Source organism: Stegodyphus dumicola, chromosome 12, assembly GCF_044657685.1.
Source record: "Stegodyphus dumicola isolate Sdum_Otavi_A_Nest chromosome 12, ASM4465768v1".
Lineage (NCBI taxonomy): Eukaryota > Metazoa > Arthropoda > Arachnida > Araneae > Eresidae > Stegodyphus > Stegodyphus dumicola.
In genome coordinates, this window is record NC_140779.1 from 48,913,907 (window position 1) to 48,985,995 (window position 72,089).

The 72,089-nt window shown below is 35.1% G+C and overlaps 1 protein-coding gene and 1 long non-coding RNA gene across 2 annotated transcripts; one reads left to right on the forward strand and one right to left on the reverse strand.

Moving 5' to 3' along the window:
- Window positions 1-2,023: 2,023 nt before the first annotated feature.
- On the forward strand, window positions 2,024-20,173 carry LOC146993563 (uncharacterized). The gene is made up of 2 exons (XR_015044425.1): window positions 2,024-2,192; window positions 19,647-20,173. It is a non-coding gene; the product is annotated as an uncharacterized LOC146993563 (long non-coding RNA).
- LOC146993564 (uncharacterized) lies at window positions 19,692-36,897 on the reverse strand. Its single transcript, XM_085827709.1, has 7 exons — window positions 36,742-36,897; window positions 32,647-32,717; window positions 27,824-27,937; window positions 27,679-27,746; window positions 22,547-22,611; window positions 20,489-20,566; window positions 19,692-19,853 (listed from the first exon to the last, which is right to left on the reverse strand). The coding sequence occupies exons 1-7, from the start codon at window positions 36,868-36,870 to the stop codon at window positions 19,842-19,844; spliced, it is 537 nt and encodes a 178-aa protein (XP_085683835.1). The 5' UTR covers window positions 36,871-36,897; the 3' UTR covers window positions 19,692-19,841.
- Between the last annotated feature and the right edge of the window lie 35,192 nt (window positions 36,898-72,089).

Genomic DNA, 72,089 nt, shown 5'->3' on the forward strand with positions numbered 1-72,089 from the left:
GATGGGAAGGCCTCCTGGCTAGTGTATAAGACACTATTTTCAATAGTGGCGGAAGCGAACGGCTGGCATTCCCAAGCTAAGGCCTGATCCACTTCTCTGAGAGCAGACGCTGCGCATATTCTTCAAACTCTTTCAAAAACCTAAAGAATAGACTTCGAAGCTTTATCCGGTGCATTGGAGCAGCGCTTTGGCGAGAAGTGTTAAAGAGATTACAGGTGGCTTCAATTAAAATCCCGTCTACAAAATCTCAGGGAAAAATTCAAGGAACTTGCGACGGATGTCGAAAGGCTGTCTCATCTCGTCTTTTCGAAGCCCGAAAGAAGAGAAACCCTGTCCTTGCAGTACTTCATCGACAGCATCCGGGATCGTGAATTGCAGAAAGCTCTACTAATGGTAGATGGCAAGGACCTAAATAGTGCTCTATTCTACGCTGTGCAATTCGAGGCAGCCCAGCAGGCAACTCGTAGAGACCGCTACCCAATCTGAGCTGCTCATGTTCAGAAGCTAGTGGATCAAGTAATGGTTCGTTTAGATGATTTATCCAGACAAATCAACGCTTTGATACGGAATAGGAGTGAGGAAAAAACTGACTCTAAAGTGCTGAAAATGTTGTACTGAAGGCCATGTTCGAAGTAACTACAGAACACCCCAGAGCACGGAAACTAAAAGACGATTTAAACAGACAAGTCATTACCTTGAGACGGAATAGAAGCCAAAATGCTGGAAGTGCAGTGCTAAAAGCCACATACGAAGGAAATGCAGAACAATCCTGCGCACGGGAAATAAGACTATGTTCCAGCAACGACGCAGGAAACAAATTAATGACCATCTTGTAGAGCGGAGTTTTTACGATAATGAAAAATCTCATTTTAAAGCGCTTCAGATTTCTGCAGTGAGTGGCAACAGCAATAGGCATAACGATAGAGTTTCTTGCAATATGATTGTCGACACAGAAGTCAATGTTACCGTCATTCGGAAAGATTTAGCTCAACAGTTTAAAGATAAACTCACTTGGACTCCCTCTTGCGTTACCCTTCAGACTGTGTCTGGTGATAGAACCGCGATTGATGGGAAGTTAAACGTAAACATCACATTTGGAAGTACCGCCTATCATCATACGGTATATGTGGCGGATATCACAAATCCTTCCATAGTTGGATTGGACTTTCTAAAGAAATACAGTTTTCATTGGACTTCAAAAACAACAAACTGCTTTCAGCATCTGAGGACATATCTATTCATCATCACAAGGGATCCTCACCTGGAAACGCCGATGCATTGTCTGAAAGACCCTGCTCAGAAAGCTGCCGATTTCATACTAGGGTCGAAGAGAAACACGAACTGCTGAGTTCGGTCGCTCGGCAAATTATAACAGCAACATCGGATGATCGAGACTCATGGAGTCACAAAGAAGTCAGGAAAGAGCAGCTGGAAGACTGCGACATAAAATCCATAATTGACCTAATGAAGTCTTCAAGCAAATCCTACCTGGCAGGCGGGCGCCAAATTAGCTATTCGATAAAAAATTCAGAAATTTATTTTAAAACATATGATTTTTAACTTTTAATTTCGGAATACATCAGTGAATATTAAAATAATTTTGTAATACAAAAAAATTGAGCTAAAAAAAGAAAAATTAATAGCATTAATTCATTCTCAAAAGACATGAGCTTTCACAGTAGTGTCTACAATTTTTTCTAACATTAAAATTTGTTATTGAAGGTAGCTTTAAGGAACTAACTACACTTTGTGTAACGAATTGCTTACACTAACCTTTCATAGAAAATATTATACTGCCGACATTAATTGTTCTTTTCTGTTTCTCATTAGTTTGACTTTTTACTTAGTCAAAACAAACTTGCCAAAGTCCATTAACTGAACATAGACGGTGACATAGCTCCTGAGTTTTGCAATTTCATAAACATCTTCTGGGATAGCATCAGAAGAATAAACAAGGGTGATTGAAAATTGAAATGTACCATATTATTAGTTATTGCACTTTTTTTCCTTTTTATTTTTGTATAGAATTTTCTAACAAACAAGGGGCTTGAATCGAAGTTTTTGGCTTGTATTCACACTCATGTTGTGCGGGAACTGTATGGATTGTTTCATTTAAAGTTATTTCTGAAGCAGACGCTGAAGGATTAAACAAATTGGTTCATTCTTTGTCAACTGCTATGCAAAGATATAAGGTAAGATAAATTTTTTAAAATAATTCTATTGTTTATAATGAAGCAATAAAATAATTTTTTCAGTTTTAGAGAGCTAAAAAAGGAGGCTTAAAACTTTGAGTACCTTGTGGAAGATTTAAGACAAACTGTTCTGGCTAATTCTAATGTAATTAATTGATTTTGACGTAGCAAATATCTTTTAAAAATTTTAGTTTTGTTCCGTTGACTGTAACGGGATCGTTATAAGAATATATTAAAAAAATATGCTAAAATAATTTAAGAAATACTCGTTGCTGTGAATAAAAATTAATGATAAACATCTACCATAATCGCGAAATTTAACCCATAGAAGTTTCTTGAGTTAATTGATGAGGCACGATAAAATATGAAGTATCATTAAATCTTGTTAATTTTAAAATTATGCTTTTATTGTCGAAATATCATGGGATTGTTAGGAAATAAAAATCCCATGATATTTCGAGCATAATTTTAAATCTAGTATCTGACAGCCAAAGTATTAGCATATTTAAATTAGATGGCATATAAATTTCTGCTCAAGCTCAAATAAACTTTTCGTTGGGGGTGGATAGTTTACCTTATGAAAGATTCTGTGAATATTAAAGACTGATTTCATTTATTAATCTATTATAATGATGCTCGCGACACTGCACGCTTTAGAAGGGTTGCTTTCGTGGAAGATGTTCTGATATTCAAGGTACAGAAGACTAAATACAGTCAATCCGATCACTACAATAAACTGTTAGAGCAAGTTGCCTATGTTACCCTTCGTCCACTTCTGTACGTGAACATTAATGGAAAGACCAGATATGTAGAAATTATTACCGAGTAATTGGTAAGAAGAATTTCCGCGATCAAAAATATCTCTTCAAGTGCTTAAAATGAAAATCGCAATTTAACATACCGAAGAGGATTATTTGTGGAACTGTTAAAGGTGTTAAAAGTAAAAAAAAAGAAAAGTAAAAAACTATAAAATTCATTGCACATAAGAGAATGACGGAAACATGTCCACATAATTTTAGAAATGCGGAATGGTTTCAGTATAATAACCATACTCAGGTTTCATTAATATTGCAATGCACAGAGAATTAGTAATTTAAATTAAGAATTGTAATGGATTTTGATGCATTAATAACATAACTGTTGTAAAACAACATTGCAAACTTTGTGTAACGAAACCATAGCTTGTATTAAACTATGTGATATTTTTCGTTAATAAGAACTCGAACTTCACAATTTCTAGAAGGCTAGCGTTGCTTAGTAAATTCTTATCTCGTATGACTATATTGTTGTTTTTAAAGTAAATATTGTGAATAATTTTTTAAAGTATGGCAATACGTTGTTCTCCATTTACTGAGACCATTAACCCTAAAGACAAATTTTACTGCGGTCGAAAGGAACTGATTAATGAAAGTATGTTTTTCTCACTGAAAATATCAAGTTGGTAAATATAACTTGCTGGAGAAAACTGTTTGGCACATCTCTTATAACGTAAAAGATCCAAAATCTGCGATGAAGCAAATTAGAACACTATAATTAGCTAAATAAAGCGTTTATAAACGCGTTTCAAAAGATAATCGTATTCATAGTCAAACAAAAATATTAAATGCTACGTCGAAAGAAGTTTATGGCGCGATAATTTTTAAAAAATATTTTCTTAATACTTTTTGTTTAAAATTTTTTAAATTTTAACATTATGTAAATTTCATTCAGCAAGAAATTTTTATTAACTTTTTTATGACAAAAAGTGAAATTTAGGTAATTTTTGAATCAAAATCATTTAAAACATTTAAAAATCAAATTTTGCCCAGACGGCATCGAAAAAAACCCAGTTGTGCCTGTGGTATTTATAAGAAGTGTCTTAATGGGTAAGTAATACATAGCAACTGGCTTATTTATTCAAAAAGATCTTTGTCGCTATTCTGTTTTTCCATGCAGTCTTTTTACTAAAAGTAAGACAGATTCTGCTATTTCCAATCTTAAAAGAGGTTTCAAAGATTGGAAAAACTTAAACCGAATTTCCGATCACAAAAACTTCATTGTGATCTTTAGTGGAAATGCTTTGGAAAAAAATTAAAGAAGGTGATTTCATAGGTGATTCCCTGCATAAAGCAGTAGAATCAGAAAAATAAAAGTGGCGACATATCCTACGCGTTACATTAGACATCATTTTGTTTTGTGTAAAACACAATTTACCTCTTAGAGGTACGGATGAAATCATTGGCAGTTCAAGAGCAAGAACGTTCCTAAATTTAATTGAATTAATAAGTCATTATGATATAAATATTGCCTTTCACATAGCTAATTACAGAAAGGTATCAGTTTATTATCTGTCTAATAAAGTACAAGATGGATTTATGTTATTCTTAGGTAATCATGTTCGATTTGAAATTCGTTCTAGGATCAAAAAAACGAATTTTTTTTTTTAATATTTGATTGCACACCAGATGCTTCTCATCATTAGCAACTTTGTCGGATTATTAGATATGTGTACATAAAAGACGAATTCATAATTATTGAAGAAAGCTATATAGATTTTATAGAAACAAAAAAGAAAACTGGTAGTGGTTTAGAAAATGAAACTGTAAGTTAGAAACTGAGAGCCTCGAAATTGAGAATGTTCAAGAACCAGATTATGATAACGGGGACGAGACGGCTGGATTATGCGTCAATAAGGCGTGCAAACCATTATTGGCCAAAGAAATGATCAAGATATATATATTCCATGTTCGGCTCATAGTTCAAATTTAGTATGCAATAATACCTCTTTAACAAATTCAAGTATGTAGATATTTTTTGGCAATGTGCAGAGGATTTATAATTTTTTGTATCTTCAACGAGTAAATGGAATGCACTTATGTCCGTTTGGAAAACAAAATTAAAAGGTCATAAGGATACAATATGGTTATCAAGAGCAAATGCTGTTAAAGAATTAGATTTACAAATAACAGAAGTGCATAGATTATTCAAAGGTATGGCATTAAGTCATAAATCTTCACAATGGGATGAAAATAACAGCATTTTGAAACAAATCAATTTTAAAATTTTAGGTTTGTTATCTGCGCTATGAGGTATTTCTCCCACTTCGCTACCGTGCCTTCGTGGTGTAGTGCTCAGCATATTGAGCCGGTATTTCGGAGGTCCGTGGTTCGATTTACGGCGAAGGCAGTTGCGTATTTTTCATCTTTTCTGCTTCCAATTTACGTAATGACTCTACAAGTGGCGCCCGAACTAAAAGGGTTGTGGATGACGATTCTCCGCACTTAGGATTTGGCGACTAGGTCTCTTAAAACCCTAGTCGCCCTTTAAAAAGGGCAGTATATAAGGTATTTCTCTCACTTCCCTACTGTGCCTTCGTGGTGTAGTGGTCAGCACACTGAGCCGGTATTTCAAAGTTCCGTGGTTCGGTTCCCGGGGAAGGCGGTTGCATATTTTTCATCTTTTCTGCTTCCAATTAACATAATGACTCTACAGCGCGTAATTTAATACTGCAAGAAATCGAAAGCGTAAATAAAGCTTTGCAGTCAAAAACTATCACTGTCTATAAAGCCGCACGCTTAATAGAGAGACTATGTCTTGTATAGGAAATGAGAGAAAGTATTTCTCAATGCATTTTTGAAAAATGTAAAACTTCAGCTTTAGAGATGAATATATCATCAGAATTTGAAGAGAAACGAAAACGAAAGTTAATAAATCAGATTGTGAGGAATCAATTGATATAAATTGGTGTTTTTCAGAAAAATAAGCTTTTATAGAATTTAAAGAAGTGTTGGACGTTTTAATTTCACAATTGAAATGACGATACGAAAAGTTAAATGAAATACCTTCCGATTTTCAGTTTCTAACTGGTGAACAATTAATGTCATTAGATTGAAGTAATTTAAAGGCAACAACCTATAACTTAGCAGTTAAATAGCCGAATGATATGAACGCTGAAAAAATTCAGTCAGAAATATCTAGTTTATAAAAACACGCTATTTCAATAATTCCGGACTCAAAAGCAGCTACAAGCTTAGAACATTTAAAAATAATTCACGATTAAAATTTAGTTCAGTCCTATCCAAATTTGGAACAGCGTTAAGAATTTTTTAACGTTGCCAGTTACTGTAGCTAATGGCGAAAGAAGCTTTAACAAACTTAAAAATAATGAAAAATAATAAGAGATCTTTACTAGGCCAAGAAAAACATTCAAACATGGCCATTCACTCTATAGAACATGAGCTAAAACAGACTTTGAAAATATTAGTGATTTTGTTTCTTTAAAAGCAAGGAAAATTATAAATATGCTTGAAAAGTTTATGCCATATATTTTTGAGCAGATGTTTTATTTATACTACTTAATATTATTTGAAAAATTGCAAATAATATTAAGTAATGTTTTAATATTTTTCCTTTCAAAATGGTTAAAAATAATCATTGCATATTCCACAAAGTTATAATTAAATATTACTGTAAGAGGTATTTTTGCTTGAAATAGGTACCATTAATGAGTATACAAATAGATATATATAGTTAATTTTTTATATGTACGATTATACGTATGTATATGCAATAATACATATATTTTGCGCGTGATTGTATATCGTTATGTTTTCAAACATTATTTAGTATTATTTATTTATTCTTCCAACCCACAAGTAAATAATCTTGCATTGTATACAAGGGCACACATTTACCGCTTTGCCTCAGGTGAAAAAATACACTGACTACTAATAAGTATTTGGACACCTATGCAAATGGCGATATCTTCGGTCCTAAGGTACGTCACGGACTCAGCCGGTATATATCGTGTAGGAAACAGTATCGGCTTTAGTCGCATGCAAGATGCCTCGCAGTTCGGTGCTCTCTGATTTCGAGAAAGGTATAATTATCGGGTGTCACAAATGTGGTCGATCCTTAAGGGACATATCTAGCGATCTGAATTACCCAAAATCGACAGTGGCCTATGTGATTAAGAAGTGGAAGGTGAGCGGTGATGGTCGAAATGTGCCCCGAGTCGGCAGACCAACAAAACTGGGAGATAGAGACCGACGAGTGCTGTCCAGAGAAATTCGGAAGAACCGCACCCAACCGATGGCCCTTATCCGCGAGGAGTTTCAACAGGCATCCGGTAGTATTGTTTCAATGAACACCATTCGTAAGGAAGCACATCTGCTTGGTTTTCATGGTCGTACTGCTGACCATAAGCCTTTGATCACAAAGTCCAGCAACGCTGCTCGGTTAATGTGGTGCAAAGCACATCCAAATTGGACCGTAGATTAGTGGAAACGGGTTCTTTGGAGTGACGAATCAAGGTTCACCATTTACATTTACCGTTCGGATGGCAGGGTCTGGGTCTGGCGTCTACCAGGAGAACGTCTCCTGTCAGAATGCATTGTGCCAACAGCCAAGTTCGGCGGAGGTGGAATTATCGTCTTGGGGTGTTTCTCCTGGTATGGGCTAGAACCCTTGATCCTTATTCATGGTAAGCTCAACTTCGATGCCTACTGCACTATTTTGGATGACAATGTGGTTCCTACGTTGTGGCAGTTTTACGGGTTGGACCCCTGTTACTTTCAGGACGACAATGCCAGTTGTCATGTTTCGACGTTAACCATGGCTTGGTATGGTGTCAATGGAGTTCATCGAATGGACTGGCCTGCCCAGAATCCAGACCTGAACCCTATCGAGAACCTCTAGGACGAGTTGCATTGCCGAATTCAGGGGTGCACTACCCGTGCAAAATCGGTGAAGGAACTTCTATGTCTTCTCCAAGCCGAGTGGAAGAAAATACCACTAGCTCTCATACAAAGACTTGTGGAAAGTATGCCCCGGAGTGTCCACGCTGTAATTACCTCTCGTGGAGGCTCTACCAACTATTGATTTTGAATAAAGTTAGTTTTTCTTTTCTATCACAGGTGTCCAAATACTTATTGGTAGTCGGTGTATAAAGGCACTGCTCTGCTGGTAGGACATTTCGATCTATAGTCCTACGACAAAACAATAGGCGCTTTGGGACTCGTTCCATATTCGAAACGGCGTCTTGTACCGAAAATTCGAATCGGATGATGGAACGTTTTCCCATGGCAGCTAATACTTTCGAGATCCCGAAGTCCTTAAAGAACTACATACTAGCCCAAGAGACCACTTGGGAATAATGAAGGCTTTGCAGAGTTCGAGGGCGTTTCTATTGGAGTAATGCAAAGTATGACGTGCGAAATTGGTGCCGATCTTGCGATGCCTGTGCAGGTTGAAGAGGACTGAAGAAACGCAGCTGAGTGAAGCTGCAACGTTACAACGTAGGAGCACCTTTTAAACGTATCGATTTTGGCTTCTTGGCACCTTTGCTACGAACAGCTGATGATAACAAATACATCGTCGTTGTCATTGATTACTTCATCAAGTGGCCTGAAGCATATCCTATTCCTGATCAAGAGGTTGTCATCGTAGCAGAGGTAATACTACAGCATTGGATTTCCAGTTTCGGAGTACCTCTTCAGTTACATTCAGATCAAGGAAGAAATTTTGCATCGGTTACAACTCTGCAAGCTATTCGGCATTGACAAAACTTAAACTACAACTTTACATCCCCAGTCAGACGGGATGGTAGAGAGGTTTAATCAAACCATCCTTTAAGAAACTCTCATTGATTTCCAGAAACCAACAGAACTGGGACAAGAAATTACCACCGTTTTTCATTGGCTTAAAGCTATGCTGTCCATGAGAGTACAGGATATGCCCTAAACCAGATGCTCTTCGATTGTGACTTTCAATTACATTGTAATCTATTGTTGGGTCGCCCTCCGGATCTCCAGGCCCGGACGGTTATTCTACGCTACGAGAGTCGACAGCAAATTGTGGGCCGCCAGATGTCGCTACTAGTGAAAAACAGGTCTTCCCGACATTCTATATTCTCACAAGCGTCTAGCCCCTCAGACGCTAGTTTCCTCCTGGTTCCTCCCTGAACATCTCGCAGATTACTGCGCATGTCGTCATTTTCCTGAAGGCGCCTCATATTTACTGTTATTCACTCTGCGTTTTGCACTGCTCTGCTGTGGTAGCGTAGGATTGCTGATACAGCTCTTTTTTTTTTTTAATTTTGCCTCGATTATTATATCTTCTGCACAAAATCAAGAAAAACTGCCCATTTCAGGGCCAGGTACTTCTGTTTCCTCGGAAGGTATTTTTTTTTTTTTTTGTCTGAATCGAATCAAAATCAAGAAGGAGTAATCTTGGGCGATAATTCCAATTCTGGTGTGTGTGATAATTCTGATTGTGTTGTGAGTGATGTGGTTCATTGTGCAAATGATTTTAGTATAGCTGAGAGTGATTTTTTTTTTGCCGTGATTGTTTAAAACTTTCAACTATAGATACAATTTGAAACGCCATGCATATAAATTTCATTACAATAATACTACATTAATTGAGCATCTGAAAACTAAGTTCTAATATTATGGTTGATTGTGCAAATAATTTTAGTGTGGCTGAGATTAATTTTGTATGCTCTGATTGCTTAAAAACGTACCAAAATAAATGAGGTTTGAAATGCCATACCAACACATTACACTTTAATAATACTACATTAATGATTCTTTAAAAAGTGGTCGATCACCAAGCTACAAATGTGAGGACTGCCATCTGAAATTTAGTGACCTAAAAAATTGGAAATATCATCAAAATAAAATTCATACTTCTAACAGGTAATTAATTATGTGTGTCCTGTATGTTATGCTAATTTTGAAAAGCGAGAAATAATATTTCATTTCAATAATGTTCATGATGTTGATTTGAATCATACTGAGCTAGAATTTAACTCATTTAATGATTTTTTGGCATGGAAGGCAGAAATTGAAAATAATACGAAGTCAAAATTTCTTATGGAGTAAGCATATTTAATATACATGGTGTAATGCCACTCTTCAGGAAATTTTATATCAGAAGTAAAGGTTTGTGTCACTTAAAAATCCTTGGTAGCAATAAAATAAATGCATATTGCCCAGCTGCATTAAAAGTACCAGAACATACAGATGGCAAATGTGTAGTGTCATATCAGAAAATACATATTGGGCATCGGAATGATTTAAGTCACTTATTTTTAACAACAGATGAAATGAAAAATATTGCATCAAAGATAGCAGCAAAAATTTCTCTGGATAATATTTTAGATGAAATTAGAAATTCTTTATGAGATGCTGGGCTTGAGAGCGTTCATTTACTTACAAAACAAGATTTACATAACATCAAAAAATCTTTCGATTTGTCATCTAATTTTGTTAAACATGAAAATGTTTTGTACCCAGGGATCAACATAGCATGAGTGAATATTGTACACAATGTTCATTTCTAACAGGAAATGATTTTGTTTTGATAATGATGACAGAAGCACAAAGAGAGATACTGAAAAAAATTTGTTCTGACTTGTATATGTATTGCTGGTACACATGGGGTGAATGCATACAGATTTCATAATTTTACTTACAATAGATGATTTGCACTAAAGATTCCAGTGTGCATTTTTCATTTATAATCGATGTGATCAGCCAGTGCTATCATTTTTTTCCCATGTATTAAAGAAAACGTTGGGCAAGTACAACCACAAATATTTATGTCTGATATGGCTGAATCTTTTTTCAATGCTTGGGAGTCTGGAATGGGTTTACTACAGAACAGTCTTTTTTGTGCATGGCATATTGATAGAGCCTGGAGAAACAATTTTTAAAAAAATTAATGGTGTTGGAAAAACAGGCAAAAACATATAAAATTATTAGATCTCTCTTAGAAGAACAAGACATTGATACTTTTCATACACTGACAGAAGCAGCAATAAAATTACTTAAAGAAGATCCTGACACTATTGAATTTTGAAACATATTATTTACAAAATACATCTAGCTGGGCATACTGTTATAGACTTCACAGTGGTGTTAACACAAACATGCACATCAAACGAATGCACCGAACGTTAAAATATATTTATCTTCATGGAAAAAATTTAAAGAGATTGGATAACACTATATATGGTATTATGAGATTTGTAAGAGATAAAATGATTAATCGCTTAATTACAGCAAATAAAGGTAAATTAACAAGTAAGATTTGGGATTTAAGAATCAGACATAAAACAAATGAAACACTATTTTATAAGTAATAGAGAATGAGAAGTGTGGTCTGTTTCATCAAAACATAATACAGAAATATACACTATACATGAAAGTAACAAAACTTGTACATGTCACATACAGTGCACCGAGTGCAATATATGCATTCATTGATATATATGCAGCTGTATTAATTCATAAGTTTGTAGAGATATTAGGTATTTTTTTGGAAGCACGCAAGATAAAAAATATTCAATGCCTTCGCCAGGAATCAAACCGTGGTCCTCTGGATACACATCACACCATGAAGGCATGCCAAGAAGGTGGGAGAAATACTTTATATACTCCCCCTTTTAAAGCACGAATGGGTTTCTAGGGACCTAATCTCCAAATCCTGGGTGTAGAGGACGATCATCTAACACCATTTTAGTTCGAGCGCCACTGTACAGACATTAGAATTTTACATTGGAAGCAAGATAGATTGAAAAATTAGCAATGCTTTCGCTAGGAATTGAATCGCGGACCTCTGGAATATGCGCCCAGTGTGCAGACCACCACACCAAGAAGGCGGGAGAAATACCTTATAAGGTAGGTGGAGTATGTGCAAGCACACTAGAAATACTGCTACTTATCAAATGCATTACTTATATCAGCACACTAGAAATACTACAACTACAATACATAATGAATTATCCACTTAGTATAGATGACGAAAATGAATTTTGAATTAAGTAGGAAAAAAAAAAAACTAGTAAAATCTATTCCCAGACGTTTAAAAGCTGTTGTGGATGCTAAAGGATATCCTACTAATATTAATTTAAAGAAAAATGAAAATATTTACATAATGTCAAGATTTTTTTTGAAGTGTACGAAGACTTTTGTGAGATAAAATGTTTGTCATTTTTTGATTATTAATTTCTTAAAAATAAATTTTTGCTATATTTAAAAAATATTTCATGTAATTTTATTACAAATAGATTATAGATCTTATTATTAAAATCTCATTCAGAAAGTTTACTTTTAATTAATGGATAGAGCCCTATTACAATGAAAATCATAAGTGTACGAACACTTTTGGGAGCCACTGTATTTTAAAAATAGTCATTAGTACCTATTCACAATTCCTTTTGTCCATTTTTATCATCTAAAACATCTTCTTTCAACTGCCTATAAGTGTTTTATATGTGACAGATGATATTTTTTTCTTATTTATATAACACTCTCTGTCTCTCATTCTTCAGAACTTCTCTTTAATAATAAGATAATTCCAACTCTGCTCCTTAAAATGATCAGGAACAGATGTAGAAGGTCAGAACAGGGTTTTGAACCTTTACCTCAGGTCCTCGTGATAAGCTGATGTATTCTGTGATTAATGAGTAAGTCTATTTCTTCATCCTCCTTGCATTACTGTCTTCCTTCCCCCCCCCCCAAGTTCAACAGTACCAAATATTGTCCATACAATCAATCATTCATTGACTTTTATACTATTCAGTCAATAGATTATTACCAAACGTTTTAATGTAGATAAATATATTATGGAGAGACTGAGTCAATCCCAAATTTGAACAGTAAGCAATATTTTCTACTATTTAATACTTGCTATTTAATATTTATCAAGTTTCTTATTTACTAATTATTCAACTCCATGTACATTCACATGTTGTGCACTGGCCATATTATTATGTGTAGAATTGTTTAAAATTAACTGAACATTGTAACAATCTCATCACAGGTTTTTGCATTGCCACATGCTGCTACATTCTTATTTGGGGGTTTTAATTATTAATAACATTAAATAATAGAAACCTTAAGTTTTTTATACTAACTAGCTTAACATACCTGATGAGTACCTTTAATAAGGCTTACTTGTACATTATGTAAACTTGTATTTTATGCCAATCAGTCCCCCTCTCCACACATGTTGATGTCAGCATTTATTCGTATTCCTTACATTTTATAGCAATAATTCATAAGTTTGTCTTATGGATATCTGATGTATGAAGGAATATGTGAAGAACACGTTTCCCTCCCCCCTTCGGGGCCGAATTTTGAAAACGTTTCAAATTGGTTTTTAGGTATTCATATTCCATACATTTTAAAGCAAAAACCTTATGTACATCTGTTTCTTCCTTATATGAAAAAGCATAAAAACACGTTTTGCCCACCGAATCTTAAAAAATCGCTTCTTAAATGACATCTTCGGTACAAAAGGAATAAGCTCCTAAGTTTTGATATCTGTATCTCTAATAGTTTTGGGCGATGATCTGTAGGTAAATAAATGAATAAATCAGGAATTCTTCCTTTATGTAAAGATTTATAGTAAAACATCTGAACAAATAAATATGTATACCAATTAAAAAGAAAACTATTTCAGAAAACTAACAAAAGAAATTAATTTACACTCAGTAATGCGCTCCCAGTTCGTGACGTTTTAAACGCATGGCATTTTAAAAAAATCGGCTTTGACCACGCCGATCTCCTTCGAGTAAACACGCTGCGCGTGAATCTGCGCAAATGATCAGAGAGGAATCAGAAGAAAACTAGCATCTGAGGAGCTAGACGCTTGTTATATTCTCTGAGTACGGAAGTTGTCGAAAGCGCACGAAAGAGTGTTTCCGCGTCGTCAATCAGGGTTGTGCAGTTGACGTACAAGTAGACAATGGCTATGTATGTGGTTTCGCCGCTGTTTTTTCATATTTAAATAAAGAATACGATCGTAGATCTCTGAACCGGTGGCGAATTTATAGAAAATATGTTGATGCTTTTGCTCTGCCAGAAGATGTTTTCATTGCGAATTTCAGATCGCAAATTAAAATAACTATAAATTTTGGCAATGAACTGACAGAGAATTTGGAGCCACATTCAGAAAACAAGAACGTAATTTCTATTGAAAGAAAGGTTATTTATACTATTCCTGAAATTATAGATATAAATTGTAATTATATGCTTTAAAAATGTAGAAGATAATAAGTTTATCAAGCACGCAAACCTTCTTCATTTAATACAAATATAGACATCCGATAAATTTCTACTCGATTTACGTACAGCAAGAATTACGTTTATTTTAAAATCTAACAGTTGAATACCTTACGAACAATACTTTGAACACAAAAAGGAATGTCGTTCATTATTAAGCGAAATTCACACTACTGTAAAATAAAAATTATAAAAATATAAAGTAGCTTTATAATATTTTTTCAGTAGCTGTACTACTACTAGTGCGATACTTTTAAAAATAAGTTTTAGCTCAGAAGGGCTATTAATTTAGTTTTGCCATTTTGTGGTGTTTCACCTGAAATGTTTCAAATTGTTGCCACCAAATATTATCGCACTGTATTACATTTAAAGAAGTTAAATAATGAGGAATCTGCATAAATGTATAAATGTTTCTCGCACTGTGATAAAATAACGGTACATAGAGCCATGAAATTTTGAATAACGTAATCTTCCATCCTAATATAGGCATCTGGAGGCCCAAATTTGGAACTGGAAATTTGTTTTATTATCTATTTCATATTTTGTAAAGCATTTATGAGTGTGATTAAGAAACTCAACGATTTCAAAGCGAGCAATGGCAAGATTGTACAGATTAAAAAAAAAAAAAAAAAAACATTTTCATCTTTAGCGCGCGAGACTATGTATCGGAAATTCTAAAGATATGCTCTTTTTTAATTATATGATATTGCTGTTGAAATTAATTTTATGGTTTGAGTGCGAAGAACATGATATTTGTTAAATAAAGGTAACACGCAAAACGTTAAAAAACGGCTTTTTGTGAGTAATATAAAACCTGAAAACTTTCAGTGTTTTTTTTTTTTTTTTTTTCCTGTGTGTGTGTGTGTTTAATTTTATTACGATTTAAAACTGGTTTCTACGGGAAACTGGCTCGCATACACGTTACACATGGGCAAAGCCACGAATGTAAGCCTGAGGGTTTGTTCGTGGAATAGTACTTTCGTAATCTACACTGGTGTGCAAAAATTAAGGAAGAGACGGTTTTTTCAATATAACTTTGTACAAAAGCTTTCCAAATCAACATTTAATACCGTAAGATCCCCAATACGTAAGGACATGAGTAATGTAAGCAACACTTATTAAAAGAGAAATCAGAGGGATAAAAAGAAGCTTTATTAAAAAAGTAGAATGGAGCGCAATGCGACTGAAGGCCGAAACATCCCTGTGATGGGTGTCCAGCAAGAAACATCCGGTCTTTAATAGGGGATATGATCTCCTCTGACTGCTAGGCAGGTTTCGCAGCGTCTGCCCATGCTGAGAATGAGGGTGTCAATGAGTTGTTGAGGCATTGCTGCCCATTGGTCTTGCAGCGCCAATCGAAGCTCCGGAATCGTTACTGGTGGTAAGGTACGAGCTGCCAAGCGTCTGCCTAAGAAAATCCCATACATGCCCGATGGGATTGAGATCCGGAGATCGTGCCGGCCAATCCATACGTTCAATATCCTCAATCTCAGAGAGCTGTTCGGCAGCTACTGTGCGATGACATGGTGCATTGTCGTCCATGAAAAGGAACTGCGGACCCATAGCGCCTCTAAAAAGACGCACATAGGGAAGAAGAATCTCGTTACAATAACGGGTCCCGTTGACTGAACCTGCGTCGAAAATGTGAAGGTCTGTACGACTACCAAGCATGATGCCTCCCTAAACGAGAACACCGCCACCTCCATACCTGTCCCTTTCAATGATGTTCGAGGGATGATTGCGGCTTCCCCGCTCTCTCCAGATGAGTATGCGATGAGAATCGCTACTCAGACTGAATCTGCTCTCATCTGTAAAGAGTACTCGTCCCCATTCATTGCCTCTCCAATTCCGGTGTTTCCGGCACCACAGAGAACGCCTTCTCCGATGGGCAGGCGTTAGAGGTATATACCATACAGGGCGTCGTGCAAACAGACCACCACCGTGCAGTCTTCTGGTCACGGTAAAACGCGATATCGGTCGTTCAGTCGCCTGTGTCGTGTGTCTAGCGATTTCTCCCGCTGTCTGCCGCCTGTTTCTTCTGGTCTGTAAGGCAATATACCGGTCATCTGCGGGTGTGGTTCCTCGTGGACGACCACTACTAAACCCCCGAATAGCTGTTCCTGTAGTTTGAAATTGTCTCAAGTCGTGAAACGATGCTGTGAGTAATTCCGAACTCTGCAGCCATACTTGTCACACTGCGGCCTTCCTCCAACTTCCCAATGATTCGACCTCGCGTAAAAGCAGCCAGATGTCGTCTAACAGAATGATTATTCTCCATTTCTCGCTGAGGCAGCAACTCTGTGTGATTTTAACTGCTATACGGCGTGCAATCTCTTTGCCAGAAATACTGATCTTACACCGACAACATGCTTTATACTACTCAGACACTCCTCCATTACGTCTACCTGCATATCTGTGCATGTGCTACCGTACATCACCTTACTTAGTCTCCTGATTGGTCTTTCTGTCCGCTCTGCCTCTTCGTTCAGATGATATGCTAATTTTTCGACTTCGTCCTTAATTTTTGCACACCAGTGTATTAGTATTAGAAAATCATCGTTTCTTTGCAAACTTAATATATATATATATATATATATATATATATATATACATACTGTTCATATCACAGTTCTCATTTTTATATTGTAAAAGAAAGATTGATTATTATTAATTTTCTATTTAATCTGTCGAAATGCGGGTTTGACTAGGAGGAGACCTACACTGATTATTTTTATTTTAGTACTTGCATTGTGAAAATAATATTACTATCTTTTAATTATTTTCACAGAATAAAATCTTTTGAAAATGTGTGTGTGTGTGTGTGATTATGGCAAAGCTTCGAGGGCTATCTGCCTAAGAGGAGGGATGCCTTCGTGGAGGACTTTCTAAGGGAAACTGGCTCGTATACACGTTACACATGGGCAAAACCACGAAAACGCCCATGCAGCCAGCCCGTTCGCGGGATTCGAACCTCAGACCGAACTACCAGTGTTCAGCGACTTTACCGCTCGGCCGTTGGTGGGCAAATCTTTTGAAAAGAAAGAATATTTAAAATAAGCAGTTCTTATATACATATAAGAAATTAAAATAACAATGTAATATTAAAAAAGTATAAGTAACAGTATGACAAAAATAGTAATTAATCACATATACAGGATAGATTAGTATAATTTTGTATATACATTTTATATTGAAAAAATATTCTTATTTTTTAAGTTATGTTTATTATAGAATAAATTATTTAAAATAAAACATTTTGATGCGTATGTGATAGTTGAATGCAGCAGCAATCGGCGATACTGTAACAGCGAATGAATTTTATTTCTTTTCCTGAAAGAAATAATTTTTATAGAAAAAGAAAATAAGAAAAGGAAAGAAAAATTAAGAAATATTTTCTTTGTAATTTCTTACTTAAGGAAATATTTTTCTAATATTAACTGTAAATCGCGTGAAAATAGTTTTAAATGTAAGCATGGGAAGGAAAAAAAAAAAAAAACTTATTTTGCTATTAGATTGTAATGCAAATTAATCATATTATAAATTTAAATGATTAAAATTGTTTATTTTTAAAACGATTTAAGTAAGCTTAATTCATTTACTCTCATCTATTTACCGTTGCTTCCATGGTATCCCACATCACTCTTAGCCCTAAATTCCTGCGTTAACTTTCTTCTTAAAAAACAGGATTTTCCTTCACATAACATAGCAGCATATTCTGCTGGATGTTGGTCATAATACTATTGTGTGCCATTTTTTTCGAACTACAAATGCAGTGTGCGAGTTAGTGAAACAATGAAAGAATATTCTAGAACTTCAGCCAGCGCGCGCTATAAATTTCGTCACTGGTCTGTGCTGCGATTGGTCTAAGGCTCCTTGAAGCTTTCCCCCCTTTCAGTAATAGTCAAATGGACCCACCCGCCCACCAACCAACCGAGGACCACAGAATGACTTTCTCCGATAAGTTGTGATGGCTGTCTGATGTTTTGTTTAGTTAATAGTGTTCGCTCAAGTTGTAGACAGATCCAGTGATCATAGAATAGGCGTCCTGGTTTGAAGAAATGCACGATATTGCATGTGACAGAGTTAACGATGGAGAATATGAAGATCCGATATGACACGTGAGGTACAGGACATCGATTCAACGAAGAAAAGGTGTGGTTGATGAATCACATTCGACAGAAAGGACTGTCCTAAACTAGTCACCTTGGTATGGTCGATACACAGTCCTAAACGGGCTGAACGACATCGTAGTTCGGATCCGCCATCGAAGTCTAAGCCTAAAGTCATCCATTACAGCAGGATATCTCCTTACTATGGCCAAAGTATATGTACGTAGTGTATATAACATAATCTATAATAAGACTATGGTCCTTGGTTTCTAAATTTGTAAATTTATGCACGGAATTTGTTGATTTGTATTCGATTTAATATCAAGTACACTTGCAATTATTTTTTATGTTCTTCATTATTGTATTGTAATGTTTATTATTGTATTGATACTTTAGTTTTAAATATGCCTTCTTGTCGAGGGACCACTGCCCGGGATGTGCAGGCCTTGGGAAGGTAGCAGCATTACGAATTTTGTATTTAGTCAGATTGATTTATTTTCTCGTACAATGCAGCACCAAACACAATTAAGAGAAAGCTACGCAGGAAAATTAAAATACAGGAGCATCCCAATTTAACATTGAATAAAAGATTCTCGTAATTTGTATTTTATTTGAAGAAATGTAATTGACTACTTTGTTAGCTATAACAGTAATTCTCTTTCGCTTTTACGAAATCTCGATGTGCAGAAATTTAATAGAAATTTCTCGAGACATTTAAATCTATAAAAAGCTAGACAGAGAACATCTCATCTCGGACATCATTGTTTATCCTAATTTAATACTGCTAACTGTACCAATATTTAACGAGGGAATATCTGAAAATCAGCTATGACATTGCTGAAAAATTCAAATGAAACTGAAATCGGAGGATTACATGCACTTTAATTTTTATGTCCTCAGCATATATTAAACTATAGCATCAGGAGGCTCAAGTAAAACTATATTTTGTCTGTTTCTCAGAAATTTGGCGGGAGCCATGTTGACAGCTAAGGTTTTTCTTTACTCTATTTAAATTCAGTTATTTTAGACAAAATTTAAAGTTGGCTACCAGAGGCCAGCAAACTCTGTATTTGATTGTTTTGCCCCTAAAAGAGCAGTTTTCAAATTCTGTTGCTGTACAAAGGTTATCCCATATTATTTCTTCCTGTTATTTACTGAAGAAGCAATCACTACCAATTAATTGCTGTTTTGTCAGAAAAGATGTTTCATATTTTACATACAATTTTATATTGCATATAGAATTTTTATTTAATGTTCTTTTTTTAAAATTTAATATTGTTTTTCGTATTGCACAGTAGTTTGCAAGCTCACCATGTTTCGGATTCGACAAACCTCTTCATGTGTTTCAGGCCAGCTTCTACCACCTCACTGTCCTTTCGCAGCTGCCACAGATGACTTACCGATAAGCTTAGAGGTTCGCTTTCTTTTACAAGGCTATCTCAACAAGCTCCATCTTTGGACTTTTATATACGTCAGGACCCCGAGGAAACTCATTGAGGAATCTGGAAAGAGCAGGAAAAGTGAATCTTCCGGCTGCGTGCCGTAATAACCAACAAAGCATCAAAATTTTAAGTCTTGATAGAAGCGTAGCTACCCAGAAAGTTTGCTTTCATTTTCGAGCTAATAAAAATTCCTCCTTCTGTAACGTAATCTGAAATGACTTCGTTGATACTCATACTCTAAATTGACAGCCTTCGCCAATGAACGTACTCGAAGAAGTACCTTGAAGAAATGAAACTATCTAGTAATCAGTGAAAATTGAGAGAAATGTGTTTATATAGACTATGTTAATGTAATGATTAAATCAAAGATTTTAGTTTGTTATCACTGCAATGTCTGAAATAATGCCAGCTCGAATAAAAAAATTGAAGTATATCATGGAAAAATTAGGAACAGATGTTCTCAGCAGATTGAAGTATTGTTAGAATTTTGCGAAAAGAACGGGAAGCTGAAATATTGCAATCCATGCAAAATTTTATTCATGTATAATTTAGCTAAAAGTACACCGAAAGTTTGATTTGTTTAAACGTACTCCTTTCGGAATTGAGATTTTTGAAAATATGGATTTCATTTCTAATTAACTATACGCACATATCCCGAATAAACTAAAAAACCTGCATGAAATTAAATTGCTTACCTGGTACTTTGTAAAGTCTACTTGATAAAGTGTCATATAGTCTATGTCAGGCAATGCCACTTCAAAGCGTGGAGATACCTGAAAGTATTTAGCACTGCACTGAACTAGGAATCGTGAGAAATAGTCATAAAAATATGCGACAATCACCTTATAATTTAAAATACTGCAATTAAGTTCAATTTTCATTATTAATTACATAGCTTAAAGAGATTCAAATTTATGGACTTATCAGTTCACTTTAGAAATTCACTTAAAACAATCTAAGCTGTCGATATTACTTTAAAGAGGTATTTCGATTAATAAAAGTTAGAAGATATGAATATATTTCATAATTCATTGGTTAGACAGGCTAAAACAACTAAGGAACTATCACCTAGTCTTCCTAGTCTGCAGAAATAAATTGATCAAGTATTTAAATAGAGCAGTACACTGGTGTGCAAAAATTAAGGACGAAGTCGAAAAATTAGCATATCAGCTGAACGAAGAGGCAGAGCGGACAGAAAGACCAATCAGAAGATTAAGTAAGGTGATGTACGGTACCATATGCGCAGATATGCAGGTAGACGTAATGAGGGAGTGTCTGAGTAGTATAAAGTATTTTGTCGGTGTAAGATCAGTATTTCTGGCAAAGAGATTGCACGCCGTATAGCAGTTAAAATCACACCGAGTTGCTGCCTCAGCGAGAAATGGAGAATAATCATTCTGTTAGACGACATCTGGCTGCTTTTACGCGAGGTCGAATCATTAGGAAGTTGGAGGAAGGCCGCATTGTGACAAGTGTGGCTGCAGAGTTCGGAATTACTCACAGCATCGTTTCACGACTTTGGAGACAATTTCAAACTACAGGAATAGCTATCCGGGGGTTTAGTAGTGGTCGTCCACGAGGAACCACACCCGCAGATGACCGGTATATTGCCTTACAGGCCAGAAGAAACAGGCGGCAGACAGCGGGAGAAATCGCTAGACACACGACACAGGCGACTGGACGACCGATATCGCGTTTTACCGTGGCCAGAAGACTGCACGGTGGTGGTCTGTTTGCACGACGCCCTGTACGGTGTGTACCTCTAACGCCTGCCCATCGGAGAAGGCGTTCTCTGTGGTGCCGCGAACACCGGAATTGGAAAGACAATGAATGGGAACGAGTACTCTTTACAGATAAGAGCAGATTCAGTCTGAGTAGCGATTCTCATCGCATACTCATCTGGAGAGAGCGGGGAAGCCGCAATCATCCCTCGAACATCATTGAAAGGGACAGGTATGGAGGTGGCGGTGTTCTCGTTTAGGGAGGCATCATGCTTGGTAGTCGTACAGACCTTCACATCTTCGACGCAGGTTCAGTCAACGGGACCCGTTATTGTAACGAGATTCTTCTTCCATATGTGCGTCTTTTTAGAGGCGCTATGGGTCCGCGGTTCCTTTTCATGGACGACAATGCACCATGTCTTCGCACAGTAGCTGCCGAACAGCTCTTAGAGAGTGAGGATATTGAACGCATGGATTGGCCGGCACGATCTCCGCATCTCAATCCCATCGAGCATGTATGGGATTTTCTAGGCAGACGCTTGGCAGCTCGTACCTTACCACCAGTAACGATTCCGGAGCTTCGATTGGCGCTGCAAGACGAATGGGCAGCAATGCCTCAACAACTCATTGCCACCCTCATTCTCAGCATGGGCAGACGCTGCGAAACCTGCCTAGCAGTCAGGGGAGATCATATCCCCTATTAAAGACCGGATGTTTTTTGCTGGACACCCATCACAGGGATGTTTCGGCCTTCAGTCGCATTGCGCTCCATGCTATTTTTTCAATAAAGCTTCTTTTTATCCCTCTGATTTCTCTTTTAGTAAGTGTTGCTTACATTACTCATGACCTTACGTATTGGGGATCTTACGGTATTAAATGTGTTGATTTGGAAAGCTTTTGTACAAAGTTATATTGAAAAAACCATCTCGTCCTTAATTTTTGCACACCAGTGTAAGTTAAATGCCACATTTTTAAGCGAAATTGAAAATCTTATTTCAAATATTTAATACTCGAAGTTTAATTGAAACTTACCAAATTCCAGTCGAACATTATTAGAGGGTTTCTTGCTATATGGTAGTTGCTGAAAAAAGTGATAGCTGTAGAAAGAAAAGTAAGTGATTATAACAAAGTGCATAACTAACATTAGTAAAAACGTATCTTAGTTATTAATGATACAGAAACTATAATTGCTAAACTCAAATTCTTGAGTAAAATTACGCACGTTATTAAATTATATAAATTATTAGGAAATACTAATTTTTGTTTCAGATCAGTAATTTGAGAGTAAACTCTGGGTTATACCATATGACTCTGCGCTGAAATTGATAACACGTCGGTCTTCGCCTTGTGTGTCCCTTACTCTGCCAGCTTTTAGGATGCTGTGGTATGGTGAGGTAACACAGAAAAGTAGTTGCAAAAGCTCCGCAAATGAAGTTGAAGTTGCCGTCAATCATCAAAATTAAACTGGATTAACAGTTAAAAGAATATTTTTCGCAGTTATGGGGAATATATTATTAGAGTTTTTATGAACCAAGCATCTATTTCTAAATCACTTCATTCAATAATCACAGTTTGGAACGAATCGGAGATTACTTAAGCCTGTGAATAATTTATATAGATTTACTGGTGACCATGAAATAACAGATTTACTTGTGTCTAAATTGGATACCAAATGGACTTGATAAATACGCCAATACAGTTCTTGGAATTGTTCACGTCGGTTGAGTAAGGTAAAGGAAAGTTCTCTTTTGCAGTTACAATAATGCATCCCTATTAAATCAATTAAACGTTTGAGTTTCAAGCAGTTCGTTGCAGTAATAGCAATGTTCACGAGGGTTCGTTAGGTTAGGTTACTTAATTATGGCAAAGCCTCGAGGGCTATCTGCCTAAGGGGAGGGACTTCGGATAAAGAGGTGCGGAGAAAAGTTTTGAAGTACTCTTTTCTATCTATTAATTATAGTATTTATTTGCAACTTAATTTATAATTGGAGGCCCGGTGGTTCAGGGGCTAGCGCATCGCGCAGCAGCACAACAGGTCCGGGGCTCGATTCCCGGGCTGGGCAAGCTCGACTCAGCTTTTCACCTCTTGATTTCCATGACTTGGGTTGATAAAATCAGTACCATGTTCGCTTGGGGACTAAACACAGGAAGTCCTGCGATTTTAAGCTGACCACTTGTTCTGGGCATATGCTTACCCGGGGCCCACGGTTAAGAAAGCAGATTTCGGGATTTCGGGAACTCAGTGGCCTAGCAGCCCATTAGGGCTGCTAGGTCACTGAGTAGTAGTAGTAGTAATTTATAACTGCCAACAAATTGCAAGCAACTATGAACTTATTGTTTCATTATTATATTTTCTGGATATTTTAACTTTCCTTTCAGAGCAAATGTACACACGTGGGACATTAATGGATTAGTTGCTTTTAAATATTCGAAATTTTTCATCCTGTTAATAATAAAATTAGGTTACAAGCAATTTGAAATAAATCTCAAGTGAGAACTCGCTCTAGAGCTAAAGTTATGGCAAAAAAAATACCTCTAAGTTTCTCGATTTAAAAGGTTTTTTTCATATTTGAATTCCTCTTCCATTGCAGAGCTCACAGATCAAATGGTAGAAGATGTGCATATCGATGATGCTGTTGAAGCTGTTACTAATACTATTATTCAGGCAGCTATGCTTTCCATTCCTAGAACTTCAGGAAAACTACTAAAATATTCGAAACCATGGTGGAATCGCGACTGTCATGAAGCACTGAAAAAACAGAAAAAAGCATGGGGTATTTTTCGTAGATTTCCTACTCTGCGAAACCTTATAGTATTTAAAAGAGCCAAAGCAAATGCACGAAAAGTAAGAAGGCAGAGCCAAAGAAATTCTTGGATTTCCTATGTGTCGTCAATAACATCCTCTACGCCTAGTAAGCGGGTTTGGGAAAGAGTTCGAAAAGCATGCGGAATATATAAGGACCACTCACTTTCCTTTTTGGAAAAAGATGGCCGAATGATTAGCTGTATAGAAGAAACTGCGAATACTATTGGTGAGACATTTGTTACCGTTTCTTCCAGCCGAAATTACTCACCTGCATTTCTTTCTATCAAGCAACGCTCTGAGAAAAATCCCATCGCTTTCAACTCTTCCAACTTTGAGCCTTATAATAGAGATTTTACTGTGCTAGAGTTAAAGAGAGCTTTGTTACAGACACATAGGTCTTCTCCGGGCCTTGATGGCGTGAATTACGAGATGCTAAAGCACCTGTCCTAAAGTCACTGAATGCCCTTCTCACGCTTTACAATAGAGTGTGGAAGGAGCGTACTTTTCTCAGCGCATGGAGGAGAGCTGTTGCAATTCCTATTGCTAAGCCAGGGAAAGATCCAAAGAATCCCTCCAACTATCGGCCAATTGCCCTTACGAGTTGCCTATGCAAGCTGTTTGAAAAAATGGTAAACAGCTGCCTAGTCTACTTCTTGGAAAAGAATAATATTATATCGCCTTATCAAAGTGGTTTTCGAAAGGGGAGGACTACCGTAGATAATATGCTCCTCTTAGAGACATCCATTCGAAAAGCTTTTGTAAGAAGAAGTCACCTTGTCTCGGTATTCTTTGATATTGAGAAAGCTTGTGATAAGGCATGGAGATACGGTATACTTCGGGATCTTCACGAGAGTGGCTTCCGCGGCAACCTACCAATTTTCATACAGAATTTCTTGAATACTAGGACTTTTCAAGTAAGGATTGGCTCTGTTTTTTCAGATATTTTTGAACAGCAAGAGGGTGTGCCTCAAGGCTGTGTGCTTAGTGTAACTCTGTTCAGCCTAAAAATAAATTCTGTATTAAAAGAACTTCCTCCCACCATTTCAGGATCTTTATATGTTGATGATCTACAAATTAGCTGTCGAGGTGCGGATATGAGACATGTAGAGAGGCAGCTCCAGATCGCTTTGAACAGGATCCAGGAATGGGCAAAAAGACAAGGATTTACGTTTTCAAAACAGAAGACTGTGTGCGTGCATTTTTGTAAAAAGCGAGGTCTCCATCCTGAGCCTGAATTATACCTCAATGGGTCTATAATTCCAGATGCACCTAGAGTAAAATTTTTAGGGGTGATGTTCGACCGAAAATTGACTTTCCTTCCTCATGTCGTAAACTTGAGAAAAAAGTGTACCAAAGTTTTAAATATTTTAAAAGTCCTGGCGAACACCTCCTGGGATGCAGAGCGTTGCTCCATGCTTCGCATTTACAGAGCTCTAATTCGCTCTAAACTGAACTACGGCTCAGTTGTTTACGGATCTGCCCGATCTTCAGTGTTGTTAAAACTCGATCCTGTTCATCATCAGGCTCTGCGGATTTGTTCTGGAGCCCTCAGGACATCTCCTGTGCAGAGCCTTTATGTTGACTGTCACGAGCCATCACTCCGTTTGAGACGTGAGGAGTTGTCTCTTTTACAGTATTTTAATATATTGTCTCAACCTGACCATCCTTACAAACTGGGTTCTTTTTAAACTTTTTAAGAGTTCAGGTGTCTAAAATATTAAAATATGTCCAAGATTCGGTACATTTTAAAGCTCAATATCTTTAGAACCATCCGGATTGTGATTAGAAAATTCTGTATACATATTTCTATGTCCTTTTATACTGTATTTGCTACCTTTAGACTCCTACCTTAGAAAAATTTAAGAAATCAACTTGATTTTTTTAAAATTAAATTAAACGTAATTTTAAAAGTTTTATGCCAGAACCATAATATTTAGTAATTTTATACTAGCATGGATTTCGTACAACTGATCTAAGATTTCTAATTCTGACCAACAGTTTCAGAGTAATCATGCGATAAGCATAATTATATTTGGACAACAGCAATACTTGTTTTCAAATCCCATAAATGCAAGTTATTTCCTTAATACTAATAAGAATATATTCACGTCGTAAAATTCATACGTATACATAACTATTTTTGATTAATATTGCACACCAAAATCATAATTTTGATACAATAAAAAGCACGGAGTTGAAATTTTCATAACATATTAAATTTAATTATTTCTGAATGTTGTATCAGAAAAAGTGACATTTTATCCAGAGGTAATGTTTACACAGTTCAAAATTTATTAATTCTTATTATCCAGCTGAGAAAACACGTGGGCAAGCAGAAAACGTTTAGGAAATCTTAGCTGACAATGAAAGTACTTTGGAATCTTGTAAGCAAATTACTTTAATATAGGTATGTCGATAAGAACTATCCTTATCTATCATTTGTAAGTATATGTTAAAACTGCCCCATTAATAAGCTGAGATATATTGCTCCACATTTATGTTATTACAGTCGTGAATGAGTGTTCCTAATTGAGACAAAGTATTAAACGGTGATTTATAAAGTATTTCTTTAGGGTTAAATTTTCAATTAGCTTCACGAGAAAGTTTAATCGGTACTTAGGTATTTTTCCGTCGACTATTTTCGATGAATAAAAGTTGTCACTAAATAGTGAAGTTTTGCTCCAATTATGGATATTCGCTATGTCAAACTCGTATAAGATAGCTTTTCTTTTAAACAACCCTGATCCTTAGAAAGTCCATTTATTTTTTGTGAAGGTTTTAAATTAACTGCTTTTTTTCCCTTGCATTGAGGAAATCAAGAAAGTGGTACATGTTTTCTGCAGAACAGCAAGTGTGGAGTATTTCTGAAGTTAAGGGACTAGCTGCACTGGTAAGCACACTACAAACATTTAAAGAGTAGAATTTAGCAAAATGCCGCAGTAAAAGGTACTACAGAACATCACTTAAATTCGTATCCATAATAAAAAGAAAGGTTTTGCTATTTTAAGCGACATAAGGATTTTTGGACTGCGCAGTAATTGACTCTCTTAATAATCGCCAGATTGTCTCAAAGTCATAAGGATTGTCATAAGGATTTTTGGACTGCGCAGTAATTGACTCTCTTAATAATCGCCAGATTGTCTCAAAGATTGAGCTCATATTTATTAAAGTTTCTTATATTCATTGCTTGCATCTGTTGATAATCTAAATAAAGAGATCTAGAATTCCCTAACTAAAAAACAATATTTCTTCAAGCTTCAACCGGAATAGTGGGCGCAGTTTTGGCAGGATTTTCACTGTCGACAGGAAAATATGTAAATATTATATCAATATTCAGGTACGTATCTCAGCTGCTCACCTGGATAAGGCAAGTGTGCAGTTTTGAAGACTTCATAATTTTGCTTGTAAGCACTATTAGAATGAGAGCTGCAAAATAAACCAGAATTAGAACACATGAGTTGGATTCTTTACTTGATCAGAAGGGAAATCTCAAACTAACATACAATTGAGGAATATCTTTGCTTGGATCTCTTAATCTCAAGTCACAAATGTACTGCACGTCCAACTGTTGTAAGAGAGCTATGTCTTTCCGCATCTGAGAAATGAATTTTATGTTTCTGCAAGAAATAGTAGTATAAATCAGATAAAAATTTTTAAGATTCAGTTAAAAAACACGCATTTATGGTGAAATTAAAATTTAATCAGAACAGCAGCCCTGATATCAATTAAGTAGAACTATTGATTATGAAGATTATCAGACAAATTCCTTTTCTTTCAAGCGCATTAACGTCTGCAAAGTGTGACGGGAATGAAAATTTTATGCTGAAACCAACCTACATTAAAAATGAACGTACCAGCATCTATGGAAAACAAACTATTCGAATTTTGAATGAAAAAGTAGACTGGAATTGAAATCGCTAACTAAAGAAGACATTCTGCAAATGTGAAAGGCATTAAGGAAACAGTTAATCTACCAATGTTTCATCACACTGACGTTGACAGACATTCTAATAAGTGTACAACTACGGCATTTATATATTAAAAGACATTTTGTAATTTTTTTAGAGTCACAATATAGAACAAAACGAGACGATTTATGTAATTAACAATTTGCAACACAGAAACAATATACTCATTGAAAGCCGGGTTTGACATATAGAGTAATATATAGTAATGTTGAAGAAAGAGCTGGGACTTTTATAAATATAAAAAAAAATTAACAAATATAACAAGAATATTTAATTTTTTATTTGGCAGCACAAAAAATAAGTCATTTCTAAAATACTCATTAGAGGTGTCGAGTTGCTCAAAACCGTGGCACCAGTAGCAAAAAAATATTGCGCTTTAGATACGCAGCGTCTGTTCAGAAACACCAATGGATACAATGTTCCTAAATAAACACCTTCTCATTACTACAGACGGCAGTGAACCAATTTGAAAAGTTACTTACGCTAGGGTTTGGTTCGGTAGATTATGACAAAGCATACTAGGGCTATCTGCCTAATGGGAAGGATGCCAGAATTTTTTAAGGCAAACTGGCTGGTATGCACGTTACACATAAGAAACATTACAAAAACTACCACGCGGCCAGTGTCTTCGCTTGGAATCGAACCAAGGTCAGAACCACCAGTGTTCAACGATTTTACCTCTCGGCTGTTGGTGGGCCTGCTTATACAAGAAGAAAGCACAGAACGATTATCCTTCACCAACAAAATGGTACAAAAGGTAGTAGTGTTCCATCTTTAGCATATGGGTGTCAATCTTGCCGCGCGCCGATGCAGAAATATAACTTAATTCATGAATTTTGTAGAATGAGCAAGTAAAATATTTGATAAGATTTTCCATGGCCACTGCTATACGGGGAAATTACGTAAAACATGTTGAGTTTCGTTAATAAAATGTTTTGTGCTGTTAGGTTAATTATCTTGGACTAATCTATATTAAAAACTACCGACAAACCCAAACCGAGAGAGTTTTGTAAATTTGCAAGCTCTACTGTTGGTTCGTGTTCATTGTTTGCGACTGACGATTTCGTGTTCACTTAAGTGACAAAGTGAACAAGCGTTGGGACTGAGACAGATCTGGAATTATTACATTATATAAAAGCTAAATTAAGACTATTTGCCTATTGAGGGAAACTACGAAAGTCTACCACGTAGTCAAACTTTTCACCTAGGATCGAACCTGGGTTGAATTCCAATTGTTCAGCAGTTTTTACCATTCTGACTGTTGGAGGGCAAAAGACAAAGGGAAACTGGTTCGTATTTACGCTACACAAGGGAAAACCAAACCTCCCATTCTTGCCGACCTGCCCAGAGTTTTCAAAGCCCCTCAAAATACTCGTGTTTAGAGGTTTTTATCATTCAGCCGTTGTGAGCTTTCATTTCTGAAACTTTATTCGATTCAGAATTTGAACCCAGGTTGAACTACTAGTGTTCGACCATTAGAGAGCGTTTTAGAACACGGAACATCTACACACTAGAACATGATTCTCTGGAAATAAAATTAATATTTCTATTCATCGCAGATTCACAGCACTTGGCATACCGATAGGCTAAAAGGTTCAACTTCGACATGTCGGAATGGCTGATGCTGAGGTGGAAGAAGTATCTGATATTTTGCAGCAAACGTGATGACGTAAACTTAGATACATGTGAGAACATCTTAAACACCATTTTCTAAAATGCTTACTTGCCTTCTCGATTCGGATAATGAGGTATGTTTTGGACATCGTAAGATCACCGATCTAATGCCTTGCGATATTTTCTTGCCGATGGCATGTGAAAATCTTCCCTACCTCGGTACGACAGCTAAAGCACCGGATAGACGATGTGAAAGACTCGGTTGATGGTGAAAGTCTAGGAAAAAAAACTAAATCATTGGTAAACTTCTACAGTGCCAAGGAAAAATCTAAGAAGGTCCACAGAAACTAGTAGAGTTAACTTCTCCAGTTATATTTGTCAAATTCATCACCTCGAAAAGTTGTGATGAATTATGCTTCCCGCCTACTTCAAAATTCGCTGTTAGAGCAAAATGATAAAAACAATGATCAAGAATATGTTATAAATTTTCACTTTATGTGAATGGATATTAATCAAATAGTACACATAATTATATTAAGTTCAAAGATGAATTTCAGTTTAAGTAAGCAGCTTACGAAAACGGATTGATACATTAAAATTCTACTTGGATTTGTCAAACTACATTGACGAGCCGAAACATTATGACCGAAACATGTGATTAAATGGGAATGGTATTTAATTGCTGATTGAGAAGGTAATGAAACATTTTTGCACTTTCGTGAGTGATGGGAAAGGCTTCTGCTCTAAGCGACTGATTGTAATGGCCCGAAGAGTCGGAACAAGTACCTCCGAGACTCTGATACTGTCCCGCTTGGTACAGCAAAATCGGCGCCAGATAGTGGTTCAGCTGACAGCCCAATACAATGCAGGTCAAAGTGCAGGTGTTTCGGGACACAATTCAGCCGACACTGCTGGACTATGGGATTGCGCAGCAGAAGTTCCACTCGTGTGCCTTTGTTGACCAAATGCCATTGTCGGTTACGCCTACAGAGGGCCCGGAGACATAAAGACTGGATATGGACAAGTGGAAGACATTTGCCTTGGTCGGATGAATCACAATTTCTCATGCATCATATCAGTGGTCGTGTCAAGCTCTCACCCTGTACAGGAGGCCATACACAGGCTGGCGGTGGCAGTATTATGCTTTGGGGAACGTTTCACGTTTCATGGATGGCTTTGGGATCCTAGTTGTGATGGAACAGTCCATGAAAGCTGCGGACATCCTGAACATAACTGCAGATTGGTTGCACCCTTACATGGCGCCTCTTTTCCCAACTGAAACACATTTGGGATGTCATGAAGCGGCAGCTCAGAACTTAAACACCAACATGTCGGAATATCTCGACTGCACGACCGCTGCTGAGACATTTGGCACAATCTGTCTCCAGTCATCTACCAAGAACTTGTGGCATCCATGCCAAGACGAGTTTTAGCTGTTTTGTATGCCAAAGCTCGTGCAACGCGTCATTGAGTTATATTTTGGCTCTTTAGGGTAATTATCCCCCTATTTTTGTTAATTAGAGTAAACCATACGAGGAATATTTGTCTAAAGAGAGCCTTCGTAAATCACTTGAGGAAAACTAACTAGTTTTTAAGATATATCTAAGGAAAGCCATGGTAACGGCTGCAAATGCAGCCAGTTATCAGACTTTTTGAAGAAAGGTCAAACTAATGCATGTTCAGGTATCTTATCCTCTCGATCTATGTGGTCTCCTTTCCAATTTGGACGGTTATATCAAGTGTAGATTCATTTTTCCTCTTATACAAATATTTTAGAACAGTTCGTAAATCATTTACTTACCCTATTAAGAAAGCTGCACTAGAAATATTTATCTGGAAACTAAAGTCGCTTGATTGACCCTCTCTGTAAAAGAAATCGGGAAATTAATATTAATGATAGTCTAAATTACAAGATTTTTTAAATATTCAGAAATGTGTATTAATAAGTGGAAGAACTGTTAAGTCTAGATTTCTAATTACATTAATCCGATTCATATGATTCCATAAATTTAAAAGTACACATAAATTTGGAAAGACCCTTATTAGAAAATCTTAATTACGATAATGCCATAAAATTTGAAAATATTCGAATGGAGTATAGAATTTAAAACTGTTATCTACTCTAAATTAAAATGAACATTAAAAATTTTTAATAACGTAGTGCCTTTATTTCTTTTAAATGACTAAATTAGAAGGTAACAATTTGACTTGATATGAGAAAAAGAAAGAGCTTAGATGATTTGATTTTTGCATGAATTTTGTTTGTAGATAGTTTGATTCCAGTAAAGTTTCACCAAGACTATCTTTCCAAGGAAAGGGATGTCTTTGTGGAAGACTTTTTAATGAAAAAAAATTGATGTGTACTCATGTTATACACGAGAAAATTAGGAAAATCCCCATAAGGATAACCTGTCGGTGGGGTTTGAACAAGATGGTACACCTAATGTTCAACTAGTTTTATCTATGCGGCCATTGGTATTTACTGTGCCTTGCCGAATAGCAATGCTTTCAAGAACCGGCTATTTGGTATGAAAATAGAAAATAATATTGGTTTGCTTTGAGAAATGGTAACATAATGATGATAGCCGAATTGTTATAAGAATCAATTTATGTTTTTAAATTGATTTTATGTAAAAATATGCAGTCTGAAGAATAAATCATAAAAAATCGATTTCCAAACATTCGCTTAAATTTTCCTAGATGGATAACTGGAAATTTTAAACAGCTTTTAAAGAATTACTTACTCGTTCTGCATATAATGCTGAGTCAGTCGTGACACTGAATTCTCCTTTATTGAACCAGCACGGATAAGAAACTAAATGAGGAAGAAAAGGTTTAGAAAAAGGTTTCTCATTCAAAATGCAAAATTTAACATACTAGAATATATTTCATGCATACAATTTGAAGCAGTAAAAAGGAAAATTCATGTCACTCAAAGAGCAGTGAATTACTTGTATATATGTTACGGTGAAACACCGAAATCTGGAGAATGTCGACTTTCACCGGTGAATGTCAACATTCATATAGTCTCTTGGTGTATGTCCGAAATATTTTCCAAATACTCTTATTTCTGACTTACACCGGTCAATGTCGACATTCACCATGTACCAATGGTGAATGTTGAACATGTAACAATATTATATTTTCTTCTCCGTAATTCAGTCGCGAATAAACGCACTTGACACTTGAAATAAGAACTTAAGAACATGAGAACCTAAAACACACAATACATTCAAAATGAGAAAGGAAAATAATAGAAGTTAGAAACTTACTTAATTATACAGTACATTCTAAATGAGAAAATAAAATAACAGTAATAAAAAACTTACTAAATTATGTGATTCAAATCTTATTTATTGCAACAACTTAAACTATAATGGCACTTTATGACCTCTCTTTTCGACTTTCACCAGAGCATATCTGTGATTGTCGACATACACCGGTGAGGGTCCGAATATACAAGAATGTAGTGAAATATTCGGTCTTTCACGGACGTATTTGGTGAATGTTGATATTCTCTGGTGAAAGTCGACATTCACCAATTTCGGTCTTTCACGGTAACATATATAATTTATAAGAATATGTAAACTGAACACTTTAATAATAGTACCACTCAAAACTTAAGAAAAGGATTGCAAGAGAAGTAGCATTACCAGAAGAATTAGAGAAATATGTTTAATGATTTGGTGCCCGATTTTAAATATTTATCACCATTAAAAATGTGAACACTGCGCCATAAATTCTGCAAATAGAGTTAATTTACAATGTAATACAAATCTTTAAAAGGTTGGAAAATTTATTTGATCATCATTCGTTCGTATTTGTCAAGAGATAAATGCCCTCAATTCAGAAATTTTACAGTAAGAATAACATTTTGTTAGAGACTACATTTATATGTGAACATGTTTGTAGCAAGAAATAAAGTTTATAATTATTTACAATACATTATTATTTACATAAAAGCATGTGTATTTTTTCTGTACAAATAGAAGAAATAATTTAACAAATAAAGATAATGCTGCTACTGTTTATTCTTTTCTTGCCCGAAAACAAGTTTTCATAATTTTAAGTTTAAAGAATTTAGTAGTTAGTTAAATTTATTTGAAGTATCAACCTGAAAATTTAATGTTTAGCTATCAATACGCTTTAATTTCAAAAATGTAAAAACTTTTGTTGGCTTCAGGTACCAACCTTTAGAATTCAGATAGAAATTAAATTATCAATTTTTCCTTTATTATTTTTATATATGTTTAGATAACTGCTTAGTAAGCTAAAAGTTTCAAATTTAGTTGAAAAATTAAAAAAAAAATTGGTCTGTCAGCCGTTTCCATATCGAGCATTCATTCTGCATGCAATTTGAGTTTGAGACTACTGCTTTAAAATATTAGACGCCAAGCTCATTTTTCTTATTCTGGCCCCTAGAAACTGATGTGGCGCTTGACGCGTCATCACTACAGTAAAACCACTTACTGAGCACTGATATGAAACACTGAAATGAGACCGGTTATAGCGTAACATGAGCCAAGATCTTTCTATTGCAGGATATCTGCTTCATGATTTCGGCGAGAAAAAATTTTCAATCAGCTAATTTCGACTACAAAATTTTTCTAATCCTGAGAAATACGTCTTATACAATAGTTACTTCAATAAACAAAATAAAAAGTAAATATAGTATTAAAACCTTCATTGACATTACATTGAAAATATGACAGCTATTAAACAAGAATATCACACTGAAATTTAATGGTGGGCAATGTATCATGGGCGTATGTACCCCTAGAGAAAACTGGCGAGAGATTTCCTATTGCTAGAAGATCACTTAAAGTTTATAAACTGGGTCATATGCTAGGAAGTTGTCTTCCCATGTATTTATTTCCCAATAGCTTTCAGATATTTAGCTGGTATCTTCGAAATATAACAGCTCTGCAGATACCTTGCTATGCAATAAAAATTTCTGGGTTTTGATTTAAGCTCTGAGCTTTTACACGCTTTTCGATGATTAAGTTTTCTCTGTAAACTAGTATTGTAGCTTACTGTATACCAGTGTTTCTTAAACTGTGGGTCGCGATCCCCAGTAGAAGGTAGCCAAAAAATTTAGCAATTTTGATATTTTTTTAACTTATTATAATAATTTTACGACTACCAAATGTTTTTACACGATGTATCTTGAAATAGATAAAGATAAGACAATACAGACAAAGAAAAAAGGGAAACGTTTCGACGCATTCTTTTTATAATAGAAATGTTCATTTTACTTGCTTTGCACATGACGCTGTCATTTCGTATGTTACTTAAAATTTTCACATTGTTCCAAGTCTTAAAATTAAAAATGAAAGTTAATGACCTAAAACTGTAATAGTATATTACAGTACAAGTGAAAAAAATTGACAGTTTCACACACGCGTGTATCGCATTTGCGCAATTCTTATGGGGGTCCCACAAAATTTTCGTACATATTATATGGGGCACTGGGGGTCGCGAAAAAATCCCAGTGATAAAAAGGGGTCGCGACTGAAAAAAATTTAAGAAACCCTGCTATATACAATCCTCAGAGAAAATAAATCGTGGAAGTCTATGTAATAAATCTACAGATGAGTTCTTTCTATAACAGAATGTTTCAACTTTGGATTACATTTATTCTATTAATTTGACTAAATTACTTTCCGAAGCATTTTATCTTATCAAAAGTTTACCTTACATAACTTACGATATATTCTAAAAATATATTTATTAGGTTTAGAGTTGTGTTTTGTTTAAATACATACTACAATAAACTACATTCAAGAAGCACAAAATTCCGAAGGTCTAATAAGAATTATTAGTTTCGATGATTTTGATGTAATTATCCAAAGTCTTGAAATAAAGTTTTCTGCAATCTACTTCTCCATATTCTGCAAAACGTTGCTGTTAAGTCAATTTGTTTCTATCATGCACCTTCATTATTTAGATCCCTGTTAACATATCAGTTAATATTTCTTCATCTAAACATACACTGACGTTACTATGTTGGTGGAAATGCTGTCATTCTTGACTGGCAATTTTGGATCAATAATTGCTGGTAATGTGTGAGGAGATGCCGTGCTTTTGATTTTGGAAATCGTATATTGTCAATTAAAAACTTACTTTGCATGAAGAAATTTGAAAACATTTGTACCAGAAAATTAGTGCAGCGGTTCTCAACCTTTAGACTAACGAGTACCACCTAAACAAAAATTGAAAACCTGTAGTACCACCACTACAAAGTACTACTTCTACCACCACTCTTGAACAAAACTCAGATCGCATAAACTTACGACTGTTAAGAGAAAAAAATCAAGATGTTGGGGTTTTAACTTTTGAATTTTGTACTTAATACTTTGCTGCTTTGTGTACCACCTATTTTTCTCTTGCGTACCACCTATTTATTTTTCTCTTGCGTACCACCAGTGCTACGTGTATCACCGGTTGAAAACCCCTGACTTAGTGGGTACGGACCCGGGCAATCGTAATGATAGAATTCCCAATGAAGTATTTTCGAATTACCTATTCTACTTTTCCATATTTCTAGAATTAGGTTACGTCAGACTGCAAGTCAGATACTATTGTTCAGTATGAAATTGCAAACATCTAACATTAAAGAATGCAGTCTAGAAAGGTAGTTCCCCCCAAAAAAAGGGGGGGCGCTGAAGAACCCTGAATTAACTTCATCAAAAGGCTTTACCATTTTTTTTAATTATTTTACTAACTAATTAACTAAAATCTGGATGTAAATATGTGGATAGCATTGAAGTATTTAAAGCGCATTTAAATCAAAATGTACGAGATTTAGGAATATTTAGTGAATTAAAAAGATGACTTACCTTTTCTTTGAATAATATTGTAGGAACGGGAAACCGTTTGCTGTTTCTGATACGTTGAGATTCCTTAGCCAGTCCCCGGTATGATTCAGCATTGAAGATTAAAGATCTAATTAGAATGGGGAAGTTCATTCAGGATTTCAACAAATCAAAGGCACAGAAATCGAAATCTTGGGCAGTTTAAAAATTAATGTGGCTCTGAAATTAAACTGTTCTCAGCTACTATTGTAAAATTTTGCTGACTCAATAACAAGACAGTTTAAATTAATAATTAGAAAGTTTCAAAATTTATTATTCGAGGACGTACGTAAGAAAAAGGACTAAGTTTCAGTGGGATTAATTTGAAAAAATATTAATTTTCAAAATAGAAGAAATACTTCTGGCTGAACGAATGGAGAGTAGCAAATATTTCGAATAAATCATATCAAATGTACTCAATATTTAAATATTGTCAATGAAAATATGTTAATAATTCATATGTATGGCAATGTTATTCTTAATTTTTGTATTACATTAATATACTTGAATACATGAAGTTAAAATGTCCATAATACATGTTACTTGGAATTACTGAATAATTATAGCCTCACCGGCCGCCAGATATGGATACGGATTATTAACTTGCTTAAATGTCCCCAAAAGGGGCCTTAAGCTAGATAAGAGAATTAAGCCTCTGGCGGCACACGATTGACGAGCTAGCAGGTAAAACTCCAAGAAAGGTCAAGTAAGTGAGGTAAAATTGGGAAGACCATCGTCTCCTGTACTGCATGTGTGCCAATCGGATGGAAAGTGAAGAAGAGACGAAAGTCACACCTCGCAAGAAATCAAGTGAACGCCGACAATAAAAGTTAGGTTCCGAAGTTGGGGTCTCTAATCATATAGAGTAGCAATAGATCCCAATATCTACTGGAATGATTTGGTAACTATGAACTTCTGAAAAATTTGCAGCATTACAACCACGTCCACTTTTGGAAGAAACGCTTATTAAGTTCAGGTTATGCGGTCCGCTATAAGGTCGATTTTCAAGTCCCCGTGGTTCAGTGTAATCAGGTAACTGGTATTTACAATTTTTCGCAGAATTTTATTTGGTACTACATAAAGTTTGTGGAAGTCTGCCTTTGAGGCTGATGCCTAAGCTGCAGATATGTAGCATGGAATTAGCCTGTAAGGATCTTAAGTTTTACTAACGTTTATTTTATTTTAAATCTTTACTATCACTTCTTATTTTCTACTTCCGGCCAGAATTAAAAGCTTTAACTTATTTATGCAAATTTGTCTGGCGAACGCCAAGTACTTAAGTTGTGGCTTTTTGCCAAGCGAGAGAGAGGAAGGAGTTAGTAGAAGCAGGCCGCTTGCCTTAGCAGTTTTTACTCGGTTGCTGGTTGCCTTCCAGGCAAGAGGTTTAATCCTCTTGATAATTTTAAACGTATTGTAGTGTTAACAGTGCTCTGTACTACATACGGCTTCCTGTTAATATATGGCCAATCTTCCACGTAGGCCCTTGTTTATTATTCCAAAGTTAAGTTAGAGTTTAGTTAATATTTTTATATTCTTACGTTCAGACCACAAGTGGTTGGTCTCTGTATTCCGAAGTCCGCAAATCATTGTAAAGAGAGAAAAATAAAGGGTTTCGTATACCCTTCCTGTGTATCTTGTCTACTTCCCACATTTATTGAACATAGCTTTAGTAAGCTCCCTGTTCCGAGTCAGGTCTTTGAATGTTCCCCAAGCAAGTAAGGAGAAACACTGAACCTGATAGTGGCGCCCAACGAAGAAGAATAACCATGGCCAAGTTTCAAGAAGAACCTGTGCTGCCTGCAGAAGCGGCTCAAAATCCAGAAATGCCAGCTGCCGCGCTGGAAAGATTTGGTTACATCGTCCAGACCATGCGCGCAGCGATGAAACCAGAAGCAACATTTAATGGAAACTCACCGGTAACCAGATTTTTGGAAAAATTGGAGGACCACTTCATGATGTATCCCGTGCACGAGTTCCAGAAAGGCACCTTAGCTACTAGCGCTTTGAGGGGCCAAGCGCTTAATTGGTTCAAATGCATAGGCAGAAGTCTCTTGGGTCAAGCAGGAAGTCCCACCTATACTTACGAAAATTTCAAGACTGCCTTAGTAAAAGCCTTCCCTGTCGTAAGGGATCGTGCGAAATTAGAAACGGAACTTTTCAGCATATATCAGCAAAGAATCGAAAATCTTTCCACCTTTATTTTAAGAAAAATTCACGTCTTCAAACTCTTGTATGGAAACCGTCCGGATCCTGAGATAATTCAAGTGATTTTGCCGAGGTTACTTCCCCAAGTGCAAGACTTTATTGAATTAAGGAATCCGACTACACTGGAAAAGTTATTTGAGCTAGCAATCCAGTTTGAAAGTAGAAGAACGGCGGACATTGAAAGAAGACGCCAATATCAACAACGAAACCAATTTGGTGAGCCAAGACCACAGCAAATTCAAGCACACGGCTACGGAAGCAAAGCGAATCAGTGGGCAAGGAAACCCGTGCATCCAAAAACAGCCGGCGAATGTCGACAGTTCAATAGCAATCCAGGAAAAAAGTCTCAAGGCCAGTGGAAAAAGAAGGAAAGCATTGAAAGAAAAAAGGATTTAAACTAAAACGGATTTCTGCTGACGGGAGGGTGCGGAAATCCGAAGGCCAAGAAAACCCCTCTTCCTTCAAGTTAAATACAGTAATGGTGAAAAATTTGACTCTTCCGAAGATTGAAGTGTTGGTAAATAACATCCCAGCCACCGCACTCATGGATACAGGCGCGCAGTGTTCCTGTGTGGCAGAAGATTTTTTTAGGAAGTATTTTTGGAAATACCGCATATATAATTCGGATAATACGACAGTGTTAGCTGCGCAGGGAGAAAGATGTAAGTGCATAGGTAAATTACCGCTATACGTTCGTATCAAGGACGAACAAGCAAAGATTATGTTTTTTATAGTAAAGAATCTGCAAGCACATATTATCTTAGGGATAGATTTTCTTTCAGAGGCAGAAGCAACGCTGGATTTTAATGAAGCGTCCCTTAAGCTGACGATGAAACCAGTTCGAGAAGAAAAAACGGAACCGCCAATGTTAAACCTTGATCACCTGCTAAGGAAGAGCAACAAAGAATCCGACAAGTGGTAAGTGAATTTGCTTCGTTATTTAGTGATATTCCAGGATTTACTCAAGTTACTAACCATAGTATCGACACCGGAGATTCAATGCCAGTTCGCCACAAAGCATACCGGTATGATAAGAATAAAGAAAAAATTACAGAATGGCACATTAGAGATATGTTACGGAAAAAGATCATAACGCCCATCTCAAGTAGTTATGCTAGCCCGGTAGTTTTATGTAAGAAAAACAATGACTATCAATTAACACATCCAAAAAGGTGGCGTTTCGAGATTGACAATCGTAAATTAAACTCCATAACTAAATATCCGGTATATCCGTTACCTATTATTGAAGAAATTCTAAGGAACATAACGTCTACCAAATATATGACGACTTTAGACTTAACGACTGGTTATTTTCAAATAGGGGTTAGACCGGAGGACGTGCCTAAGACTGCTTTTATAACCAAGTCTGGCACTTATGCATTCCTGCGTATGCCGTTTGGGTTTTCAGGGGCACCGGCAACATTTCAGCGATGTATGGACATTGTGTTAAGGCCTGTTCTTGGAAAGTCCACATTTATCTATTTAGACGATATCATTATTACTAGTGATAATCTGGACCAACATGTACAGGATTTAAGACAGGTGTTTTCTTTATTAAATGAGGCCGGTCTAAAAGTTAATGTGGAAAAGTGCAAATTTGCAGCCCCTGAATTAAAATATTTAGGTTACAAAATATCTCAGAAAGGAATCGAGACAGACGAATCAAAAATAATCGCTGTGCAAAAGTATCCGCCGCCAAATACGGCTAAGAAGCTCTCTTCTTTTCTAGGACTTTGTTCATATTATAGGTCCTTTATAAAAGATTTTGCAGCTATTGCTGAACCATTGTTAAAATTAAAAAGGAAAAAGGCAAGATTCTCGTGGACGGCCGAAGCAAATAGTGCTTTCGAAAAATTAAAGCAAGCATTAACGCAAGCCCCTGTGTTGAAATTTCCTGAAAAGGGTGAGAATTTAGAAATTTCAGCGGATGCTTCGGATTATGCGGTAGGAGCGGTATTTTCGCAAAATCAGCAGCCCGTGGCATTTTTTAGTCGAACTTTAAATCAAACACAAAGAAATTATTCCGCGACTGAGAGAGAGGCACTTGCAGTTCTGTTAGCAGTGCAAAAGTTCCGAGTCTATTTTGGAAGAGCGCCAATAACAGTGTATTCTGATCATGCGGCGGTAACTAGATTGTACTCAGGGAAAAACTTATCCCCAAGGTTAATAAGATGGGCACTCAAGCTACAAGAATATAATCTGGTAATCAAGCATATCCCCGGAAAGGAAAATATCGTAGCAGATGCCCTATCCAGAATAAAAATAGATGAAGAAAGTAATACTGTAAAGGTGGCTATGCTCACAGCATGTACAATAAATTCCCGAGAAACTGTAATAACCGAACTGGGTAAGGATCCTGAGTTTGGAAACATTTATGAGTATTTAAAGGATCCTGAAAATTTTAGCCACCAAGATACTGTGGCGATAAGAAATAGGGCGGCCCATTACGAACTAATAGATGGTCTATTATTTTATACAAAAACTACAAATTCCAACAACGAATTTCGACCTGTTATCCCAGCTAGTCTTAGATTAAATATTCTGCAGGAGTTACATGACAGCCCTTTAGTTTCTCATGCTGGTATTCGAAAAACTATCCAACGCGTACGCGAGGCAGTCTATTTTCCTGAACTGCAAAAGTTAACAAGGGCGTATGTCCAGTCCTGCCCAACATGTCAAGCAGTTAATTATATTAATTTCCGCCCGGCCGGGTTTCTAAATGAAATAATTGGCATCGATTTATTGGGCCCTTTCCCAAAAAGTAAGTTAAATAAAAGTCGGTATCTCCTTGTTATGGTTGATCATTTTAGTAAGTGAACCGAAATTGTTCCCTTAAAACGAGCTTCCGCGAAATTAGTTACTGATTCTATTTTAAATAAATATATTTTAAAATACGGGGCGCCCCTAAAAGTTATATCGGATAATGGTCCTCAATTTGTAAGTAATATATTTGAAGACATGTGCAAAAAACTGGGCATACGTCATTTAAAAATGGTCCCGTATCGGCCGCAATCAAATATAGCGGAACGGGTCAATAGAAATATAGTGAAAATTATCCGTAGTTATGTTAAAAATTTTCATAAAAGCTGGGTAACTATGTCAATGAATTTGCTTTCGCCCTTAGGACCGCAAAACATGATACAACGGGCAAAACTCCTGCTGAGTTATTTTTAGGCAGAAAGATTATAACGCCGTTAGATAAATTATTTTATGTTCAACAAAGAGCCCCAGAATTTAAAATGGGTGATATAGAAAAATTAATTAAAGAAGCAAAAAAGAACACTGAAGTAGCACAAAGAAAACAGAAGCTCTGTTATGATTTGAAACGACGGGGAGTAACTTATAAAGTAGGAGATGAAGTATTAAAAATTAAGCATTCACTTTCTTCAGCACCAGAAGATAAAACCGCCAAATTTTTTCCACGATTTGAAGGACCATATGTCATAGAAAAAATAACTCAGGCTGTAGTGGTGTTAAAAGCCAGGAATGGTGAAACATGCTCAGCAAACACTGACCAAATAAAACCATACTATGACCGTAATAAAATGCAAATATTTACAGATCTTTTGCAGGATCCGACACGGCAGGCACAAGCTCCAGAGGTGGAACAACGACAAGCACAAGTACAAGCCATTAGGAGGCAGGAGAAATTGAAAAGAAAGTTTCCCCGTTGGAAAATTGAAGGTAACAAGAAAAAGAAGCCGTTCCACCGACCACAAAAGAGAGCGCACGACCACCCCCAGAATGAAGAAGGGAGAACTACGACGAATGCAAATAGAGCCAGGAGAAATAACGGCAACTATAACCCGGCTCCCAAACGGGAGATCTACTCATCGGACAGGACTCTACGCAGCAAATGTCGCCGAATTGCGGAAGGACCACCAGCGGCGGAGGAAAAGATACAAGGAAAATTTGAACGGCCAGCAACGAGATCCAAGCAGGAACGAGAGAGAAGTGTCCCGGTTCCGCCAAGACCAGCAGCCATCAAACGGCCAAGACCACAGGCAGAGGCGAAAAAGAAGGTATTCAAGGGTGACCGAACTGGAGGGAAAAGAAAGCTCCTAGAGGAAGGTACTGAAGGGCGAGCCCGCACAAGAAGGAGGATAAATCAAACACGAATCTTTGCTACCTTCCAGGACTGAGCAGAGAAAAGAATGTCCGAATATCACAAAGATAAGTAAAATTTTATGTTACTTTACAAACATAAGTTAATCTTTCATTCTTACTGCAAGTGGCAGATTTCAAGACGTTTTACCTCATGTGAGGTCTACCTTATCGCCAAAAAGGCGAGAAATGAATTGTTACCTATTTTGGTATTATGTTTTTCAATTACTCGCGAGTAAAACTAAAATTAATGTATAATAGGAATGTGTAAATACTTGAATATTGTAAAAGGTATTGTATAAAATTTTATTTAAAAGATTCTGGCAAGAAAGAAGTTTTGGTCTGAAAGACTTTTGAAATGTAGTGTTTCAATGTAGAAGAATTGGCACTTGCTTGAAAAAGAATAGAAGTTAACGATGTACTACTAATGTATGTTTTAAATTGTGTAAAATTAACGGCATGTTAATATGTCCTTATATACAATGTGAACTGTTATTTTAAATGTTAAGAAATACTGTGATATGGTAAAAGTAATGCCAAAAGTTTTAAACTTATTCGTGTGACTGAAAAAAAAAAGAGAAAAGTATTGTGAATATGTGTTAAAGGTTGAATGAATGTAGTTAGGCTCTATGACGCTACACTTCAGAGTTAGCCACTTTCAGAATAGTACCTCAGGGTTTAGAGATGAAGACAGGGTGTGTTACGAGGTCTTGTTATGTTGAATTTTAACACGTTATTGTTTTGATTGTAGGCGGCAGTGTTGAACACTCATCTGAGGAAAAAACCTCATCTAAGATTCTTCTTATGGTTGCTTCCACAATACCTGACTCTCTCTCTATAGGCATGACCATGAAAAGTGTGATGTAGAGTTAGTTTAAAACTTTGTCGCTGGCTATTTGGTGCAAAATCCCATAGTTATCTCTATGATCAGTGGAGAAGTTTTTCCAGCTTTCAAGTTTGGCCAGTAATATGGCCTTTTTATACTTGGCCTGCGCTTTATTATATTCTATGGATAATAATTGTCTAGCCTCCTGATCTCTTTCTGCTTTCATGCGCCTGCGCGTAGCTCTGGAACGCTACACTGTATTCTGAGGTCCCTGGTCCATCAGTTTGCAGCGTGTAGCATTTTGGGTGTTTTGAGCGCAAAGGTACTGTAACAGATAATTTGGAGGTCAGTGAGGTCAATTCTTCCGCGTCCTTGACTGTTACCGTGTCTGGCAGCTCCATTAACAATCTATTTAGGATTGGATGTGCTTTCATAGAAAATTGAGTAGTTTTATTTCTGGTAAGCTTATAGCGCTTCATTACTAGCCTTTCATGCTGTTGGCTTATACTGTAGGTAATGTACCTGTGATCTGAGATGGTATTGGAATCCTCAACTGTCCAATTTTTTATTTTTGGGGTCAGTGCTGCAGATGGGAGCGTTAAAACCGGCCACTCTTTGCCATTAACGGTTTCAAACGTCGGTAGGCATTCAGGTTCATTATGAATGGATAGATCATTACTTACCAAAAAGTCTTCTACTGCACGTCTTCTCAGATCCGTATGTGGATATTCCCAGGTTTCAGCATGCGCATTAAAGTCCCCCGCTAGAAGGTGCTGTTCGTTGGGGTAATCAGCCAGAATTCTTTGTTCCAGATCTCTGGAGCTCTGTTGCCTGAGTACGTGTGAGTCATCTGGATTGCTGAGTAATTGAACTATTAAATTTATATTAAATTATATTATTATGAATTAAATTTATATTATTATGACAACTGTTCGTTTCCCCGTTACTGCCTTAGTAGTCTGTGATACTGCGGACGTAAGGAATGCTCCGCTGGAATTCAGGCAGCTTGGATGATATACTGTGTGCCTGTAGTCGTGATGGGTGCCGTATTTGTGATTGGCCTCTCTGCAGTTGATATATACTGCATTATTGGCCATGCACTCTCTTTGTTGCATGATTTTCTCCGCAGTATCCATACTAATTTCTTTTACTCTGGCAGACTTCTTGGGTGTGGCCATATTGCTGGCACCTAAAAACCGCACGATACCGAGGTATTCTTTAATACTATGCGCTGTCCATCCAGTGTACACTTTTTGTACTCTGAGTGCTGCTGAGAAGCTGACGCAGTCACATTCAATGACCCACTTGACACGGCCATTCCTCCTTTCCTTGAGGCAGAAAAGGGAGCTTATAGGAGTCCAGAAGCTTATAGGACCTTCTGGGCATTCTTGTAATTACACAGAGTTCATCAATGATTTCTTCATCATTTCTTTCTTTCTTCATTTCATTCATTCCGCGACATCGTGGATGACGCAGCGTGGTTTCCTCTTGCTGGTTCTTGATGTAAACTGAAACTTTGGCTTGCTGAAGTCGCTCTTCAAGTCTGACGGCATCTTCCGCTGTTTTACAGTGTACATCTATTCCACCCCTTTTAGTGAATGTAATCTTTTCCACTGTCACACCTAGCTGCGTTATTGGAACCTTTGAATTAAGTTGGTTTCTTAGCTCTTCTGCAGAGACTTTACCACGAGGCTGAATGACTAAACTTAGTTTCTTTGGTCTTTGTAATACGTCCGCAAAAGATTTGGGCATGTGCTCTGGTGGCAGATTGTTTGTGGTAGCTGTTGCAGATGCCGGATAAAGTAAATAATCTGTATTTACAGCTGCTTCAACTAATGGTAGTGATGTTCTATATGTGGGGCCTTGCAAAGCGAGGTTGTGAAGAGCAGCAAGAGTATTAACTATATGCTCACGATCTTCCGTTGAAGAAACTTATTCCTCTCCTTTGACTTTACAATATTTGTGCACTCTTTAAAGATTAAAAAATGCACTTTCTGCTCATGCGCGGTTAAGTTTGACGGAATAAGTGTTGCCAAGTCTAGGCGACTTCAGATGTTGCAGTGCATGTATCTTTCATTTTTCATCAGATAAAACTAGCTGATCAGTGGGTGAGTCAGTGCGCACAATTGCAGTCTGTAATATGAAAATGGTTGAAAATTATAACAATAGAGTCAAGTAACTGCAGAGTTAAGATTTTCTGTCCTGCGAGAATTATTCCGAAGTCTTAAAATAAATTAACTAAAAAAGGCCAAGATTAAGGGGAGTCAAAGGAAATGAAATTAATTCGGTGGGAAGGTATTACTAAAAGAAAGTTTGTTTGGAGGCTCTACATTAATTAGAAGAGAACAGGAGAAGTTAAAACACAGTTAATATGAGGGTGAAAAGAAAGGGAGTCAGAGGGAGTTGAGTGTGATGTCAGAAGAAAGGTTAAATTGAAAGAAGGGAAAGGGAGTTTGTCGGAAGGCTTATTGTTCGGAAAAGAGAGACTAGCGGGAAAAAAAAATTGAAAAAGGGGTTAGTTGACGAGGGTTGTTTGGGGGTCGAGACCGGAGTCTGATGAAAGATATTAGTTTAAGGCGATAGATGGAGGTTTCTAGATTGCTCTAGGTTTATAAGAAGAGATATGAAAGAAATAAAAATGAATTAAAAGGTGATGCAAAATACGAGGTGTTTGAAGGGAGATGAGATGAGTGATTTTAAAAAAAAAAGGGAAAATTAAATAATTGGATTGGATTATTTAATTATGGCAAAGCACACGAGGGCTATCTGCCTAAAGGGAGGGATGCCTTCGTGGAGGATTTTCTACGGGAAACTGGCTCGTATACACGTTACACATGGGGAAAACCACGAAAACGCCCATGCAGCCAGCGCGTTCGCCGCTGGTGGGTCGGAAAATAAATTAAAATTGGATGGAATTCGTTACGAAACTCTAGGTATAAAGGCAAGCTATCAAAAAATAAATTGTATGAAAGGCTGTTAAAAATGAATAAAGGGGGAGGGCAGAGGCTTGAATTAGTGTTAAAAATATGTTGGCTGTCTACAGACAGGAAAAACTAATGAGAAGTCTGAAAAATGTGGTTAGTGGGTGCTGAAACTGATAGGGAGAAATAAGAAAAATAGTGAAAATAAATTTAATTAAAACAAATTAAAATGCTTAACACGCAGGAACAATTAGTGATGAGACGCTGAAGTTTAACAGAATAGAAGATGAAGTGGATCAATTAAGGTACTTGTGTATAGTACAGCGTTTGGAGACCTTTTTTTTTTTTTTTTTTTTTTTTTTTTAGATTTTTAATATATATAATAAAAATAAAATAAAAATGAAGAATATAAAAAAATCAGATATTAAAAAACTTTAAAAAAATTAAGAACTTTTTTTAGAAAGAAAAAAAAATAATTAAAAAAATAGAGGGCTTAGGGTAATTTTGGTAGCAATAAAATAAATGCATATTGTCCAGCTGCATTAAAAGTAACAGAACATACAGATGGCAAATGTTTAGTGTCATATCATAAAATACATATTGGGCATCAGAGTGATTTAGGTCACTTATATTTAACAACATATGAAAGAAAAAATATTGTCTTAAAGATAGCAGCAAAAATTCCTCTGGATAATATTTTAGATGAAATTAGAAATTCTATATCAAATGCTGGGCTTGAGAGGCAGTGGCGTAAATAAGGGTATGCAAAGAATGCCGTCGCATATGGGCCCGAAGGCTTAGGGGGCCCTTGAATGTCCTGCTGAACTCCGTTTATATGCTTAAATTTAAAAGACGATGGAGTCTTTTATAAATACTATATAGTAGAACCGTCTTCTTTTAAATTTCCAGGGGCCTTCTGCGTCATATGACACAGTTAGAGGGCTCTTGAAAGCAGATAAAAAAGCTGAATTCAGTGTTACATACACCAAAACTTGAACTCAATACAGCAGAAAAGCTATATGCTTTTATTTTGAATCTCTTCTAGAGGAGAACTTTCGCCGCCCAAACGGTACAGTGGTTAGCGTCGCTCACTGCCGTGCCGGAGATGGGAAGAATCCCGGACATGGCAAGCCATAGATGTTTGTAAATGTACAGTGTCGGTGCGGCAAGGCGGCATTCTAAATATGCGGCGAGTCGAAAGTTCTCTTGTGTTGTTTGGGGGAAGGGGAGAGGAGTGGGAGACCCTGGGACCCGTCTCCCCAGGGTGCTTTCCATCGAAATTGGGGACGGAACTGAGCAAAATCGCACTGTCACCTGTAAGGTGCTCAAGCCTGTTGCAAAGGCCAGGCGTTAACTAGCGTTCCTTACCACAAGGTATTTCGTCGGCTTGGGCTCTGATGTTACGGCAACTGAGCATAAGTAACAACTATAGCGGGAGAGCTTTCAAGTGATACCTGGGAACAGACTGTTTCTCGGGTTTATTGTGAGAACATGTCCTTAATTTTTTGAAGCCAGCATGTGACAAAGACGGCCAAAATGAAAGACTCTTGAAGTCCACTAGAATTTCCACTTTTAGTAAACGATTTTATATTGTAGCCATATGTCAAATTTTCTCGTAAATACAAAAAGAGTGAGTTGGTTGAGGGTAAGAATTAATACTTTTCTTGCGCACTACACCAATTATTGTTTTAAAGCTTGGTTATGCAATTAATTTATTTACATAAATCTTATGATAATGGTTTATCTCGAATAAAAGTTAAAAAAAGGTTAAAATCATATCTTCTTTTCCTTGCTTTCTATTCATGTTTCCTATTTCTTTCACAGCTTTTTCACTTTTTCTCGTTTGTCAGACTGAAATAGTTTATAACTCTGACGCGCATTAATATCAATACTAGTGTCCGTGTACATAATTTTATGCTAATGAAATCTTATTCGAATATCTAAGCAGTTAATATTTATATTTAATTTTTTTTGTTTTACTTCAATATATGGTAAAGTTTATCCGCACAAATGTTATGTATAAATTACTATTTTTTTTATTATTTTAAAAGCACTTTCATGCATTAAAGCTTTTCTCAGCATGTGTATGAAAATTAAAAAATGAAACGGCGTGGCGATTCAGTATCGGCGATTACAATAAAAAGCCGAAGAAAACAAATCTTATTTAATCTAAAAACCTAAGTAAGGCAGAGTACATTCTTTCTTATGATCTAAAGACCTCATTTTAAACACATGCAAGTTAATTTGCATTCTGGCATAGAAACGGAAAGGAAAAAAAAAAAAAAAAAAAAAAAAAAAAAAAAAAAAAAAAAATGACAGCAAGGTCTAAGGTCTAAATCATAAAATAACTAGTTAATTATCATACAGGAACTCTAAGACTTACCTAAATAGAAAAAATAATATAAATCATATATTAAATTTATATTATTATTTCTTCTCTAAACCAATAACTGAGAGATTAAAATGTTTCTAGCAAAAGTTAAGAACTGCAGTATAGTTAGGCATTTTTGGAGAACATTAACATCATATTTTGTTTTACGAAGCAAAATTAGTTGTGCATTAATTTAAACAAAAACATGAAGTGTAATTTAATTCACTTCTAATTTATCGCTTGCTAAATTTCCTAATTTTTTATTTACATTTTTGAAAGCTGTCAAAGATGAAAAGAGTGATTTCTAGTCCAGATATTGTTTTCCTTATAGGCTCGCGAAGTTTACGTACTGTTTGTTCATAAGTCGATTATATCAAAGGCAGAGAGCGCTGTCTACCTAGTGGAAAGAATGGCCTCTGAAAGAAAAGTTGCTGCGCACCTTCACGAATGCGCATTATTTTGTATCTAATAGGACTTTACACAAAGATTTGAAAATTGAAACTGTCATAGAGCATCTTCATCGCCTAAACTCCAGCTTTTTCCAGAAAGCAGTTACATGCCCTCACATGACAAAATTACATGTATTTGACTACATTCCACTACCGGAAGATAAAGAGTTACGACCGCTGGCAGCCCACCTAGCCAGAGATCTGAACTTTCCTACATAAAGTAGAACATTTCTGTATATAGTTGTACATATTGTATATAGCTTTTATGAATACTTTTCTTATTATTTCATCGAAACTTCTATATGATTTCTGATCTTCCAAACTGCATTTTTGTCACTGTAACTCTATATTTGCAAATGTATGCCTTTGAGAGTTTGTATTCTTACAAACTCGTTCTGTCATGTAGTATACTTTCACAGTATCTTATCTTAAAATCTCATTATTGCTTTACCTTGCACAGCTCCGTCTGCGGCGCGTCTTCTTGTCTGGCCTAATTCCTAGGCTTCCGGCATCTTGCTCGCCCCCCTTCTGCCTCACCTCATTCTCTTAACTCCTACCACGTCAGACTTCTTACCATCATGTGCCTACTGGCTCTCCTATAAGCTGGAAACAGCGCGCTTCACGCGCTACTCCAGCCATACTTATTTGGATCGGATCGGATTCGTATTGACTTACATAGAAAAAAAAAAAAAAAAAAAAAAAAATGTTAATGCAATTTAGATCAGACCATTATCTCGGTTTCGTACCTAGGATGAACTACTGCTGTACAGGGCTAATCAATTTGGCCACTTGGGTGGGAATTTACTGTATTGATGAAACTGCCTTAATTTTAGCTCGCGTAGATGATAGGTAATGGAATATTAAGAGTAAATAAATGATTTAAACTTATGTTTAGATAAGAAATGAACGTAAAGAAAAAATGTAAAATTAATTGCTTATAATTTTAAGAAACGATACAGAATATATTCTTTTAAAGAAGGCATAAAATACTTAATGATATTATTAAACTTTTCTTCTTAATTTATTAAACGATTTACTCTATTCATACGACTTTTTATTTATAAACTAGAATATTAAAAATCTTATAAAATGGAGAAGAATCCTTTAAATGGGGCTCAAAAAAGAAAGAAGAAAAAAGAATTATGCGATGCTTTTTGAATGGGCAATGAAGAAAATTTCCCAAAACTACCATGAGAACAAATTATTCTTTTTATTTTAATGTAAAAATCTCTCCTGGTATTTCATACCTGGATTTGTTTTCTTCTGATATATTGCTTTAATTTCTTGGACATATTTTAATATGCATGTATATATACGTTCTTACAGATGTCACAAAAAATATTCCAGGCCGTATATGTACGGCCTTGCCGCTTGAGGGTTTTAAATGGGGCATCAGACTGTTCGAATATAATTTTAAGAATTATTAAAAACGTACCAGAAAATATTTTAACTGAAATCACTGAAGAAGGCGAACTATCAGAAAATATTTCAGCTACAGTGATGAAATGCCAGACAATATTCCAACCTCTTTTAGAGATGTAAAATATGAAAGATATCCATCCAATTTTGGTCATTATCCAGAAGTTCTTACAGAGGATAAGAAAGGATTTATATAAAATTTTGGCCTTTGTAGATTAAATGATGCCAAATCTCCCCAAAATAAAGACAGCAGATCATTTTCTTCTGTTCATTATACAACGATTAATAACACCGTTTTAAAGACAGATTTTACTTTCTTATTCACTTGAACTCAACACAGACTATTGCAAACCATGTCGGTTAATTTCGAATAAGGGCAGATGTCATCGACAGGAATACAGGACTGGCAAATATTACCCATACTGGGGTGGGGAAAGCGCGAGAGAAGTTTTTATCATATCGCAAGCTGTAAGCAAATAACTGTAAAGGTCAAATATGGGAAAAATCTGTAAAAGATGAAATCAATTTCAGTTAATTTTAGAGAGATTAAATCCAGATAACTTTAGCAAAAATAACAATGGTTACATACATAGCGAGTTTTTTATCTGCTGTCACATTATTGGAAGAATATGACATTGCAATGAATAACATTATAAAAATGCTCTCAAGCGCTGTTAAATATTTGAATTCTACATCATAAAATGAGTTAATTGATTGTTTAAGTAGTATTTGTTTGAAAACAAAGCTTTTGAATGAAATTAAAATTTTCTTCTTTATTTCTTTGTACGAATATCGCATATAAAGTAATCGTAATCGCAAAAAACTTCAGTTATCATATTTCAATGGAAATATCCATTTTGACCATTCCCGAATCCATCTGGGGCTCACCAGCGGCCGAGCGGTAAAGTCGCTGAACGCTGGTAGTTCGGTCCGAGGCTCGAATCCCCTGAATAGCGCGGCTGCATGGGTCTTCGTAGTTTTTCCCCATGTGTAACGTGTTTTCGAGCCAGTTTCCCTTAGAAAGACCTCCATGAAGGCTCCCTTTCCCTAGGAAAATAGCCCTCGAGACTTTGCCGTAATTGCATAAACCAAACCGAATCCACTTTGTTTTTTTTTTTTGGAGGGGAGGCGGTGACATCTGTACGTACAGACACAATAAAGGACTCTTTTTCCAAAACGGATTCAAAAGGGATTTTTTCTCGACGTTTGTACGTTCGCATGTACGTACATATGCATACTTGCATCGCATAACCCAAAAACGATTAGCCGTAGAGCGTTGAAATTTTTCACATGGGGCTGCTATAATATCCATTTGTGAACTTCTCTTTTTTTATTGCAATTGGCAGTGTACATATACATATATATCGACCACCTTACCCGGCCTTTATTTTCACAATCGTTGGTAAATTATTATTTTCCCATATATGACTATTATTTTCACAATAGTCATATCTTCCCATTACAGAAGTGTTTTAAAAGCAAAAAATGCTTTGGCTATGTCAAATAAATAAAAAAAAAAAAAAAAACTTAATTTTCGACAAATAGCGAAATTTAACTTTTTATTCAGTCTACCAGTTCCTATACTTGGGAAAGTTTTTTAGTCGTTATGAAAAATAAATTAGAAGAAGTTTGCCTCCCGTACGACAAAAATTAGCCGGGATATTTAATTCATAATTTGCAATTTTTGATGTGATTTGAACTTAACTTGAGGGATCGGGTAATTAAGTTAAAATTTTTCAAGGAAATAACTTTAAATGAAATGCTGCAAAAAAGTATAATTTAATAGGCGATACAAGAAAGTCATGTGTCTCCATATCAGATATTTAACTGTTCAACCTGATCTAATAAAAACTATTATCAAAATGTTGGTTTCTGGAAACCTCGATTTTTTTTCGGGGGGCGGTTAGTACTGTAAATTTATCGGGGCGGGGACAAGAGATTTTTTGCATAGGGGCCCTAGAGTTCTAGTTATGCCACTGTTGAGAGGGTTCATTTACTTACAAAAAAGATTTACATAATGTCGAAAAATCTTTCAATTTGCCATCTAATTATGTGAAACATGAAAATGATTGGGTCAGTGTAAATATTTGGGTATGTGAAATGCAAAGTTCTGAAAATCCATGCATTTTATTTTATGAAACCCAGGGATCAACATGTACACAATATTCATTTTTAAAAGAAAAGGATTTTGTTTTGATAATTATAACAGAAGCCCTAGGGGAGATACTAAAAATGCATTGATGGTACACATGGTGGTGAATGGATACGGATTACAACTAATAACTTTACTTACAATAGATGATTTGCGGCAAGGATTCCTGTGTGCTTTTTAAATTTCTAATCGATGTGACCAATCAGTGCTATCAATTTTTTTCATGTACTAAAGAAAAAGTTGGGCAAATACAACCACAAATATTTATGTCTGATATGGCTGAATCTTTTTAAATGCTTGGAAATCTGAAATGGGTTTATCATAGAAATGTCTTTTTTGTGCATGGCATATTGATAGAGCCTGGAGAAAAAAAAAAAAAAAAAAGTGCTGAAAAAACAGTCAAAAACATATAAAATTATTAGATCTCTCTTAAAAGAACAAGACATTCATACTTTTCATACACTGACAGAAGCAGCAATAAAATTACTTAATCCTGACACTATTGAATTTGCAAATTAACACTACTAAACTTTGAAACATATTATTTACAAAATACATCCGGCTGGGCATACTGTAACAGTGGTATTAACCCAAACACGCACATCGAACGAATCACTGAACATTAAAATATGTTTATGTTCATGGAAAAAAAATTACTTAATCCTGACACTATTGAATTTGCAAATTAACACTACTGAACTTTGAAACATATTATTTACAAAATACATCCGGCTGGGCATACTGTCACAGTGGTATTAACCCAAACACGCACATCGAACGAATCACTGAACATTAAAATAAGTTTATGTTCATGGGAAAAAAGTTAAAGAGATTAGATAAGGTCATATCTCACATGGTATTGTGAGATTCGTAACAGATAAAATCACTGATCACTTAATTACAGCAAATAAAGATAAAGTGATAAGTAAGATATGTGATTTAAGAATCAGACATAAAACAAGTGAAATACTGTCTTTACAAGAATAGAGAATGAGAATGGGTGGTCTCTTTCAGCAACATATAGTACAGAACTATAAACTATACACGAAAATATCAAAACTTGTGCATGTCACACACAGTGCACTGAGTGTAATATATGCGTTCACCGATATATATGGAGCTGTATAGATTCATCGGTGGATTATGTGCAAACATATGCATTACTTACATCAGCACACTAGAAATACTACTACTTATACAGATACTGCAACTATAATACATAATGAATTCTCCACTTATTATAGATGATGAAAATGAATTAATTTTGAATAAAGTAGCCAAAAAGAATCACAGACCCTGTCACTGGAACACAGAAAGAATTAGCTAAAACAAACATGCTTAGAATTAGTCGATTCCTTTAAATCTGACAAACAATGTGATGAATTACACAAGATTCTAAAATCAGCACTATCACAACTAGAAGCTGTTGATATGTTAAATACACAAGAAATACATTTCCCAACTGCTAATAAAGATAATAAAAATATAACCTAATAAAAATATAATACCCCAAACCTGTCACCTAATAAAAATATAATACCTCAAAGATTCTCAAATACAAAAAGGAAAAGGAAACTGACCAAAACTTCTACAGTAACTTCACAGAATGAAGACAATAATACAATACAAAAAATTATTTTGGATCACAAAAATTTTATCTACAGTCCCACTGAAGAATCTTAACACATCTAATATATATTTTAACAATAGTTATTAGTACCAATTCACAATTCTTTTTGTCCATCTTTATCATCTAAAATATCTTCCTTCAACTGCCTGTGAGTGTTTTACATTTTTTATGCACCAAACGATACTTTTTTCTTATTTATATAATACTTTGTCTCTCTCTCTCATTCTTCAGAACTTCTCTTTAATAATAATTACAACTCTGATCCCTTAAATGATGAGGAACAATACATGATGCAGAAGGTCAGAACTGGGTCTTGAACCTTTATCTCTGATGCTCATGATAGGTTGAATTATTCTGTAATTATTGAGAATTGTTCCTCTTCTTTGCCTTACTGCCTTTTTTGTTTCACAAGGCCAACAATATCAAATATTATCTATACTATCAATCATTCTTTGACTTTTATACTGTTCAGCCAATAGATTATTACCAATAGTTTTAATGCACATAAATATATTTTGGTGGCATTGAATCATTCCCAAATTTGAACTGCAGTATTTCTCTGCTATTTAATACTTGTCAAGTTTCAACCACATATACATTAACATGTTGTGCACTGGCCATTTTATTATGTGTAGAATTGTTTAAAATTAACTGAACATTGTAACAATCTCATCACAATTTAAAAATCACATCACAGTTTTGTGAATTGCCACATTTTTATTTTGCGGTTGTAATTATTAATAACATTAATAATAGACACCTTAAGTTTTTTATATACTAACTAGCTTTACATACCTTTAATAAGGCTTAGTTCTACATTATGTACATTCGAAATTTATGCCAATCAGTTCTCCACCTCACTCATATTGATGTCAGCATAACTTTGGACCATGATGTATAGATGAATAAATGAATAAATCAGGAATTCTTCCTTTATATATCGATTTATAATAAATCATCTGAACAATAAGGTGCAAAAGGGAAAACATAAATCAAAATAATATATTATTTGATAGGAAATAACCCATAATCAATATCTAACATGGGAAGCACTTCCGCTGGCAACCCGGTAAATGTAAACATCGCGAACTTTGGCGATAATAGTTCAAACCTGGTAACCCAGCAGATTCTGCCTATTCGCTTGTTCGAAGGTTGCAACCATTCCTCTTGCGTTCATGTTGTTGAATTATAACTGTTTGCAGATTTATATTATTCTTCTCTTATTATTATTTTTTTTATTATTTTCCACGTTATTTTTTTAAAAAATTTTAACAACGAATAGAAAGAAATATTTTCATATAATTAAACAAGTTTTCGTAGATACATGCCGGTTTTCCTTCGTCAGTTCGGGATGAAAGAAAGAAAATATGGCGGGAGGGGTGAATGCTAATTTGTAACACGGAATGTACATGTGCATAAGAAAAATATTGTAGAAAAATAATAAAAGAAATTGATATACACTGAGTAATGCGCACCAAGTTCGCAACATAATAATAGCTTGGCGCCGGTGTCAGCTGATTCTTTCTGCGTGCCGCGCTCCTTGACATAAACACGCTGCGCGTGAATCTGCGCAAATGATCAAATGATCAGGGAGGAATCAGGAGGAAACTAGTATCCGAGGGGCTACGCTTGTTTCAAAGTCTGTTGAAGAGGGAAGCACGGCCAACTGGAGAATACTTCATTCCCTAAGGTCACGGATACTTAGATACTTAATTTGTTTGATACTGGGCTTCTACTGCACAGGGGCAGTACTTCCCAGCAGTGGCGTAGCGAAGGGGGGGCAAGGGGGTGTATGATGCCCCGGGCGCCGCTCGCAGAGGGGCGCCTCCAAACAAGATTTTCATCATATTACTGTTTTTCGGGAGAGGGGGGGCGCCAAAAAGGTATTTTGCCCCAGGCGCCAGTTATGCTCGCGACGCCACTGCTTCCCAGTAGCATGAAAGAGATCCCGAGGGAACCTGGCATTAATGGGAAATCAAGTAGATCGGGACACGTTATTAACCGGACCTCTTCTCGCTCCTCCCACTAAATGGAACCCTCTCATTGGTTATAATGAAGGTCAATCAGGTATGACGTTGAGATGAAGAGTTTGGGCTCCGGGTTACTAGAAGAAGTACTTTATGTATGTCATAGTAATGAAGAGCAACTCAAATATCGCCAATTTGTCGTGATTTTGGGATCTTCGCGCATTTTCTTTGTTCTTTACTGAAATTTTTTGTTTGTATGCAGACAGAGATTTTCCATAAGCTAATCACTAATTTTAATGCTTTAACGTATTAAACGCTATTTTATAAGGAGAAGCATTTACAGTATACTCTGAAATATTTTTTAATCACTTAATACTATAACAATAATTCGTATCACTGAAATAATTTTTCAGTATTTCCTGAATTAAGTTTTTATCAGGATCATCAAAAGTCTTTCGATATGAAGCATGGTTTATTAATCTTTGAACAAATGTAGTTTCAAAATATTAGTCGTAATTTTATTTTCTAACATCTCATAGTTAGATCTTTTATAATTTTGAACTTACGTTATCTTTTCTCAAATAAAATTCGTAAATTGTGAATGATCAGAATAGCTATTACTCTACACCGATTTCAGGAGGTTTTTATAACACAAAATAAGTATAATAATAAATGTTTAATAATTTTAATTTATCTTAATTTAATTTGATCTGTTTTTATATTGTAACAGATTTGCAACAACAAAATATCCTTGATTCAACTTACTTATGTAAACTTGTCATTGTGATATATAAATTATACTTTATAATTGAGATTTTCATCAAATTTCTATGCACCTCATACAACTAGTTAATAATAAGTAAATGGTGTATCATGTTGTATATGGTTAAACTTTGTAAAAAATTAAGAAATCATATTGCATGGTTTCAAATTATGTATAAACTGTTTAAATCTCCTTTAATTAGCAAATTAAAATGGTTTGGATAAATTTATGTTACTTTTGTTTTGGATAAGTAATTATCGTTTCTTTTAGAATTTTCTGTTCAATAGCTCATTTTAATAATTAAACATATGTTTGATTTGGATCCCATCAGTGGCCAAGCAGTAAAGTTACTGAATACTAATAGTTTGACCTGAGTTGGATTCCAATCGAAAGGGTTGGCTACATGAGCATTTTTGCAAATTTCCAATGTGTAACTTGGATACCACTCTAGAAAGTCCTCCACAAAAGCACTCCTCCCTTTTGACAAATAACACTCACATGCTTGAATTATGCACTCACATGCTGAAGAATTTTCTGTTAAATAGCTAGCTTCATTTATAAAGCAAACTGAACTATGTTTGATTTGAGATTAATTAAAAAATGAAAGGCAACTAAAAGCTAATTATCATTTATTTTAATTTTTTAATTTTTCTCTTCAAGTTAAACAGCAAAATACAACTAATAAGTTAATATAGTATAGAAACTAATACATAATGATCATACTGGGTATTTTCTGGGCACTTGATATAAGAAATACAAAAATAAACTGTTGATTGACTCCATAAAAATAAACAGATTTAAAGATTTTATTCCAGTTATTGAAAAATTAGTATATATATTGATTAAATGTGTGCAAATTAAAGATTAAAACTTTAACGTGCAACTGATATAATAGCAGAATAGGTAACACTGATTTCTTGAATTTATGGGTTCCTGTGCTAGGCGAGAAAATGCTGACATCCTTAGCTATTTATAATTCATTCTAAGGAAGCATTAGATCTTTGTATAGTTAATTTTCTTTTTAAAAAAATGTACATTAAGATGGTAAATAATGATTTTATGTTTCTACTGGGTTACTAGAACTTGTATTTTAAAGTTATTTTAGTAATGAAGATCAACTCAAATATTACCAGTTTGTCCTGATATATTCTTTGTAGATGTATTCTGTTCCTTTCAAAATGTTTGTTGATCATTTACTTGTAAGATAGTTATAAAATAAAGTATTTTCTCCTGTCCTTCCACATGTCTTCATGATGTAATTGAAAACAGACTCGATGCATATTCTAGAGTTTCAGGGTTCCTGTGAGAACATTGCACATTTTTCACACCGCCTGCTTCAAAATAATCTAATGATGTCACATAGTACTTAATTGTTCAAAAAGCTAGTCAATAATTTTAATGCTTTTTGCCATTTTGTAGGGAGAAACATTTATATTATAATATGAAATATTTTTATAATCACTTTAAATTATTGAAAAATTAGTAATTATATTTGCTATTTAATAGCTGATTTAATAACAGAATTGTTAGTGCTGTGGTTTTGTTAATTTTGGTTCCATTTCCAGCTGAGGAGATGCTGATGTCCTTAATTATTTTATAATTCATTCTAAAAAAGCATTAGATCTGTGCGCAATCAAGTTTCTTATTCAAAAATGTACATTAAAATGCTAAATAATGATTTAATGTGTCTGAGTTAAATTATAAAAATAATCCAATTTCTTTGTGATGATCTTGCATTTCATTATTAGCTTAAAATGTATTATGACATGGATATGTATTAGTTTACTACTCACACATTTAAAAAAGAAATACCTGAAAACTTCCAAAGACTGATATAATTAAAAGTTCAAGATAGTGTGGTATCTTGATATTGTGCTTACATCAAAATTTTAACTAAGCTTTACACATTTGAGCAATATAATCACAAATTAAATAACTGACCTAAATTTCTGTAACATAACATTTAATGATTATGAAAAAGCACACAGTGACTTAACTATCTAAAGATAAAAATTACCTTTATGGCTGGTATTCTATTTAGGATCCAGAAAAACCACAAAGCCACCTTTACGGCTAGCCCATTTCTAATGATTTCAATGCGCTTTGAACTATTAATGTGTGGATGGAGAAACCCAACATACTGATTTTTTTTTTGCTCAAAAGACTTCTCCTTATCTAAGCAATTAAAATTTTTCTAAAAGACATATATTTCATACATAAAATATCAGTAAATGACACATTTAAGTTTATATATATATATATATATATATTAGATTTATTTAAAACATTTTAATGAACACTATATATTATACTTAGGTTCAAGTCATAGAATATCTAAATATTAATTCTGATTATTGATGTAGTCCCACACGTAGCTGAGTAGTTAAGACTGCTGAATGCTGGAAGTTTGATCATAGCTGAAAGTACTGGCTGTATGGTTTTTCCTGTGTGTAACGTAAATGTGAGCCGTTTTTCCTTAGAGGAGGCAGATAGCCCTCGTGTTCTTTGCTGTATTCAAATATCCTAATCTAAACTTTATTCATTTTTTTCCATTTAGTGAATATGGCAGAGATAGTTATAATTCTTATGTATTACAGTGCAAGGATAAATTGTTGTTAATAAAAATAAACAAATAAGTTTCATCTTTACCCTCCCCCCTGTGTGTGTGTATGCATGCATAAAATTTTGATTTTTCCATCTAAATTTGTTTTTGCGTTTAATTATTAAACTTGAAATGTCAGTTTAATGCCGCGTATGTAACTCAAGTGCATTTTTATCCAACCACAACTTTTTTTTTTTTTTTTAACTGCAGTGTGTGTACAAAACTTATTTCATTTTACTTTGGATTCACTAAAATTTTTAATTCGATACTGCCATTTTACCTCTGCAAGATGATTGTTTTCAGAGATAATCAAATCTTGAGCTTATGAGAAAACAAATCACTCGTGGTAGTTCTAAATTTTTTTTACCTTAAGGAACAATGTAATAAAAAACATGAGAATTTCTTAATCTTTTTCTTGAATCTTCATTGGGCTACATTTTGTTATTCTATTGAAGTATTTATTATCCTTGCTGCATAATACAGTCAAAAGTTGTTAATCCGGACTCGTCGGGACTTCGGCGATTCCGGATTATCGATTTTTCCGGATTATAGATCATCAGTTTAAATCTGGTAAGATGGCATGCAGAAATTATAAAATTAAAAATATGAAACCGTAATTTATGAAATAAAGAGCAATTATTATCTAAAGGGTATCAAAATTTACAAAAAGAAAAAGCTAAATATTTATTTGTTAACTTTATTAAACATTTCTTTCAATGTAAGTTGTTTAATATGCTTCGTTTCATGTGATAATACTTTCTCTTTAATGCTATTAAACAGACATAATTTCTTGTTTAATTACAAAGTTCCGCTGTTCAAGTCCTATAATTGCTGTGTCGAGAATACCGACTAATTTGTCAATCGAAATTTTTTCGTTTTCAATAACCTCTGAGTCACTTTCTTCACTATCGGAAGCGAATTATAATGACGAGGAACTTGATTTAAATCATATCAAAGATCGAGTACATCGAGATGAAATACTACATTTAGTAAAGAATTATAAGCCAAATAAAATAAAAACATCTGCCCTGAAGATAAGGATAGTGCTGACAGATCAACTTTCAATTCATTACGCGCCGTGTAGTTTCCTTTCCGCCGCAGAGCAGCGTGAAAGTGATAAACATATTTCGGAATGATTAGGTAATCAAAGGATATGTCTTTATCCATTTTTTGCAGCAATTCCACTTTCTGTTTAATGGACTTCGAAACATACTTTTGCTTTGTAGATCCTTTACATATTATTAAATATATATCGGAAATTTTATTTGACATAATCGGAAGTTCAAGCTTACTTTTATAAAATTGCTCTAACAGTCTGCAAAAAATAATAAGCAGGATTCAATTCGAAGATTAAAGAACAACGCAATCTGCAACATTAACTGAAATAGATAATTAGATAATTTTAGCGTATACCGTCCGTTATACATTAAACGCGCATGCGTAAACGTATTATACGCATGCGCACATGTATATTCGCAGCCGTAAAGGTCTTACGCGCACGCGTAAACGCCTATGCGCATGCGTGAACGCGAAGCATACGAAGAAAGTTTTTAGCTTTGAGGTTCGGATTATAGATCATTCCGGATTATGGGTGTCCGAATTAACGACTTTTGACTGTAATTGCCAGTTTTCAGAAGTTATAATTCAGTGTAGTGTAATATTTAATTTATCTTTCACATTAAAACTTAAAAAATAATGAGCATCCTTTTTTATATCTTTATTTCATTTTGATTTTTATAATAATTAAGAGATAGAAGTCTTCAAAGGAATATAACTGCAATTTGTTTTAAAATTTATTAAGATCTATAAAGAAGGCAATACAAGAACATGTCATATATGCATAAGAATTTTGGTCCTTGCTCAGTAGCAAGAGGCTTAAAAAAGGAAGAGAACGTTCTGACTGGCTTCCCAATGTAATCTAAATATCTTCAAGATTTTGCCATCAAGTAACTTCCTGAATTCTAAAAATTACGTCACCTGTACTTCACCAGGTGACTAGTCCTGTGTTTTAGACACCATACACTGACAATACTGAAAGAGAATTGTCATTTCATTAAGCTCCAGAGTTTGAATGCTGTTTTCAACTTTGAATTAACAATTTATTTTATTAATTTGATCTGAAGTGTATGAAATCGGGAAAATGTATCTTATATTAAAATAAAAAAAGAAAAACAATATTTTTATTTGCATGCATAAAAGACCTGGGCAGTTTGGAAACATACACTAAAGTTTTAGCATTTTCCTAAAATATGATTAAGTAAAAATAACCTCGACTTTACAATATCCTGATTTAATGAAAAATTTCATGAATTATGTCACACTTTGATTACTCTTAATTGTTTGAAATGATATTTTTGCATCCTTAATTGACAAACTTAATGACTATAGCACAGGGAATTTAAAAAAAAATTACTGAATTTAATTCAATGAACTTTTCATTAAGTCACTCGTGTGCAAAATTAAGAGAATTTGCAAATTATGTTTATTTTTAAGAAAAGTTTTGAATCTAAGGTACTAATTATGCCGCCAAAGAATTATGCAAATATTCAGAATCGAATACGTAACCGTACATGTGCGTATCTGCGGAGCTATGATCGTGAAAAGAATGTCAGCGCACGAGGGGTTATCAACAATACTGGATATTAATCTGCATTGTGATTGCACCTGTATGTATTTGTGTATATTTGATATCTCCTTTTTTAATATCTAAATTGTATTACACTTCATTTGTATTCTTATTTCATTGTCCCTTTGCTGTGTATATCAGAGACTTCGAGGATTTTTTCCTCCCTCCATTTCATGTGTTCTATAACCACTAGTTGGCACCACATTACAGTAAATCACCTATCTGCATGTTGGAAAATTTTTTATCACCAGTTCGGACTAGCATCCACTTTTGCGATGGAATCAAAGAGTTAAATGCAATGGTAGCCACAGTAATTTGCTATAGAGTTTCGCCGATTACGGTGTGTATGTATAAAGCCAATGGCCCAGAAGAGTTCTCCCAGATTCGGGTAAAAGCCAGTTAGTTACATGCCTGTTTCAAAGCCACGCTCGGCGATTAACGGCAGATTGTCGCCAGATCAATCAGAAGCGCAGGTAGTTAGAGCTCAATGTGACACCCAGTGTCGTCAGCAATTTATGGAAACAGTTTCAGGACTTTGAAAAGTTCAACCAAGATCCACAACCAAGGTCCAAAGCCGACCAAAATCCACAACGACGATTGAAGCTCACTATTTGCCTCTTTCAGCGCTGCGACACAGAACTGCTACAGATTCACAACTCTCACCTGAGCTCTATGCTGCCGCTGAAATCCGAGTTTCACGGTTTACAGTTGTCTGAAGGCTTCATGAGATAGGGCTGTATGCCAAAAGACCTGCTATTTGCGTTCCGCTCACTTCAATACACAGACTTCAGTGCGTGCTTTTTACACGAGCCGAGATATGCCTGGCCATTGATTCTTATTGTGCCTGCATCTGGAAAGAGCCTGGAACACGATACCATCCCTCCCTCATCATGAGAAAGGATCATTACGGTGGTGGAGGTGTAATAATTGGGTAGGTATTATGCTGAACGGCCCCACACCTCCCTTCATGTGTTTGACAAAGGCTTTCTGATTTCTATGAGGTATAGAGAGGCAATCTTAGATCGTATGTTTCAGGAGCGCAGTTGGTCCGGTGTTCCTGTTAATGGATGACAAAGCTCGTCCACATAGGGCTCAGCTGGTCAACAGTAACCTGGAAAGTGAGGATATTCGCCACCTGGCTAAACAACGCAACACCTAACTGAAATAATATATCCCTATAAAGCATGTCTGGGACGCTCTTAGAAGGGCAATTTTCCCCCTTCCAAGAACCATCCTGGAGTTGAAAACTGTCTTGTTGCAGGAATGAGACCGACTGCCATAAGGGCTCTTCATCTGCGTCCTGTCTAGTATGCCGTCACGCTACACGACCTGTCTGGCTATAGAAAAGACCATACCTCATATTAGATCTTAGAGATGTTAATTTATTTTACCGATGTTTATTTAGAGCTTCATTGATAATCATGAGACATAAAATGACTTGGAATGTCACATTCCTTTCTCTGTTATAAATGTATATTCATAGCGTAATTTTAAAATAATTCATATTCAGCGATTTTAAGTGATTTACAATAAATTTGACAGATGAACTCCTGTGTAAATAGAAAGTTTAAGAAACATTAATGAAGTTCTCCTGTATTTATGTCTTTATTCTAAACAACGCAACACCTAACTGAAATAATATATCGTTAGTTTCGCTTTCAGTTTCAGGATAGTTCTAAAAAATTATTTCAACTTTTTAAAAAATTAACAGTATTCAGGATCTTACCTGTTTTTGAGGTGATCCTCTCTACTTCTCAAGGTTCCATATGATTTCGATCTTGTGCGAAAGTGATTTTCAGTACCGATATTAGACTTAGAAATATTTTGTTCTTTTCAGAGATGGACGCAACTAGAGAGTTTACTGCATTTTGTTTTATTCCGTCACAAATAAGGTGATGAACGATTTCATCACGTTTGAATATTTGTGAATGATTTTATGTTATGCCCTGTTAATTATAATTAAATAAAGGGAAACTTTTTTTAAATTATTTCGTGTGATATTTGAATATGATGCAAATGTTATGCCATTTTTTAACCATATTTAAAGACAATATATCCACAGCTAACTTTTAACAGTTACCGTTATTGAATCTAAGAATCTCTAGAAACTATGCATTTTCGTCTCAAAAATATAATAAATAATGTAACTGTTCAATAACAGACTGACAATGCTTTTTATAAATTTTAAATAACTTTGAATAATTCGTACATTTATCAGTTAACCAGATTTTTAAATCGCTATAATTTAAACACTTTTTTTAATATGCTTGGCACTTTTTTCATTTTTGGCATTGCGAGCTTGGTATATAACATTATTCGAATTATCGAAAACAGTTTTAAAAAATTATATTTGAGAATGCAGGTCATGATATAAAGAATTATCGCATTTGGCCTTTGCCTGTTCTCATGACTAGCACGTCCAGCTGTCATGAAGACCAAACATTAGCTTAGTCTTGCTGATTTTTTATGGCAGTTTATGTAGCACCAATGTGCGTAATAAAAAAACTGCCCATTAAATTATTCATAAGTCAAATGAAACAGTTTACACCGTTCTTTTTAAGCTGTACAGATATTAAACTATGCACGATTAGCTAAGAAATTATTTTATTTTAGTAATTGAGTTTGTACATGCACTTTAACACATTGACTGCCATGTACATCATCGATGATTCATAGAGGCCTTACTTTTCGGAGCCATGCTCATCGAATGTGACTCAAATTTTGTGTTGTTTGAAGCTGTGTGAGTCATCGGTGCTTCACAAATGGATCAATTTATATGGTTAAAATTATTTCTACATTCAGAAAGTTCTTCGTATTCTTGGTTTCGGCTTCTGGAAGCTTTTTTTCATAGATTATTATCTGATTTTAATATAGATTTTGCTGCAATAAGTAATCATTATTTATGAAGTAAAACAACGAAGTTATAATTAAATCGGATTGTGTTGTTTATTGAAAGAATACAAGACTAGCGATATTTTTTAAGATGTTTACACATTCACTAAGTTATTTATTTTTGGTTATGTATTATGTTTTATTATTTGTATTGTAATACAATATTTGTCTAATTTTACCAATTTTTCCTATTGAGACATAGAACTCTTGTGTTAATTTACAATGAACTGAAATGTAATAAATTTATTGTTTAAAATATAAATAGGATTTATATTTTAAACCTGTTATTTGTTTATCTATTTATTAAATATTCATAAAAATATATTCAGATTAGGTACTGAACTGATTTTTAGGGTAAAAACGACACGAAACCACTAGAATTAAAAAAATGATCCGACGGACTATTTTACCAGATTTTGCTGTGGCACTGTGTTAAATAAAGATTACACACCCACGTGTTAAATAAAGATTCTTTTCAAGTACCCTAAAAAACTTTGATTTTAGAAAACATCAATTATGTCCGTGAAGTATTTTATTTGTTATATTTATAATACCGCTGCCATAGCTTCAGCCATGGCATGCGAGTCCCCATGAGCGAAATAATGATATATTTCATTATTTCGCTCTTTATTATCCATTAAAATGGGGGTATCCCCTCAACCAGAGGTTCATTGTAGCCCAAATAAGTCTGTAGAGTTAAAAAAAAAAAAAAAAAAAAAAAAAAAAAAAAAAAAGTGAATTTGAAGATTTAATAATGTCCTTATTCTTCAGAAACACAATTTGGGTACAGTAAAATTAAGTAATCATGCTAGAAAATTAATTTCTTTAAAGTTGCACAGTAAACACCACGTGATGCGAGGTGGCCAATAGCGAGTGAAGGAGTCACAAGACCGCGAACTAAAATTTTCACTGAAAGCAAAGTCTTTGCTTTAAAACACTACACAGTACTAAATAAATTCTTGGTTAAATAAAAATAAAAGGTAAGAAATATAAGTTGCAATCAAAGTCCATAAGCTTTGTCCATAACGTAAACTGATCTTGAGTAATGAAGAGTAATAAGATACGTAAAATAAGTAGAAATAAAAGATATACACTGTACACTACCACCCATAATGCATTATGATGTATAGTTCGCGGTCTTTTATCTGTGGGTTCTTTAATGGCTAGGTATTGTGAGTTTTTCAGTTTTTCAAAGAAGTTGTGTGCTGTAGTTAGTATTTGATCATGAATCGGGAGAATTTATAAACCCTTATGGATTTGCGCGTTCCGCACAAACCAAGGTGCATTTGTTATGCTACGGAGAATCTTATTAGGTAAGACGTTTTTTTTTTCTAGCGTTCAATTTATCCGGCAGCTGCCCATGCAGGAACTCCATAGAGTAGAATTGGTCTGATGAGGGTGATATAAAGATTTCTCTTAGTATTCAGATTTAATTTAGATTTCCTTCCAAGCAGGGAGTAAAGAGACATAAACGCTGCATTAGCTTTATTGATGGTATACTGGATACCAGTCCTTGAAACTGGTCCTTGAAATTTAAAGCTTTGTCGACGTACACTCCTAGGTATTTATATGAGCTTGCTACTGGAACAGGTGAATTATCTATTTTAATATTGGAATTAACTGGAAATTTTTTTCTGTATCTGCGATATAAAACAACACAACATTTTTCTGCGTTAAGTTTAATTTTCCAAATTTCAAAATATTTGTTGATTAGATTAGCTTGCATTTGGAGTTTGTCAAGACCATTTTGTGGATTTCTAGAGTTGGTTAAGATAACTGTATTGTCCGCATATTTATAAATACTTGAGTGTAGTGGGAAAGGCATGTCATTTATAAAAATATTAAAATAGTTCGGTCCTAAAACAGACCCTTGAGGGACGCCTCGGAAAATCTCTTTCTTGATGAGAGAATTTCTCCACATCTTTACTTGAAACATGCGACACTAGAGATAAGAGTAGGTAAGTTTAATGAAGCTATTAGGCAGAAGGAAATTTGACAATTTGTGGAGTAAGCCAAGCATGCCAGACTCGGTCAAATGCCTTCTCAAAATCGAGAAAGCATGCTGCTACTCCATTCTTTTTTCTAAATTCTTGGGCGATAAATTCTACCAGGTGGAGTATCTGATGAGTAGTACAGTGTCCCTTTCGGAAACCAAATTTGTTCCTATCAATGCCAATTTGGTAAGTCTTGTACTGATGACACGTTCAAAAACTTTGCAGAGAGCCGGTAACAGGCTGATGGGTCTATAATTTTTGGCATATTTAAGGTCTTTTCCAGGTTTCAAGATGTTAATAATTATTGAATACTTCCACTGAGAGGGAAAATAGCAGTGACGAATGCATGCGTTGAAAATATTAGTGATAAGTACTGTACATCTGTTAGGCAGTGCTTGTAGCCCTTCATTTGAGATATTATCAAAGCCTTGGCTTTACGTTGTTGATAATTTAGTGGCTTTATTATGGCTTTTAATTATGATAGCATTTACGCCTCCTCTGTTGTGGGGGTCTATCCTCTCTGATAGCCATGAATTCTGAATCTGTCACAAGCTCGAAGATGTGTTTCATTGACTAACATGACATCAATGTCATGTTTTTGGAAGCCGGAGATCGGAGATCATCATTCGTTAAGTGATGTTCAACCCGATAGCCTTTACCACTACATGTTTATCCATACCCTAATAAGAGATGAGCTGAGGTTGTTGCTTACGGATACCGTAAGCATTGAAGAAATTAATTTTTATAAAGCTTTTGGTAGCTGAAATAAGATTAGGAATATTATGAATCGGCTTAAAATTCATAATCAATATTTGACAGATAATCAAAAACGGCCATGCCGACCTCTAATTTTTCAAATATTCCTTTAGCATTTTAAAATTTTTAGAAGAAATCTTTATTTTGTAACTTTAACCTCTCATAAAATCCTAATTGGCTAGTTTTCGATCCTTTCGGTTGGCTTTCATCTCTGGATGGCTGTTGCCAGGCAGGACTACGTTTAGGGATCTCCTTCGGATTGAGGCCGGGAATTCATTTTTGTCGTAATGGAATTGATTCTTCGTCGCTTCTATTTTGGCTTTAATTTCTTCAATCTGTTTCTGTATATTAAGTGGGTGCTTAGGGCAAACTTTAAAAGAAGAAATGTGATCTGCTCCGCAGAGGACACAGACTGGAGGTTTATCTTCATCATTTTTTGTTTGGGAGCAAGTATAGGTCTCGTGAGGTTTTGTACATTTTAAACAGCATGCTTTGTATTTGCGGCGATCCCGTGTATTGTCCGTACCGTTGGCACTTATGGCATTGCATGGGGCCAGGGCAAGATTCGTAAGGTTTTCACGAACACGTCGAGTCCTCTTAATTTCTTTATGTCATATATAGCTTTACCTTCTTTATTGCGGGTGCATTCAGCTAAGTATACAGGTAAATGGATAATTTTCCCCTCAATAACATGAGTGATTTGACGGTTTTTTTGGAAGGGTATTTCCATTTCTTTTATTTCAGATTTGATACGTTCAATATTAGCAGTCTTTGGCAGTTTCTCGATTATAGCTTTAATCGGTTTCTCGATGTTCATTTTAAAAGTATGGTAGGGGAGTTCAAGTTTATCTAAAAAATCAGTGAGCATTCTGTAATGTTCAGAGTCGTAAACTCTGATGGTAAGAGTTCCACCGGATAAATTTCCGCGGAATTTTTTGATTCGTAACTTTTCTTCAATAGCATCTTTTAATTTGTCCCAGTCGCCTGAAATCGGCTAGGACAGTGGGAGGGGGATATGCCCTGCCGTTTTTGTTGGGGCTATAAAATCACCCTGCTCGTTAGTAGAATACATATTGTCTTCGAGATTTAATTCCTGGAATTTGTTTTTCTGTGCTGGTTCATTAATCTCTGCGTTTGAAAGAGTGCGTTTATGTGCTATGCGAGGTGTAGTAAAACCTTCTTTATCCGTTATGTTTTTCTTACGCTTAATTTTAGCGTTAGTAGATTCGGTAGATTTATTGATTGAGTAGATTTATTGATGAGATTCGGTAGATTTATTGATTGAGTAGATTTATTGATGAGATTCGGTAGATTGAGTTTCCATAGTAGCTGGGAGTAATTAGTGGGTTCATCCTCAGTTTGAGTTCAATAACGTACTTGCTTAGTGCTGCGATTTGATTTTTGAGATCATTAAGATAAGCTAATTATTCCTCGGACTGATTGGGAACATCTCTAAGTGAGTAATATTCTTCCTCTAGTTTTTGCATAATAAGCATAAGATTAGATGGATGTAATTCTATAGTATGATTTAAACACCATTGCTCGGTCTTTCTAAAAGCCTCCTCTCTCTCCATGATAATCTGTTGATCCGTTCACCTAACCAAATGGCTAAGATTGAATGAAAAACATACTTATCAACATACTTCTGGGACTTAAATAGCCCTTCTGTGCTGTTATATTTATTTTGTGTTTCAGAAAAATCTTGTTTACAAGCAGGTTACATTATAACATAAAAATCAACTTGTGTTAAGAATCACTGAACTGTTGTCTCATCGTACGTACCAGGACCACCAGTATGCCTGATTGCGATCAATTTTCCCCCTTCAATCTTCTCAATCTTTCCTTCTCCTGAATGAACTACTACAAGTGCCACTTCAGCATTACTAGATAGAGCCTGGTATGTCATACCGAAGGTATCATATGGCCAAAAAAATTACGTTCTGCTCAATTTATTTGCAAAATAAGATGGAAAGGTGGGAAAGAGCACATGTGGTGTAATTTTCTTTAATTACCCTAAAGAAATCACATATAGTGCAGTCAAATTGTCTTTCTACTATGACATTAATGTAAATTATTTTAAGATATGAAGTTTAACATATCGTATGTCTTTAAAAGTTCTTATGCCTTATGTAACTGCCAGCCATTTAGACATATATACTTGCACTTACAAACATGTTTTGAATAAGACAAATATTAATGTTTTTGTATTTTTAAATTTAAAATATCAGTTTTAACTCATGAAATTATAAAACCTATGAAATTAATTTTGTAACACTTGCATTCTTTGATTTTATTTCCAAATATCAGTTAATAATAATCAGTAAAATGTCTTTTCTTTCACATGTACTATTGTTCCTTATTTTGAAAAAAAAAAAAAAAAAAAAAAAAGGTCTAAGCGTTTTTGGTTAAAAAAGATATTTAAAATGTTTTGAAAATGAACTCATATAAGTATTCGAATACTTTGAAGAAAGAGTCAATAAAAAAAATAAAATAAATTAATAAAATAATGGGACATTCAATACTCATAATGGTTAGATATCTTTTAGCTAAAGTTACACTTTTCACATGCATTTATCTATATTTTTTGAGTAACTGTTGTTCCATTCCTTCACAAGAATAGCTTTAAATAGAACTTTTGAAGAAATGTTACTTTACTTATTCTTTTCTCCAACTCACTCAATACATGTTCAATTTGATTTAAGTCTGAAGACTAAATGAAGGAAGAAGTTGTGATAACTTCTGGACAGTTAAAACCACATGTGAACATTTAGGGCTGCATGTTTAGAATCATTATCCTGATAAAACATGAATGTATTTTGCATTCCAATTTTCTTGCAGATGCTTTCAAATTTTCATAATAGTTATATACTGATCTATATAATTTTCCACTATAAATGATACAAGATTCTAGTAAAATTGGTTGCCCTTGGTATCTAGAATACTTGAGAATTGTGTAGCGACTATTCATTGACTTCTAAAAGTCTAGAGCGACAAGTCCAAAGTAGGGTTTAAATATCCTTTTATTTAACTTGAGACCATTTACAGTTGGCCAATCCTGGGCTTACATGAAGTCTCCACTTGGGCTTTAACTTAAGATAGAAAATAAGAAACTAATGCTAACTAACTAAAAACTAGAAAAAGCTGTACAGAAATAACTAATAGAGTTGGCCCTTAATTAAACCTCACTGGTGAATACAAACAGGCACGTAACAATACGGCTGAACGTAGTAAGATTTAGCTTAAAGCAATGACGTGGCCAGAAAGGAAGACACGCATTACTAAGCTCTTCCACGGAAGTAACTAGAAAGTAGAAGAAAAAAAATTGATGTAGTCATTCCTGAGACTTCTTATTAAATACTGGTTCCACCTCGTTTATATAAAACGGGATTTTGAAAAATCATTTTGGTAGGGAGTTGTAGGTGGGAAACAAGAAAATACAGGAAAGCTGTTTAAAATTTAAAAAAAAAAAAAAAAAAAAAAAAAAAAAAAAAAACCCTACAAAAGTAAATTTCTCATTCCAGGAGCAGCAAGAAATATACAAACCATTTTGCTTCCAACTTCGTGCTTAACAGTATGCAGAACCATATTTAGACTTAATAAGGTCCTAAGCTATTTGAAATATGGGGCCCTTTATAAGTCTGTTATACAGTACAAAA

Coding starts and splice junctions, on each gene's coding strand:
- LOC146993564 (XM_085827709.1), bottom strand. CDS start 36,870: ATGAACTTCCCCATTCTAATTAGATCTTTAATCTTCAATGCTGAATCA. Junction 27,747..27,823: donor AGCAAAGATATTCCTCAATT/GTATGTTAGTTT, acceptor TTTATTTTGCAG/CTCTCATTCTAATAGTGCTT. Junction 22,612..27,678: donor TGCACACTTGCCTTATCCAG/GTGAGCAGCTGA, acceptor TTCTTTCTACAG/CTATCACTTTTTTCAGCAAC.